This window comes from Myxocyprinus asiaticus, chromosome 38 (genome assembly GCF_019703515.2).
Source record: "Myxocyprinus asiaticus isolate MX2 ecotype Aquarium Trade chromosome 38, UBuf_Myxa_2, whole genome shotgun sequence".
In the NCBI taxonomy this organism is placed as follows: Eukaryota; Metazoa; Chordata; class Actinopteri; order Cypriniformes; family Catostomidae; genus Myxocyprinus; species Myxocyprinus asiaticus.
The window spans coordinates 41,747,326-41,819,414 of NC_059381.1; the positions used below are offsets into that span (position 1 = coordinate 41,747,326).

Consider the following 72,089-nt stretch of genomic DNA (forward strand, 5'->3'; position numbering starts at 1 on the left):
GGTGAGGGCTAGGGCCATTCCCCCCAGAAATGTCTGGGAACTTGCAAGTGCCTTGGTGGAAGAGTGGGATAACATCTCACAGCAAGAACTGGCAAATCTGGTGCAGTCCATGAGGAGGAGATGCACTGCAGTACTTAATGCAGCTGGTGGCCACACCAGATACTGACTGTTACTTTTGATTTTGACCCCCCCTTTGTTCAGGGACACATTATTCAATTTCTGTTAGTCACATGTCTGTGAAACGTGTTCAGTTTTAGTTGTTGAATCTTTTATGTTCGTACAAATATTTACACATGTTAAGTTTGCTGAAAATAAAAGCAGTTGAAAGTGAGAGGATGTTTCTTTTTTGCTGAGTTTACATTAGTTTCTTACCAGATGTAGGTTTGTTGGTGTTTCTCCCAAACACGAATTCCACTGTAATCGCCGCCATTTTGTTTCGTCACATGTCTCGAAAGTTAAACCCTTTACTGACAGTACAGAGTCACCTGAACTGAGATCAGTCGGTTTAAATGAAATTAAATTATGCAATGCATTGCACGAATTTAAGGGGGAAAAAAATAGATTTTCTTGTTGGTTTTATATAAGTATTGGTATGACATATTTAAAGAATTGTACTCTATTGCAATGATTTCCAACTGGGGGTAAGCGTACCCCAGAGGTTACATAATTAGGTTCCAGGGGGTTTGCAAAAATAATTGGATTTTGCTTTGTTTACTTTGTAAATCAAAATTGATGACTTAAAATACAAATAATAGGGATTAGGGCTTGGTAAAATATATAGATTTTCTAATTAATCATGATCTTCAGTTGAACAATCTCGATATCGATTCTTAAAATCCCAAGATTGTTGTAATATGCAAAGTTCAGCACCTAGATCCTTTCACTGCGTGTTGAGAGTAAAGGTTTGGTTTACTCGTTCCTTGTGAAAGATTATGATTGGAGCTGATACAGTTTCAGTGCAAAGCAATGCTCTTTTTCACTTTACTGAACTACTGATGCAGGAGACAGACCTAAATAAAATACAGAGGTTGAAGAGGCACATGAAATTGCTGGCAAAAATCACAATACATTACATCTCCCCCTTTTAGCAGAATTCCATTCCCAAAAGAATTACACTGCATTCAAAAGCATTCATAATATAACCATTTCAGCATTTCAACTGTTATTCCATTATTTTTTAAACACAAAGAATTCAAACAAATAAACATGTTCCCATGTTTTTTTTAAACTGATAGTACCTCTGCCAGCAACAACAAAGAACATCTGAACATTCAGTCAGTTCTAACTAGAAGTAATAATTTAATAATTTTATTTATCATACATTTGCACATATACAGTGAAATTCTTTTTTTTCCCACATAGCCCGGCTAGGCTGGGGTCAGAGTGCTGGGTCAGCCATGATACAGCGCCCCTGGAGCAGATAGGGTCAAGGGCCTTGCTCAAGGGCCCAACAGTGGCATCTTGGCAGTGCTGGGGCTTGAACCCCCAACCTTCTGATCAATAACCCAGAGCCTTAACCGCTGAGCTACCACTGCCCTCGCTGAGCTACCACTGCCCTAGTAGAGGTTAGCAGCAAATTACTTCCACAAGGCATCTTTACCATGCTCCTCCCTGACTATAAAAAGAGTCTCTCACTCCTGAATCACACATACTCTGTGAGCGTGGGGTGAGCGGGCCTTGAACAGGAGGTGAGCGGGGCATGAGCGAGGCATGAGTGTGGGGTGAGTGGGGGGAGAACGGGCCGTGAACGGGAGGTGAGTGGGGAGTGAGCGGGGCGTGAGCAACACGTTGCATTTGGGCTTTCACATTAGCCGCTTCTCTTTTCAAGGTTCCTACGGCAACAGCGGGCTGTCACTTGCACTTGGTTATCAGCGTACTTGGTCATGATTGGTTAATATATCAAAGTCCCTTTCAGTGGAAGTCAGTCCACTCTGCAGTCATCTTTGGAACACTCTCGGGCAGGCTGGGCAGCTATTTTCATTGTAAACAAGCGACATAAAAGAACAGCTCCTATCTATTTGAATGGGGAAAGACTGAAATTTCCAAAATGGTTGGTCATGATTACGATCAAAGGACATATTTAAAATCAGCAGTAAAATCGGACAACAGTAGTATCATAAATTGTGCTGCTTTACCAACATATAGAGGATATGTGCATTCATACTAGGACTTATTTAACATTTAACAACGACAAACCATGGTATACAGTGGAACTCAGGCAGCTTCGTCAGGCCAAAGACGATGCTTACAGAGTTGGGGATAAAGTCTTGTACAATCAGGCCAGGAACACACTGAATAAGGGAATCAGAGTGGCTAAAAGAAGATACTCTGAGAAGCTGAAAAACAAGTTTTCAGCTAACGACCCTGCATCAGTGTGGAGTGGCACGAAACAGCTTACGAATTACAGGACTCCTGCCCCCAACCCTGTGGTGGACCAACAACTGGCTGATGACCTGAATGTGTTCTACTGTAGATTTGAAAGGCCCAATCTCACACCCCACACCCACTCTGACCTTCACTTCACACAAACACCAACACCTCCTGCAACCCCCCTCCTCCCCCCTCCTGCTACTCAACCTTTACTTAAGATCTGTGAAGATGATGTGAGCCACGTCTTTCGACAACAAAGGATAAGGAAATCACAGGGCCCAGATCACGTTTCACCTGCATGTCTTAGATCCTGTGCTAACCAGCTGGATCCCATCTTCACACAGATCTTCAATAGATCACTGGAGCAGTGTGAAGTCCCAAGCTGCTTCAAACGTTCCACTATCATCCCCATCCCAAAGAAACCAAAAATCACAGGACTTAATGACTACAGACCTGTCGCCCTGATGTCTGTGGTCATGAAATCATTTGAGAGACTGGTGTTGGCCCACCTGAAGAACATCACTGGACCCTTTCTAGGTCCCCTTCAATTTGCTTATCGAGCAAACAGGTCTGTGGATGATGCAGTCAACATGGGATTGCATCATATCCTGCAACATCTGGACAGACCAGGGACATATGCAAGGATCCTTTTTGTGGACTTCAGTTCGGCTTTCAACACCATCATCCCAGCTATACTCCAGAATAAATTACACCAACTCTCTGTTTCCATGTCTATCTGTCAGTGGATTACCAGCTTTCTGACGGACAGGCAGCAGCTTGTGAGACAGGGGAAATTCACTTCCAGCACCTGTACAATCAGCACTGGTGCCCCCCAGGGATGTGTGCCATCCCCACTACTCTTCTCCCTCTACACCAATGACTGCATCGCCAAGGACCCCTCTGTGAAGCTCCTGAAGTTTGCAGATGACACCACTGTCATCGGCCTCATCCGAGATGACAATGAGTCTGCATACAGAAGGGAAGTTAAACAGCTGGCTGTCTGGTGCAGTCAAAACAACCTTGAGCTGAACACGCTCAAAATGGTGGAGATGATTGTGGACTTTAGGAGGAACACCCCAACACTGACCCCCCTCACCATTCTAAACAGCACTGTGGCAGCAGTGGAGTCATTCAGGTTCCTGGGCACTACCATCTCACAGGACCTGAAGTGGGAGACCCACATTGACTCCATTGTGAAAAAGGCCCAGCAGAGGTTGTGCTTTCTTCGCCAGCTGAGGAAATTCAACTTGCCACAGGCGCTGCTGATACAGTTCTACTCAGCAGTCATTGAGTCTGTCCTCTGCACTTCAATAACTGTCTGGTTTAGTTCAGCTACAAAATCAGACATCAGAAGACTACAAAGGACAGTTCGGACTGCTGAGAGGATTATTGGTTGCCCCCCCCCTTCAAGAACTATACACTTCCAGAGTGACAAAAAAGGCTGGAAAAATCACTCTGGACCCCACTCACCCTGCCCACTACCTTTTTGAACTGTTGCCTTCTGGCCGACGCTTCAGAGCTCTGAGCACCAGAACCGTCAGGCACAGGAACAGTTTTTTCCCCTCAGGCTATCCATCTCATGAACAGTTAAATTGCCCCATTGAGCACTAACTCTGTGCAATACACAGTTTAGTCTTTCTTATATTTATCCAACACATCCAACCTCTTCTGCCATTCCATTCCTCTGGAAAAAAAACAAAAAAACCTTTGCACTGTATATAACAGATTTGTATTTACACTGTACATAACATTGTATTAGATTTGCACTACCCATGTGTATGTGTGTATATATGTATGTGTGTGTCTGTACGTATGTGTATAATTAGTTTTTATTTTTTATTTTTTATTATTATCTATGTCTTGCTGCTGTTTTTGTATGTTTTTGTATTGTTGTACACTGGAAGCTCCTGTCACCAAGACAAATTCCTTGTATGTGTAAGCATACTTGGCAATAAAGCTCATTCTGATTCTGATTCTGATTATGCTAAAATGTGCTTTTTTCAGGCTGGATCAGCTAATGCGCATGCACGTTCTTGAGTTGATTGACAGGCGATGTTTTTATCTAAAAGGTGATAGGCTATTTACCCATTCATTTTAATAGCAGTAGTCCTTCTCTTCTAAACTGACTCTATATAAACAACACAGGCAAATGTCCTGCAGTTTATTTATTCTTTCCTATATTTAGTTATTTTGTGTTTGCATGTATGCAAACTATAAATTGTAGTGTATTGTAGGTTCGGTTTAAATATTTTTTATCTGCTTTTGTTTCTTTTCTTTAATTTCCTTATTTGAATTTTTGACTGCACCCAGAGCCGCTGAGTCCAGTGTGAGCCGCGTGGCAAAAATAGGCTCGGCACTAAAACTATCTGCTCATTGCCGCTTCTGGGACGCTCCACTTCGTGACTCACGCTTGCAGTGTGAAGGGTGTAATCTGTTAACATGGGCGCTGATACGAAAACGCGCTGCTCACGCCCCGCTCACGGAGGATATGTGAAACCGGCATCAGGCAGCTTCACAACACTTCCCTGCCTGGTAGTGTACTGTCCAGCTTGCTGGGTTTGAATAGGGCTTTGGGGGTTTTGTAGTGTGATTACTTGTCACCTGAATGTTTGGATGACTCAGTTCATGGGTTAACACTCAACCCGTGACAAGATTTGTTTGCAGTTGCAGTGCTCTTAAGAAGATGTTGACTGTAGCAGCGGTACTTCTTATTTCCACATTCCACAACATAGGATCTTGGAGCACTGTGTGTTCTCACTATGTCTTCAGGGGATGACTTGTGACTGCCAGGGAATGACTGCATCCTAACAGGCTTAAGAACAGCACGAGGACTACTTTTGGATATCTTTGTCCTTATCTAGCAGATGCCTGACTTTGAGTGGTGGGGATACCATGTCTACTGAACCTGGCCTTTAGAGCTTCTATGACAGTGTGGCTCTGCAAGTCCTTTAACTGATCAGCTTCAATTAATTTTGAGAAGTAATCCAATAGCAGAATGTGTGAATGATTACCTTTAGACTCAAACAGGTCAGATGCCACCTCTTAGAATGGTAGCTCTGGTGTCTTTGTTGGTTTGAGTGGTTGATGGGGCAGCCTGCTCTGGAAATCACTTCAGTTCCTCACATTTCTTAAATTTCAGCACTCATGCCCAGCCATATTTATAAATTGGGTTTGATAAATTCACAGTATAGCCAGCTTTTTCGTCCCTACTACACGACTGGTGCTGGAAAATGTTCGCCTCACATTTGAGACCAAAAGGAAGTTTAAGCCACCTAAGTCTTCCATTGGCCATGTTGAATGTTGTTTGAAAAGCTGATGCTTCATCTAACTGTATTTGGAGAAAGCCAGACTTTGCATCTACGACTGAAAAAACTATGGCACCCAGCATTGCAGAAATTTGTTAGTGCTTCCTCTTGATGACCTTATTCAAATCACTTGGATAGATGCAGATTCTTATCTTTGATCTTATCACTCATTTAGTTAGTTAGTCAACTCTGGTGATTAATCCATCTTTTACCATTTCATTGAGCTTCTCCACTATCTTTTCTCTGAGAGCAGCTGGTTGACGATGAACAGGATGAAACACACCCTTTGCATCAGGAAAAAATTCTGATTGTGTATTTGCCTAGCAAATTTTCAGTTGTGACAGCTGACACGCTCTGAGAAATCATCTAGACCAACAGTGTCCTTTTAATTATAATTTTTTTTTTCACTTGTGTGCTGCAATGCATCAACACACACACCAATGTATGCAAGTATAGTATGTAGCCTATATGTATGTATAACATAACGTGTATTTCAGAAGTCTAAGTCCCCTTTTGAAGTTCGCTTACATACGCATTACATAAATTACATTCTAATTTAACAGTTCATTATTTCATTACATATATACAAATACATTTTTAGCATAAAGGTTTGAGTAAAAGTTTAATTGAAAAATTAGCATGAATTCCAGAGTTTCTTCATAATTTGGTGTGTCCTCCTTCAGCTTTAATGACAGCATGCACTTGAGCTAACATGAACAAAACCTGATGATCGTGTTATTCAGCATGATTTGTGAATGTTCCAACTACCATCTTGTGTGCTTTTTTCCCCCTTAATTACGGAATTCACCATCATTGTGGTTTAAGGAGCAGGTATGCTTGGATGAACATCTCAAACATCTCAAACATTATTTTCTTAGTAACATCATGTGTTGCAAAAAAAAAAAAAGGAACAAATAAAACAAAATTAATATCAGAATCAGAATCAGAATGAGCTTTATTGCCAGGTATGCTTACACATACAAGGATTTTGTCTTGGTGACAGGAGCTTCCAGTACACAACAATACAAAACAGCAACAAGACTTTTAAAAAATAATTACAAATTGAATAATAAATAAATAAATATTGAAAAGAAAAAAGTATATATAGAATACACAATAGACTATATACACACACACACACACACACACACACACACACACACACACTATATACATACATACATATACACACATACACATATATACATACATATATATATATATATATACACACACACACACACACACATATATACATACATACATACATACATATATATACATACACACACAGACACACACATACATACATACACACATAAATGTACATAGTGCAAATCTAAATACAAATCAGTTATATACAGTGCAAGGGAATGTAATGGCAGAAGAGGTTGAATATGTTGGATAATATAAATAGACTAAGCTGTGTATTGCACATTAATTATTGCTCAATGGGGCAGTTTTAACTGTTCATGAAATGGATAGCCTGGGGGTAAAACTGTTCCTGTGCCTGATGGTTCTGGTGCTCTGAGCTCTGAAGCGTCAGCCAGAAGGCAACAGTTCAAAAAGGTGGTGGGCAGGGTGAGTGGGGTCCAGAGTGATATTTCCAGCCTTTTTCCTCACTCTGGAAGTGTATAGTTCTTGAAGAGGGGGCAGGGGGCAACCAATAATCCTCTCAGCAGTCCGACCTGTCCTTTGTAGTCTTCTGATGTCTGATTTCGTAGCTGAACCAAACCAGACAGTTATTGAAGTGCAGAGGACAGACTCAATGACTGCTGAGTAGAACTGTATCAGCAGCGCCTGTGGCAGGCTGAACTTCCTCAACTGGCGAAGGAAGTACAACCTCTGCTGAGTCAATGTGGGTCTCCCACTTCAGGTCCTGTGAGATGGTAGTGCCCAGGAACCTGAATGACTCCACTGCTGCCACAGTGCTGTTTAGAATGGTGAGGGGGGTCAGTGTTGGGGTGTTCCTCCTAAAGTCCACAATCATCTCCACCATTTTGAGCGTGTTCAGCTCAAGGTTGTTTTGGCGTGATTATGACAAAGGATTACAACAAGCGGTAGATTGGCATGCCACATTCAGGTGCATGGGACCTTATATAAATAAAATACTTATTCCTCTCTCTCCCTGTTAATTACATGCCAGTGATTAACCCTCCGTGTGCCTTGTGCCATAGGTTACTGACCCATGCCATGGCCTAGGGCCCCAGCTGTTGCACCACTGAACACATTTTCTTGTGTAATGTCCACAATTTCAATCTCTAGTACCATCTCAAGTGGATTTGTTTTTGGATTTGGTTGGTGTAAGACTGGAGGACTCTATTAGAGGATTTTGTTCATTCAAAGTCAATGTGTTACATTTGGCTTCTGTCAATTCTAAATAGTATATTCTGAGACAAAATTTTAATGTCTGCTGTCTATTTATCATCAACAGGGCCATTTATTTTTGTCAAACTTAAGTTAAGAATTTCCTCATCTGGGTCTTCTGTGTCTGGATCCACATTCACTGTGCTCACTGCACGCTTGCTGCACACTGTTACACAGTGGTTAGGTTTGTGAAAGTATGAGAACACAGCCTTTTGCTGGACATTTTCCTTTATTCCACTTTTCCAGCATAAGTATGAAGGTAAATCTGTTGCAAAACTCGAGAGCTTGTAGATTTGAAGTTGAGAATTTTTACAATAAATATTTGTACTTGTATGATTAAATTTACACCCACAGCCCAATCTGAAAACTTGTAATATAAAAATCTGAAGTTGAATGCTGCAATCTGCACACACAGACAATAATCCAAAACCTGTGTTTTGAATTCAAAGTTGCAGACAAATAGTCACAAATGTGTAAAATTACATTCATATAAATACAATGACAGACACAAACATGTATTACATATTTACTTTTGTACTTTAATTCACTTTCGCAGTACAACCTCGAATCTGCACTTACAACCTTTCAAATCTGCCACTGCAACTTTAAATCTTCCCACCTTTACTTTTGCAACAACTTTTGTGAAACATCTGTAGCAAAACTCACTTGTGAACTTGTAAATTAAGATGTGAGAGAACAGGCTACCGGTTCTGGGCAGGGGCGGGGCCAATTAAGTTGTGACCAATCACAAGAGTTGGAACTACTGATGCCAGGTCAATCAAAACGGATCACCTTATACTGCGATGACGTCACGCAACAGTGCCAGTGCCATTTTTGTAAGCAAAACAAGTCCAGTGGTGACAAAGGCTAGCTGATGCAGTTAAGATTGAATTTATCATGTAACAAATAAAATGAGACGATTGGATCATGTTGATCAACATAGAATTCAGCACCGACAGACCACACATGTAATGTCTAAGGATGGCAATGAGAGAATTCTGAAGAAATGTTTCTGCAGGAAGTTTGCATTCAGTAAAACTACATGGGATGCGACAATCCAGCCAGCTGTCATATGCCAAGTGTTCCATATTTCAATGAAAAAATGAACTAGAAGTTAGGTATCAGTAGGTATAAGAGTGAAATAAGAAAATCTCAATTATCACCAGAGAACATCTCCGTTACGTACGTAACCTCGGTTCCCTGGGACGAAGGGAACGAGACGTTGCGTAGTAACACATTTGGGGAGTGCCTTCTTACATGACCTAGTTGAAACCTCTCTACAATAATGCCAATAATCTAATATTGGCTATGGTGTTTGAGCCCTGCCTGTTTTGGCACGAAACTGTCCGCTATAAAAAAAGGTGCACAAACACCATTTCCTCAGAATTTCTGACTGAGAACAAGGAGCACATTGCTAGTGCCTCAAGAACTCTGAGTCTTGAAGTTCGGCTAGCGTTCGCAATGTCTCGTTCCCTTCGTCTCAGGGAACCAAAGTTATGTCCATAACCGAGACGTTCCCTTATGACTCAATACACTCAACATTGCGTATTAACACATATGGGGAACAGAATCCCATCACGCCGCACTACACAACATAACTTCCCAGAGAGGAAACATGGCGCCACAGTCTGATCAGACAGTCTGAACTGGCAAGTACGCTCAACGTATGCATGTAGTGCCCGCACAGGGCATAACAAATGCAATGATTGTTCATCGTCCGAATAAAATGGAGGAGGGAAGAAGGCCTGAAGGTGAACCACCTGCGCTTTGAAGGACATGGTTAGGACCTTGGGTACATAGCCTTTCCTGGGTTTGACAGTGGCTCTTGAAAGACCAGGGCCAAATTCCAGACATGAATTGTCGACTGATAGTGCATGCAGGTCACCTACCCATTTTACTGAGGCCAGAGCCAGCAGTAATGCGGTCTTAACGGAGAGCATGCGCAAATCAACAGAGTCCAAAGGCTCGAAGGGGGGCTCTGCGAGAACTTTTAGGACTAAAGTTATGTCCCAAGTCGGGACTGTAGCCGGCAGAGTTGGGGTTAATTGCCTTGCTCCCTTAAGGAACTTTATGATTAAATCATGCTTGCCTATAGAGGTGCCGGCTTCATGTGCGTGATACGCAGATATAGTTGCCACATACACTTTGAGCGCTGATGGGGTGAGTCCTGCGTCTAATTGCTCTTGAAGAAATATTAGAATTTCATGTATGGGGCAGTTTACTGGATCCTTGGCATGTAAGAGACACCAATTAGTGAACACCTTCCATTTTAGCGCATAGAGGTGTCTCGTGGATGGCGCTCTGGCCTGTAAAATGGTGTTCATAACTGAACGCATCAGTTCTGGCGCATGTAGTGCGCCCCGTTCAGGGGCCACACACGCAGGTTCCACAGCTGGGGCTGGGGATGCCAGATTGTGCCTTGCGCCTGAGAGAGGAGATCCCTCCTCAGCGGTATTTCCCATGGCGAGCTGTACATCATCTCCCTAATTTCCGGAAACCATGGCTGGTTGGGCCATTTCGGTGCAACTAATAGAACCGTTTCCTTGTCCTCTCGGACTTTGCATATAATAGAGTGAATCAGGCATACCGGGGGAAACGCATATTTCCGTTTAGCCGGCCATTTGTTTGCCATTGCGTCCATTCCCAGCAGGACTTGGGACTTCGAGTACCAGAGGGGACAGTGGGCATTCTCCACTGAGGCAAATAGATCAATTTCTGCTTTGCCGAATATTTCCCAAATCCTCAATACAGTTTGAGGATGAATTCTCCATTCACCCGGCATCACCCCTTGGCGTGACAGTAGATCTGTCATGTTGTCTGAGTGAACCAGGACATGACAGCTCGCTATTTCTGACTGAAAAGCCTTTAAGGCTAGAAATACAGCCGATAGCTCTAGGCGGTTGATGTGCCACGCCCTCCCGGCACCTGTCCAGGTGCCGAAAGTCGGGCACGAAAGTGCGCGGTCCCGCTTGTGGAGTCGAGGCGGACTCCCAAAAAGGAGATATCTTTGGCTGGGGGAGAGCGTGCTCTTCGCCCAGTTTACACTGAGGCCCGAGCTGTTTAGATGCTGAAGCAGTAAGTCTCTGTGCTGGCATAACAGAGCCTATGATTGCGCCAGTAACCACCAATCGTCGAGGTATTTAAAGATGTGTACGCCCCTCAATCTCAGAGAGGCGAGAACCACATCGATGCACTTCGTGAATGTGCGAGGAGCCAGAGACAGTCTGAGGAGCAGGACTTTGAATTGATATGCTGTTCCCTCGAACGCGAATCTCAAAAACATCCTGTGATGTTGTACAATTTGGATATGAAAGTATGCATCCTTCAGATCTATCAACGCAAACCAGTCGTGTGCGATAAGATTAGTTTCTGAGTAATCATTTTGAATGGGCACTTTATGAGTGCGTGATTTAAATGTCTCAGATCCAGGATTGGCCGAAGTCCGCCGTCTTTCTTTGGAACAAGAAAATAACGGCTGTAAAACCCTTTTGTGTTTGACAACTTGGCACAATCTCTATTGCATTTTTCACGATGAGACTGTGCATTTCGGCTTGTAACACTGGTGCGTCCTCGGGTGAAACCGTGGAAGACAACGCCATTGAAACGGGGTGGCCGGCGTGCAAATTGGATCATATAACCATGTTCAATAATTTTTTGCACCCATTCTGAAATACCCGTTAGGGCTCGCCACGTGTCCGCATAATGGGACAGAGGGCAATTTGGTTTGCTCACTGTATGATATGATGTGACGCTCACTATAGGGAAGTGGTTGCACATAATGTGTGTGCTTTGAAGAGGAAAAGGGCTCTTTTTTGAGAATGTGTGAGCATCTTGTGCATTTGCAATGAGTGCTGTATTCTTTTTTGCACTTATTGCATTTTTATTTAATTTATTTGAATGCAAGACACAGAAACAACATTTTGAACAATATTGTGAACAACAATATTCCTTTCCTGACAACCAGTAGTGGAGAAATGGGGAACAGTGTTTTGTGTCTCCAATCGAGTCTTTTTTGGAGCAGACCCAGAGGGAACCGCGGGCTCTGCTTTCCGCTTCAAAGGGTTGTGCCCGTCACTAGCACTTCTGCTGCGCGTGCTGATATGCAGGTGCTGGTGAGTCAGCAGGTATGGGGCTTTTAGACGGGTGCTGGCTCGAAACAGAGCAAGGGCAAACCAGCTGTGATATACTTTGTCTAGGCATAAAGTGTCTCATAGCCTGTGACTGCTGCGACGTAACGCTCAGCAAACTTATTCACAGAGCTGCCAAAGAGGCCAGCTGGAGACACTGGAGCATCCAAAAGAGTATCTTTTTCCTTATCACTCATTTCTGTGAGAGTCAGCCATATATGTTAATCCAGAACTGCCAGGTTGCCCATGGACTTGCCGGTGGCTTGCGCAGTGACTTTCGTGGTATTCAGCGCTAAGTCTGTAGCGGTGCGGAGCACTTTGAATGTCTCTGGATCGAAGCCGTGCTCGTCCATTTGCTTGAGGAGCTTGGCTTGAAATACCTGGAGCACTGCCATTGCGTGGAGTGCTGATTCAGCTTGTTCTGCCACTGAGTAAGCTTTTCCCGCCAGTGCAGACGTTTGTTGACACAGTTTGGAAGGATACATGGGGCGTGATTTCTGCGCCCTGTTACTCGACCTGTTAATCATGATTATTTGATATTACCATGGTCATGTGCACTTTAATTTAAATCACATATTGACCTCTAAATAAGGGAATTGAGTGAATACTAAAAACATTAGAAAATGCAAATTTCTATATCTCTAATTAAGGTGCAGCTGGAAAATAGATTCATTAAAACTTACACTGAATTCTATATAAAGTAGATAGCTTTCAATTAAGTACTATGATCCATTTTGATTGGTCCAGCATCAGTTGTTCTAGCTCCTGTAATTGATCACAACTTCATTGGGCCTGCCCCCGCCCAGCGCTGGTATTGTGTTCTCTCACATCTTGATTTACAAGTGCACAAATTTGTTTTGCTACAGATTTTTCGCAAAAGTTGTTGCAAAAGTAAAGGTGGGAAGATTTAAAGTTGCAGTGGCAGATTTGAGAGGTTATAACTGCTGATTTGTGGTTGTACTGTGAAAGTGAATTAAAGTACAAAAGTAAATATGTAATACAAGTTTGTGTCTGTCGTTGTATTTATATGAATGTAATTTTACACATTTGTGACTATTTGTCTGCAACTTTGAATTCAAAACAGGTTTTGGATTATTGTCTGTGAGTACAGATTGCAGCATTCAACTTCAGATTTTTATTTGACAAGTTTTCACATCGGTGCTGTGGGTGTAAATTTAATCGTACAAGTACAAATATTTATTGTACAAGTTCTCAACTTCAACTCTACAAGCTCTCGAGTTTTGCAACAGATTTACCTTCATAATAGATCTCTGTGCCAAACTTTGCATAGAGGAAAATATTGATATCGGGATTGTTCAAATAAAGAGCATGATTAATTGGAAAATCGATATTTTTACCCATCCCTAATCCTTATTATTTTTATTATAAGCCATACATTTTGACAGGTTCAACATAGCAAAGTAAAATTATTTTGGTGTACCCCTGGATGGGAATGAATGCTCTATTGTACTACACATATGTAAAAAAAAAGAAGAAGAAAAAAAAAAAAGAAATCTGTTTGTGTGTTTTTGTAAAACTTCAGACTGCGTACTTCCAGGGAATACTAAGCTTGCTCCACGTATATGAACAGGGAGTAAAATAGCTGCGATTTTTAACATCTCTATTTTTTAACTCTTTATTTGACTGGACTGCTATGAGTTAAGATATAGATATAAAATAATATCTCGAAAATAATATTAACTGGATGTCACAGCAAAATATTATTTTTGAGAAAATAATTGTTAATGTGTGACTAGTTAAATCATGTGACAATGTAGCAGAGTAAACCGTTTATCGTTCCATACTGCGTACTGTTTCACATACTATATAAAAAAGGCAGTGTATATTGTGCAGTAAGCCATGCTTTAGTATTCCATTCTGAACACAGTCTATTATTTTGTATTTATTTGTCATTTTTAAACAATAAAAAGTAGGTTCTTTAACGTGCTCTCGTGATATTTTGTATGCTTTTTCCATCAGGCAATCTTTGGGGCAACCCCACAGAGTTTGTGAGGAAACGCGCTGCTGGGGCGATGAGCTGGTTAATATTTACTTTGTGTTCAGTCCGTCAATGGTCGAGTGCTGGAACTAAACTAACCTGCTGTAATCTGTCTGCACACAACCGCACAGGTCAAATGGTAAGACACGTTCGTTTGTTTCATATAAATGAGCCAGAATGTCTTTCAGGGATGTGATTGCCGCTGACGTTGGCAGACAGTCGACCAATCAGAGACTTTTTTTTTAAGCGAGCGGTACGACGCGACGCTGCCAGACTGGAACGCTTCATGATAATACACTACCAGAGATCCTCTACCAAAATAAACAATCTTAAAAAGAAGAGAACGTAACGGTCAGCTAGCGTGTTACGACAGTAAGTCACCGTTTGCGGATACCATACATATAAATGGGGAGAGTCGTAAACTGACACCTACCTGTCGCGAAATTGTCAGCGTCTTCTCTAATAAAACAGCAATTTAATCGTAGTAAACTCCACACATGGTTAATTCCAAAAGGATTTTTTAGTGTAAAAAATGTTGAAGATTATTGGACAGGTGGTCAATTCATGAAGTGATGAGCTGTTTCCTCACAAAAGCAGTTTATTCAGCGTCGCGAAGCATCTGCTCCATAGACATCTGTTCAAAAAGAACGACCTCTTGTCTTCTCGCCAGTGTACCGCCCATAGAATGTATATGGGACGTATTGGTTATGTTGGTAAAAGGGCTCTGTACAGTAGTGGCGCACTTTGTTTTTCGCGTCACGTTGGAAGAATAGTGATTGTTTGAATGCTATAGTAAGTGTAATAGTGCTTGTATTATCTGTAGGCTACTCAAAATCACGACGAACTGAATTCGAGTGCTATCTAGTGGATGTTAACTCTCAAGAGCAGTGTCGCCTATACAATATCTGTCTGTCTGTCTGTCTGCCTGTCCGTCCATCCATCATCAGTCTTTTTTCCATCCATCCATCCATCCATCCATCATCAGTCTTTTTCTTTCTTTCTTTCTTTCTTTCTTTCTTTCTATCTCAGTCTGTCTATCTATCTGTCTATCTGTCTGTCTGTCTATCTATCTTTCTTCAGTCTTCTATCCATCCATCCATCATCAGTCTTTTTTCTATCTGTCTGTCTGTCTGTTTGTCTGTCTGTGTCCATCTATCATCAGTTTTTTCCATCATCCATCCATCATCAGTCTTTTTCCATCCATCCATCCATCCATTATTCAACATTCATCCATCAGTCTTTCTTTTTCTGTCCATCCATCCATCCATCCATCGTCAGTCTTCTTTCTTTCTTTCTTTCTTTCTTACATCAGTCTTTTTTCCATCCATTCATCCATCCATCAATCCAACATCAGTCTTCTTTCTTTCTTTCTTACATCAGTCTTTTTTCCATCCATCCATCCATCAATCCAACATCAGTCTTCTTTCTTTCTTTCTTTCTTTCTTTCTTTCATCAGTCTTTTTTCATCCATCCATCATCATCCATCTATCCATCATTTGTCTTTTTTCTATCTATCCATACATCCATCCATCCATTCATCTATCATCAGTCTTTCTTTTTCCATCCATCCATCCATCATCTGTCTTTCTTTTTCCATCCATCCATCCATCCATCCATCCATCCATGTCTAATCACACAAATCTAATCATACAAATCTAATTCAAATCTGCAAAGTTCAAGCATTTTTAGCAAGATCATTATCCACAAGCAAACACTGCGCTGCTTTGAATCAGTGTAATTCAGATGGCTTTGTATGTAGTTTGTATTCAGTTGGAACAATACAAAATGTTATTTTACAGTGAAACAGGTTTCATTAACTTGAAACTTTTATAACAATGTTCATCCAACAGATGGCGCAAAGAGACTGTAGTCTGTGACCAATTAAAAGCAGATTTAAATAACAAACCAAGCTGCAGTGTTAAACATACACATTTGTGCATAACAATTTCATACATTTTCGACTGATTTTTGTTATAAACATTCTGAAACGTTACATTGGTAGCCTTTTGCTTACTGAGTGATCACTTAATTTCAGTTCATTTTAGGATAGGGTCAAATGTGTGAGCTACATTTTTGTATTTTTTTCTATTGTTGCTAGTAAATGACAAAATCACACAAATCGGGTTAAAACTGAAGATGTGTACCAAGTTTTGGTAACAGGGTTGCAAAAATGGTAAATCTCATATAAAATAGTTTTAAATACAACATCTACTCGTTTAATATTAATCTCCTGATGTTGACAGTCAGCATTTTCTGGTTTCATTTGCAGGTAATATTCTCATTTACTCTTTTCTTCAGAAAATCGCAGACTGAAAAAGTCAATATAAATATCTTTTAGATATGATCTCTGCTGTTGTCTCATATATGTTATCCCTTTTATGAGTGTCCCTTTTACAAAATATTGCTTAAGACACTATAGATTGTGTTTTGTATAATTAATTTAGTAGATTTTAATTTTCATTAATAAAGGTTGAATACATGAGGTTTATAATTGTTGTGAATAAGACACGATTGTTGAGAGAACAACATTAGAGAACTTTTCATGTGAAGAGGACATATAAGGTGTTTTGTTTTGTTTTTTTACATCAGTTTTATATAATTGATGTAGTTAATGCATTTAGGAACTAATCCAAAGTAATGTTTGGTTGTTCAAGAGTTTAAACAGATGAGGCAAGGCTGAATCCTGAATACATAAGAATATTCATCATTATCACAGATGACTTGCACACACAGTACAGTGCATGAGTGTTATAGATGAAATCTTGCAGTAGTGTAACATCAGGTGTTGTTCATGTGCTCAGGCCTCAGACTGGCTCGCTCCGGCCGAGAGAGATAAGTTCCTCATGGAGCTCAAGGCCACGGGCTGGGTGGAAGTAGAGGACCGGGACGCTCTCTACAAGGAGCTGCACTTCAAAACCTTCAACCAGGTTCACCTTCACACACACCTAAATAATCAATCTGTGATGTGTGACTAGTTCTGTTGGTCTCTGCAGAAAACAACACTTCATTTCTTCATTAGCAAATAAAACTTTTGTATGTGATCTGCAGAGCTCTTTCTGCTTTCTACTTGTTCAAGATTTTTCACAAAGGCCTCGAGTTAATGCTGTTTTTTGTGTTCAAAATGTCTTTTACAGTGCGACACAGCTGGCTCTGTTGCCCAAATTCAAGTTTTCCTGCCTTTATTAGTTGCAGGTGGAAGTCAAACCACATTTTCTCAAACCCTTGTTAAGAAGCATGTTTTCCTGGCACTGTTTGTCCAAAACAGTATTCAAAAGATAAAAGATGTATTTTGTTGTTGTTAAATGCAGTAGAAGTGCATGAAATGAAAATGCAGATATATGTGGAAAAGCACATTGAGGCTCTTGACAGAGATTGCTTGTTTGTACTTCAATTTCACAAGATCAATATATAAAGTAGGCTTCTTCAACAGAATAGTGCATGGACGCTGATCCAGATATTAGCTGATTTAGTTAGCAGTGTCCTCCATCCATCTTTTTAGACATCTTTGTATTTGAAGTGTGAGGCCTCACTTCGCCTGGCTCATTTTCTCTCTTGAAACTCCCATCCCCCTAAACTCGCTCTCTCATGTCAGTCTGTATAACCGTGAGCGAGAACAGAGCCGCTCTTGGCAGTAATTGAAGTTTTGATCAAAATGATTTCTTTTACAAACAATCAAATTGGTTCAAATGTTTCATCTGCCTTTGAAAACCACTAACTGTCCCGTCTGTCTGTATGTTGCTGTTTCATGATCTCTGTTCTTCACTTTGTTTGCCTCTCCTTGTAATAGTGACTCATATTTTTCCATTTGCACATATATCAGCCATTTTCAATGTTTCTCTTGTGCTGGATTTTATGCACTTTAGGTAGCACATAGATTGAGAGTGACATGTACAATGATTTCCATGTATGTAATCTCTAAATTGACTCATCTAAAGACATCAGATAAAAAAAAAAAAAAAACAATTTAGAGTTTTAAGATGGAGTTATCACTTTGGAAATCCAGACTCTGATGGCCCTTTAGTGGAACTAAGTTTTTCCTCCAAAATAATAGCACAAAAACTCCTCGACATGAAGGATGACCAGCACCAGAAATTATTTGGCTTAGCCAAGCAATCGTCTTGCTTACATGCATACAAAGAAATAATATTCTGCTAAAGAAGCATTTATTGCTGCAGTTGATGCCAACCCCCCCCCCCCTCCCCCCCCACACTTGTAAATAAAAGCAATAAGCCCCAGGAGGTGATGTGTTCGAGTGGTTTTACCACAGGTAAGAAATGTTAGAGCCAATTTATATTTAGTGTCTTTAACTACTATATACTTACAATAAAAAATAAGCATTTGATAGCATTTGGTTTTGTGTATATGTGTTTTTTAAATTGTACTTACATTTAAAGTGCAGGTACCTACATGCAATCACACTGTTGATCCTTCTCCTAACCCCTAAAGCTACCCCCATCTCCACCCGGGCCCAAACCACGGCAGCAAATGTGAATCTTGTGAGACTTTCACAGAACAACATGTATGCTCTACGGCTGTTAATCGAGTACATCAAGGCTTGAATTGCTCTGATAGTAGGAGATAATTCCTAAAAACAGAATTTACATATACAGTCAGGGGGCATGATTTATTATTTATTTATTTTATACAAATTTTATAATGAATTGCTCTAAATTAAAGGAATATTCCAGGTTCAATACAAGTTAAGATCAGTCGACAGCATTTGTGGCATAAAGTTGATTACCACAAAAAAATAATTTCGACTCATCCCTCCTTTTCTTTAAAAAAAAAAAAAAAATCAGATATCAAGGTTACAGTGAAGCACTTACAATGGAAGTGAATGGGGTCAATTTCTGGAGTGTTTAAAGACAGAAATAAGAAGCTTTTAATTTGATAAAATCACTTACATTAATTCTTGTGATAAAACTTGTGTATTATTTCAGCTGTAAAGTTGTTTAAATCATCAGTTTTACAATCGTTTTAGGGTTTGTTGACATTACATCAAGTTGTAAAATTGGCTCTAACTTCACACAGATGCAGTTAGTAAATGATTTTATCACAGTAAAATCATGTTAACACACATATTGTTTATGTCTTGTGTCTATACTTTTGAAACATTGAGTATTTTAATGTTTACAGATTGACCTCATTGACTTCCATTTGCATCTCACTGGAACACACATTTAAAGAAGAGGAGGGACGAGTCGAAATTAATTTTTTTTGGTAATCAATATTATGCCACAAACGCTGTCGATTGAGCTGAACTTTAGCACGTTAAATTGATAGCCCTAGCATGTACACAATAAGTACATTTGTATCAAATGCTTAATGTTTTAATGTAAGTATATAGTAGTTAAAGGCACCTTATATAAAGTGGGACTATAATGTTTTAGGCATGACGCAAAACGGAGTACTATCAATGTAATGCACGATAAAACACCTTATCAAAATAAGCCTCTTGTGGTTTATTGCTTGTTTAAAACCCAGCAACAGCAATATGATAAAATATTAGATTATTAATTATATTTATGAATAATATGAATCCCTATAAAAATTCTGGAAGTAATATAGTGCAATAATATAGTAACTCTTTACTGTTTTGCAACTTTCCATATATGTAGTCACAGGTGTGTGTTTATCATCATTTTACAGTGGCTCATCCAATCTGAAATTAGATTTGGAACTGTTTTAACAGGAATTCTGAAACAACATGTTACATGAAAGAATGCAGTCAATATTATGACTTACAGGAATAGTTCCCCCAAAAATTATAATTCTCTCACCATTTCTCACCCTAAACTCATATGACTGTTTTTCTTCTGTGAAACTCAAACAAAGATATTTTAATGGTGTTAGTGATGTGCAATAGATATTCATTCAATGCAAGTCCATTGGGTCCAATACTTTCAAGCTCCAAAAAGGGCATAAAGGTAATTCATACGACTCCAGTGGTTTAATCCATGTCTTCAGGAGCGTGTTCAGCGCTCTGCATATGCATCAAGTGCTAGGAAGTGTAATCGAGCTTCAAATCACGATTGCGTCAAGAAGACCGCAGATGTCAAGGTGTATAGTGAAAAAGAAGTTATATTTTGGTTCATTTCTCACACAAAGCTGATCGTATCTCTTCAGAGGACATAGATTAAACCACTGGAGTTGTATGAATTACCTTTATGCTTCCTTTATTTCCTTTTTCGAGTGTGCAAGTTTTGGTCACCATTTTCTTGCATTGTATTGATATATTCACCTCATATCTCCATTAAAATATCTTCGTTTGTGTTCCACAGAAAAAAGGAAGTCATACGAGTTTGAGACGGCATTATCATTTTTGGGTGAACTATTTAAGTGTTTCATTAGGGTGAAACCAGATGAAACACTTAAATAGTTAATCAAAAATGATAATTCTCTCATCATTTACTCATTTATCTGTGGTAAATGGATTATAATTTAAGCAATACTGAAATATAGCAAAACTACTGTTGACAATTTATTATCTTTAATGTTTCAATGAATCTCGGCACAAGCGGCACACGTGAAGATTATGGCATTTGTTCTTGTGCTTTAGGACTGAATCTGCAGTTTCAAACTCTTGAGTAAATCTGCAAAGTGCCAAGATCCCAAACTTCCACTTTCTGAGATGAGGTGTTTCTTTCTTTAATTTCCACATGAGACTCTTCTTAACAAAACATTCTCAAATCTCTCTCCTTTATTGGACCCGTTCCAATGGTGTACAACTAAAGCAGAAGCCATTGAAGAAATGGAGCTCTTGGGGGCGCTGGAGGTGTTTTGAAGGAAGACCATGATTTTTGAAATCATGTTCTGTGCAGCTTCAGTTCAACAGTGTGTCTTTCGTTAATAGATGTAGTAAATAAATAGTTTTTCTCTCTTGCACTTAGGACCATGGCACAGATGAAATCAGCAGACATGTTGTGCATTTTTTGCTTGTATTTAAACGTGGTAAACTATGTTGACCTGAGCCAATATCATGTGGGCCTGATCAGAACCAAAGTCCCTTTCAAGGCAAGTCAGTTCAGTCGGCTGCCACCTTGAGCACACTCCCGGGCAGCTATTTTATATGGATACAAGCGGGCATAAAAGTACAGCTCCTATCAACTTGAATGGGGAAAGAGCATTGGTCAAGATTATGGTCAAAGAACATAATTCATATCAGCAGTAAAATCTTACAACACACGATCACACTAAATAACATGATTTTTTAGGCTGGTCCAGCTAATGCACATGCACATTCTCGAGTAAACTGACAGTCAATGTCTGTATCTAAAAGGTGATTGGCTTTTTTACCTGTAAGGTACAGACTTCTTTTTTTACATCTGCCGTTTTAGGCATTCCAATTTCTCTTATTCATTTTAATACAAGTGCCCAATCTTGGGCTAAATAGTCTCTGTTAGTACCTAGAAAACATCATTTTAAGAGTAAAAATAGAGTATTATTGGAGCTAACTGTTGTGTGATATGAGAGTCAGACACTTTTTACAATCTAAATGATCCAAATCACAGAGTTAAACCGTACACAAAAAATATGATGCACTTCAACATACATCTGTTTTCATAAACAATAAAGCCAGTCTGGAGATAAGACTGGAGTTGTTTTGTTGCCACGTTTCAGAGAACATTATAAAAAGCCAGTTGGCAGCTGTTGTAGCAGTCCCTCACATTAATACATACAGTAATCTGGCTCATTTTCTCTGAAGGTACAAAGCTGATCTGACACTGCATCAAGTTCTTGGTGATGCTCCATGATGATCGTGCTGTGTGGGAGACGTTTGGAGGGATTGTAAAGCATCCTAGTACACCAATCTGTCTGCATTTAGCCCTGGCTGGTGGAGCAGCTGTCCATAAGCCCTATATTGCACTACAGAAAACTGATCTGTAAATAGCAGGCACATGTGTTTGAAACTACAGCCATATTTCAGCCTGCTGCTAGCAGCGAATGCCACTCCAACGTCAGAACGGTCTCATCAGCGTTTTATGACAATCACGCCATAATAGCGCAAAATGCCCCTAAAGTGGCATGTAGAGAAACGTGCGTGGCGGTGGTTCTGATTATTTGAGATGAGGGCCTGTTACATGTCAAGTCAAATTACAGGCAGAGCGCCAAGGCATTGGCTCCGCACGACACAAAGTAAACAAAAGAGCCAGAGAATGGTGGTCCTTGACCTCTTGTGAGTGGCTGTCAGAAGCAGCGCGCCCAGGCCAATGTAGTGTTCCTGTCCGCTGAGCTCAAGAGTCTTGAAGGTGTCTGCAATGTGCACATACCATAAGATTTCACCCTCTTTCAACTTTACAAAAGCAAACTCCATTCGATTAGGTTGAGATTTAGAAGAGCGCTCCGATACAGTATGTTTTTGATTGTCTTTTTTCAAGAATTTTCAAAACTTGATTTGTTTCCACATATTCCCATTACTTTTATTTTTTTGCCTGTCAGATCAGCTCTGTAATGGGCACAAATAGGAAATGTTTCGACACAAATGCCCTGCGATTTTAATAATGGCCAATATTCTTAATGAACGTTGAGCAAAAGCAGACTCACCGCTTAAATTGGCAGTGGAGTCGAGTTGCAGGATTCTGTCAATCACTTTAAATGGATAACAGGACGGTTTCCTTGATCGTTAATTTGATAAAATAGCCGATTGTGTTACGTCATGTGTTGGAGAATGAGTTCCCCAAATTGCTTACAATACACTAAACTCTGTGTAATTTCCTCCTCTTTTTTTTTTTTTTTTTTTTTTTTTTTTTTTTGAGTACCTCTGTTTGATTAAGAGAATTTTGGCCAAGCCCACAGATTTGTGTGCAAAGATAGCTTGTGTACAATGGTGCTTCAGTTGACTTAATTAGCTAAGGAAGTATTTAAAGGCTTAATTGAGATTGCGTTGGGAAATTGCTCTGAAATAGCCAGTGCTGTGGGTTTAACTTGCTCCTCTTTGTAGCTGGTTGGAATAACTGTGGATGATTTTTGATTGGAGGACACAAATGGCAACAGAAGTATGATGATTGAGACCCTTCACTCAATAACTTTCTAACTACACACAATGCACTCATACGATCATTACCATTATTTGAAATTCATATAAAACTTATTATAATTTGGTCATTGCTTTGGTCCAACATAGTTTCATGGGTTATCATGTTATTTCATTTTAACACTGATGCCTCAAAGAAGTTGTCCTGTTTTCCTCTCAAAAATGAATGGGTGATTTTTCACCATTAATAAGCCTTGTGCGTTCAAAATGACTTAACTTTGTAATTGAGTAAATACACTTGTCAGCATTTTAAGCATTATTGGAAGTTGTTCTGCGGCACAGAGAACTTGTAATAGTGGAGAATTAGACTTTCCAGTTCTCAGTCTGTTTTCTTTTACTCAGGCTTTTGGCTTCATGTCTCGAGTGGCTCTGCAAGCCGAGAAGATGAACCATCACCCGGAGTGGTTCAATGTTTATAACAAGGTAATAACTTCCAATGAGCCACCTTCTCCTCACCCTGAGAAGCAGTTTATAATGTTTTTACAAATGTTTAAAATGAATACTTTGTTGAAAGTACCCAAGAGGCCCCACAAACCAGGCCTTTGAAATCATTGCATTTACATGGCAAACAATCACCCAACATAGTGTACTAGCTCACATTTCATGTCAGGTCCAACGAGAAATGTGGGGAACTCAGGAAAAATGCTCGTGAATGTTTTCGTGGTGAAATAAGCTGTAGTGGAGATGACACGGTGTGCGGTAGGCGACTGCGCTGAAGGAATGTGCACATCTTTATGAAAGTGGTGGCAGGATAGGACAAGCTCACTTTCCACTCCACTGCAGTCCACCACATGCCTTGCTTCTCATCGCTGTTTCTTGTATAATAGAGATTAATGGTGACTACTTTTCTTTCTAAATGTCTTTCAGGTCCAGATCACTTTGACTACACATGACTGTGGAGGATTGTCAAAGAAGGACATTCGACTGGCCAAGTTTATTGATAAAGTTGCACTGTCCCTGTAGCAGCTCCTTAAAAAAAAAAGTTTGAAAAGGCACAACATAATACATTAAAAACTGAGAATGACATTTGAGTGAAATGTCATCTTGATGGAAGTTAAGCTTATTTTCATTATGGAAAAAAAAAAGCTTTGTATTTTCATTTTTTTTTTTTTTTTTTGCATTGTGTTGCTTAATAAAATTAGGTCAGCTTGTTCATTCTCAAAGTTGTCTGTATAAAATTACTTTTCTTGACCTGATATGCATGATTATGGTAAATGCATATCAAACAAGGGATGGAATGTGTGTGTATCTGATTTTTTTTATTTTTTATTATTTGTTTAGATGCATTTGTTTACAATAGTTAACACGAAGACCACATCAGTGTTACTCTAAGATGAAGTGCACACTTATAATCATATACATGATAATTGTTATAATAGACATACTGAAGGCTAAAGGCTTACAAAAAGCACTTTATTTTTTTTTTTTACCTAACACACAAAAATTTATTTAAAAATATGCTTAATAAAACAGTGATGTACTGTGGGCAGAATTCTTGAAGCGAGATCACTTGCAATACTGTTTGTGTAGATTCAAGAGCAGTATTGAATTAACATTGAGGATCTGTTCCAAACCCTAGTAAGCTGCCTTGCTGTCTATGTAGGCAGCATCCAAACCAAAATGGAACCTCATAAAGTGACTGATTTGAAACGCTCTACATAGGCAATAGCCTTGCACCATGGGGGGGGGGGGGGGGGGGGCTAGATTTACGCTGCTTAAAAAGGCGGAAATCACAGTCTGTGAAAAGAGTCCATAGAGTACCAAGGGTGAGCCTTCAACGTTAGCAAAACATAATATAACGGCGGTACACTGGCGAGGAAAACAGAGGCCGTTCTTTTTGAATGGATGTTAATGGAAGAGATTATTCAGTACGCCGAATAAACTGCTTTTGTGGGGAAACAGCTCATCACTTCATGAATTGACCACCTGTCCACTAATCTTCAACATGTTTTACACTAAACAATCCTTTTGGAATGAACCATGTGTGTAGTTTACTACGATTAAATTGCTGTTTTATTAGAGGAGACGCTAACAATTTTGCGACAGGTAGGTGTCAGTTTACGACTCTCCCCATTTATTTGTATGGTATCCGCAAACGGTGACTTACTGTCGTAACACGCTAGTTGACCGTTACGCTCTCATGATTGTGTGGTAAACGCGCGGAGATTGTTATAGTATTATAACGTTAACATGTCGCTAAATTTAACACAAATAATGACTGAAACAGATTATTTCGATGAATTTTAAATAGATAAAGGTATTATTTTTTTATCTATGATTTGGTACTATAAAATAGTTCATATATATTTCTAATGGACATTTTGGCTGACAATTTTCCACTGCTCCTTGAAAATTCAGGAGATTGGCCGATATGTAACCATGACAACCCCCTAGATACGCTCTTCACGAAACAATCGTCCTGTTGTGTCCGCTTTAAGAGATCTCGGAAGAAATGTGTGAAAGCGAAAGTCATCCATGTGATGGCGAAGACAAAAGGTGAATAAACGTGTTCTTTTATAAAGTTATTTGTCTGTGAGGAGCTTTCACAACACTTTAGTCCTGTTCAATTCAATGAACGACAAATTACGCATTTTCTTCTTGCAGGAAAGAGTGTGATTTCTGCAAATACAGCTCGTCAATCACTCAAAGCCGCTGGTTTGATGCTTTCAACATGCTGACAGTTGTATTGGACAGTATTTTCATAGTCCATGTGATCGACCCCTCTCAGACGAATTTTCCTGTGTTCTTTTATGTAAGAGGTCGTTAGCGCAGATATCCAATACAATATAGGATATGTACTTGTTTTAGTTGCATGGTTCTTTTACAGATAGCCGACGGCTTTTTTCTGTCCGTCTATCTGCTGGAGTGTGTGCTGAAGGTGTGTGCTGATCCGCGGGGATACTGGAGAAGCGCTTCTAACGTCCTGTCTGCAGTCATTGTGCTCGTCTCCTGGATTTGTTGGTTCGTGAATGTGCTCTCTCAGGCCGTGTCTCCAAAGACCGTCATCGTCCTACGTGTCCTTCTGATCATCAGACTCTTAAAGATGCTGCCTGACACTTACACACGAGCTTATCAGGTTCTCATAGTGCCAGCATACATTCATTCTCCCTTTGATATTCTCACTTTGTGCAGTCTGCAGTTGCTTAGATGTGTGTGTGTTCATTGCAGGCCTTTATTGCAGCCTTCTTGAGGGCAATGAAGACTGCAGTATTTCTGATTGGATTGATGTTTGTGGTGATGATGATTTATGCTGTGGCTGGATATTTGTTTTTTGGAGACCCTGACACAGGAGATCCTGATAACTGGGGAGACATCGGCAGTGCTCTTTTCACTCTTTTCCGCTTGGCGACAGTAAGATATGAACTTATTCTTCAGATACGTGTCACCTTGTCAAACTTTAGGCAAGCCTCTCATTAGTAGGATACAACAGATCTGCAGGATGAGAGCTAGACAGGCTTGTTAAATAGATGCTGAAGTTTGATAACGAACAAAACTGCTGACATTAATATCTTTTGGCGATAGTTGGATGATTGGACAGACGTCCAGCAGAGACTCGATGACCTGAGCATGGAATTCAGCTGCATCTTCACCATCACCTTCATCCTTATTTGCTCCTTCGGATTCCTAAACATGATCATCGGGGTGGTCGTCACGGAAATGGCTGTAATATCTGTTTCACAACCTGGTCTCATAGAATCATGTTACTATACATACATTTTTGCAAAATGATTCTTACGCGGCTCGTTGTGCGTATTGCGGCAGTTTCCTTGAGAAATGAACTTTATAGAGGTGCTACAACAACAATGACTTTTATTCACTTTCACACAAATCACGAGTAAAACGTCAGATTATCAGTTCATAAACACTTACTTTTCGCTCTGTTCCTCACACAATGCTATCTTATGACATCTTCACACTTTTACTATAATGCATGATGTAATCAACTATATTTACAAGCTTGTTCAAGTGTGATCAAATTGTGCGGTAGCTCAACTGAGTTTTGCACTCGTAATGTAAAGGAGCAAGGTAGGAGTCCTGAAGAGCACGCGAGTCCACACATGAACCCAAAGTGTCATAGAAACACCACAAAATGACGTAGTTGCTTCAGCCATTGTGTTTTTCATCTCACATTTGCTTTTCTGACACTATCGGTTAGGTTTAAGGTTTTGGGAAGGCAGGTCGGATTTGTTGATTTAAAACTCAATAGAGCATTTGTTTTCGAGAACATTTAAACTCTCTTTTTTGTGCCACTCTGTGGACATTTCACATCGAAACTGCTGAGATACATGTAATGAACCATATAATGTCATTTTGTAAAAATTTCGTCACAGTCACATAATTTTCATGAGATCAGACTGCTCTTCCACAACTTCAAATTCTTATATGAACCATTGTTAAATGTTTGTTATTCTATTTTTTTATTTTCTTCAATGTAGTAATATACAATAGCTAAAAACAGCACAAGTAACCAGATGTTGTCCTTTGCATAAGTGGACCTATCTGACAGTCCAGAGTATTGAACAAGTCTAATTAATTCGCTTTTAACTGAAAGCCACGGCACCAACACTTAACATGAGCCTTGGAGATTGTGGATAAACAGAGGTTGGTGGAGTTTTTCTAAATGTAATACACTAAACATCACATTATCCGCAGCAAGTGAAAACACTGGAGACCGGAAAAACAAAAACAAAAACAGGCTATGAATCGTAGAACACTTCTGTGTTTAGGAAAAAGGTGGATAGAGCCATAAATGTCTGAATGAAATTTGTGAGAAGCTCTAGATATTCTGATCATTCTCTAAACTACCTGAAGGAAAATATTTTTTTTCCCAGCAGTGTGGTGTTTGGGATTATCAGGGCAATCCAATCTGTGAATCATGATAACTGGGTCAGCGCAATCCCTCATTATGCAATCAGTTATAATCTGTTCATCTACCACCAATCTTGGCACACTTGGCTGAACAAAAATGTGAATGTTTGAACAAAGCCATGAACAGCCGTCACATTGGAAATGAATTGTTTTAAATAAATGTAAACAACAAGCTTTAAGTAATTATGATGTTATTTTCATGATATCTTTACTGATATAAAAAAGAATGCAGCTGAGCAGATTCAGAAGGACATTCAGTGTGAACGTAAGGAATCGGTTGACAAAAAAAAAGAGATCATTGTCCAGCAGCAGAAAAAGAAGATCGAGCGGCTGCTTCAGAGACAGGTTAGCATTTGACTCTTTATCAGTGTACTGCCTGACATGAAGAAAGTGTCTAGCACATTTACACATGGACATTGCATATTTTTTGTCATCTACATTGTTGTAATCTCTTAAATAAATAATGGAAATAATAAAAGAAGCACTATCACAAAAAAACACAAAATACATTTTCAAGAATCAGCTGTGAAATACCTTACAAAACCAGTTTGTAATCCTTTATCAATCGCTCTTCAAAACTGCTTTACCAAACATAGTGACAGGTTTTCACATTTCCCACACACTGTCCATTGACATATTAAAAATGATGAAAGAGATTCATCAGTTGGTCAAGTGTGCTCGTACTCTGCCATATTATTTCCTAGGCCTGTGATACAAAGATATGATTATGATTCTGTTTGATCACAGTAATAGTAGTAGAGAATTACATTCAGCTGAAAATCTTTACCATTACGTTGCCCTCTAAAAGCACAAAGAAATGTCTGAAATTTGGACAAAGTTGAAGAATGTAATAGAAAAATGTGTATGCTGACAGTCTGAAACAGTCACTTTTTACTAACTGATCTAAAATGGTGTTTCTCAACTGCTGGGTCATGAGCAAAAATTGGCTCTTTTCTGATAGGGCCAGCAGGAAAAAAACAACAATGCTAAATGCAACTAACCATATAATCTTACATGGTTATGATAGCAAATAAAATATCCATATCAACTTTTTAAAATGCTTCCGATATCTTTTGTTTTTGACATCAAAGAATGTGTGTCCATTCAAACTCTATGCAGTTTATGCTAATATTAAAAAATCAATTGATTGATTGTACTTTTGTAACAATAACAATTGTATTGGGTCACGTTTTGATGTCCAGTGTAAATTCTGGGTCATGAAGCAAAACAAGTTGAGAAGCACTGATCAAAATAAGTGAACTGATTAAGCCCATGTTCTTCATTTGTTTGAATGGAATTACATTAAGCCAGATAATGAAGTGTACATTTCAGTGTCCACACGACATATTTATTAAATGTTATTCATGAGTATTACTCATTACTTACATATTTACACTGTAACGTCATGAACACCTCACTCTCATATTTCTGTTACAGCTTTCACTTTCAATCCAATGACAGCTCTTACGTGAGAAATCTCAAATGTCCTGAGTGTCCTCATCACTGTAAAATATCATTGTTTTGTATATTTAGTGACAATATTACCAATATTTTCATTTAGCATAACAATTTCATTACTGTCGTCCATACAGACGGATGATGACCGAAGATTATACTTCATAAAGGAGTATCTCCACAAAGTGGAAGAACAGGATAACACCACAAAGGAGTGAGTAACTCTCTCCAGCACCTTCTCACTGCTGCTATCACTAAACACAGCTTGTTAAACGTGGTTAATAATTCCCTTTAGACAGGATAACAGACAATTTTGTGAGTCAATAAAAAAGCCTTGATGGCAGTGCCGGTTTCCTTCAGGTTTAGTGACAAATGCAAGCATTTGAAATTGTGCATCTTCATGGCATTTCCTGTTGTTATGTTTTTGGGCTGATCGTAAGCATTTCTTTAATGAACAAAAGTGCTATTTTATTTAGCAAAATATCAATAATGATGGTGGTGTTAGAATTTACTGCTCAAGTTTGTGTTTAAATGATTTGTTTTTCAAATAATGCTTTAATGCCTTTCGCATTTTTTTCAGTATCAATTTGTCCCCTGGTGTTGTCTAAAGGGGTGATTTTGGGTCAAAATATTTTCAGAACACTGAATATGTTCTGTTATTATCTGCTAGTTATCTGTCATTTGCTGATATCGTTAAATTGTTTCTTATAAATTCCATGTGATTTAGATTTTCCACATTTTTTGTTTGTTTATTTATGTCTTTTAAATCAGTGTTATTACTACGCCACTGTCTTCATATGGAGAGTCACAGGCCCACATTATCTTCCTTTGCCAAACAACCTTCGTGTTTTTGTGACAGAACTATTACACTGTTGCACAGTAATATCTCACATTGCAAAGTACAAAAGTTATTGTACTTTATAACATATACATATTCTTTTGATGTTTACACCAATGAATTATGATTACATATACTCATCATTTAAATGTTAAGTGCAATTTAAGGCAAAATATTGTCTTTTATTGTCACAACGTATAGGTGCCTGCAGCTCTTCACTGACATGATGCAAATACTGAAAGAGGAATTAGAGGACAGGCAGACTGATCAGACACAGAAAGAGAACAGCCTGCAAAACTAAAGGAAAATTAAACCTAAAAAAAGAAAGAATAAAAAGTTTTAATTCTTTATGCTAAAAACATGTAATATTTTTAAATGTTCCAAAAAAAAAAAAAAAGTGTTAATAGTGTTGTTGTTGTTTTTGTTGTTTTTATTCATATATTTATAAAAGTAATGAGTGTGATCATAGCTCAACCAAAGCAAATAAAAAACAACACTAAACATAATAATTAACTTTTATAACACTCAAATGTAATAATAGACCAAGTTGATACCATATGATTATTATTGGACTGGTTCATTTGAAAGAGACATGCAAGACTGAAGAAGATTGAACTTGAATGAGTAATTAAACATGTTGAAATGACATGCATTGTTTCCTGGTCATAAGCGATTAGAACAGTGCACACAGTGATTGATTAACCCCTTGAGAAGACATTCTGCACCGGCAATTTGCGGCCAATTCATGAATGACCGGGATGTCATTGATAGCGGACTACAAAAAAAATAAAAGAGTATTAAGCTACTATTTACATTTTACTTTTAACCTGATCAGTTGAAAACCTTCTCGAAATCATCGCTGTAAGAGAATATTTTCAAGTTAATATAGTGTAAATGTGGTGGCACTAACACAAGCCAACACAAGTTTCTGGTTTGTGTTTTCTAGTATAGGTCTATACATTCCTGGACCGACCTGTGTGATGCAGACAGACTCTTGTTTGAACTGGGGAATGGGTTTAACGTATCCTTGAAAAGGCATGTCAACATTGTGCGGGAATTCATTCTGTTCGACTAACAGCCCAAACTAAAGGAAGTGACCATTAACACTGGCCTCTCGTAGTCGACCTTTTTAGGAAATTAAAGGCTTTAATATCAGTGGAAAAGGATCAGGAGTATTAAAGAAACAATTAGTTACGACAGACCTTCTCCTTTGTATCACCTTTTGAGTACACAGAGCCGATAAAAACAGTCACTTAATGTTGAAAAAGCATGATAGGAATTCCCTTAATGGTTTTTGCATTTTTTCTCCTGCCTACATAACACAGTTATCTGCTTAAGCATTAAAACAAGCCATATGAAATATCAATGACAATGTCACACACGCCATTACAATAGGGCCTATGTGTGAGATGAAAAAGCGAAGGTTTGACTCTGTTAAGACATTTAAAAAAACAAACGATACAACCAAAACACAGGAGAAAATAACAGTTTGCTCCCACCCACTAAATCATGATGGTTTCATCTTAAAATGTTAGATGCTCAGAATACGAACTCTGTTATCAGCCTAAACATGCTATTTATAACTCTGCTATTTTAGCCCAAAATCTCGGAACATTGGTCGACTAATGTAATAGGTAAGCCGTTTAATATTATTTAACAGATTTTTTTTTACATTTAAAGTTCATGTCAATTTTGTTTTTCAAATAATCAAGCTCATAGCCCACAAGATGAACATAATTATCTTAAAGAAACATTTAGAAATTCTTCTTCTTTATTTTTATTTTTATTTTATTTTTTTGTAGGTTTATTCAAAACATTGCCATAAACATACAAGCACAATTTTCAATCAACATGAGTACAATATAAAGTTATAGCTTTGTTGTTTAGTCTACACATTCATACAATTTCATACAAAATATTTTTTCACTCGGAATAAGCATGCGGTAAATCTACCGAGACAATGAAACAACTACAAGGAAAGAATCCAGATTGTGAATGAGAGTCCAGGAGATCAACACCACCTCTGCATGACATGAAATACAAGAGAACATCACTCACAAACACGATTTAAGACTATAGCAGGCGATCGAGGCCTAATGACAGGTTCGTGCTTTGACAAACCAATTGTTCCCATTTTCAAATGTTGTCCCATTGTTCCACGTTATAATTTATGTACAATGTGTGAATATAATTGTCTTCATAACGCTGAAGTCCATAAGAATGGACATTTGAATTGTTGTGCAAGTTCAGAAACAGACAATCCGCATAATCCGTTTGAAAATGCCGATTGCACCTAATCCAGTACGGTTGTCATTGGTCCAGCTATCCGTTTATTGCGGTTTAATTCGTCAGCTATTATACTGGCACGCGTTCAGACTAGAGCCGGGACTCTGCAAGCCGCTATATCCAAAAGATGGATGCTGCTTGGATTTCAGTCTTAATGTGGCAAGGCTGGAGTTACAAGTGTCTCTGTACACACTGTACGGGGAGCCCGGAGGCCCATACGGGCATGTGGACGAACTCATGGCGGAATTGATCGTGGCGCTGCCGATGCCGTTGAGATTGCCGATGTTATTCAGGCCCGTCGCGGGCATGCCGGGCACGGCAGAGTGTCCCATTCCGGACGCCATGCTCATGGACGAGATGGAGTTTGGGGCTGAGAACATAGACTGGGACGTGAGAGGGCTCATGGAATTGAAGAAGGTAAAGTTCTTGGTGGACAGTGGGGTTGGAGTCAGTCCTTTGTTGGTCCAGTTGTTGTAGGTGTACGCCGGATAAACGTCGTCGTAAGGCTGCATTAAGCCGCTGAACTGGGGCAAATAACTGTTCTTACACAAATCCATTTGCTGATTACGCTCCCTCTTTCTCCATTTCGCCCTTCGGTTTTTGAACCAGACCTAAAAAGACAAAAAACGAAAAAAATAAAATAAAAATTTAGCATAAAAATACTCCATATTAGACACACAGATAGATCAGATGAGTTGTGTTTGTGTAACCTAATATATGCAGGTTGATTCAGTGATGTTAAATAATATTTATGACAAATAAAAACGGTTAATTGACGTTACAACATGAAGCAATTTTTTTTTTAGGTTAACATGTTTTTAATAGCTACTGTGAAGCATTTTGCGAAGAACTTTCATTTCGCTAGTGATGCACAGAAAAAAAAAAGAAAAAAAAAACTTTAAAATAAATTTTTAAAATGTGCTTTATTTGGTAACATGTAAATGAACAGGTTTTATTCAAGTAAAAAATATGTAGGCTATTATTTAACATCACTAAATTAACCGTATACAAGGTTATACAAGAAAAACTCATTTTAACGGTAAGATTAAGTAGAAATAGCTTCTTAAGATTACAATTGCAGGTTTACCGCTTTGTGCAGTGTAGGTGTAGACATCCACTTTGCACTATACGTTAGAAACACTTGAGAGCAGTCAACTTTTTTTTTTTTTGCGCGCAGTGTTACAAACACATGAATAACACGATAAAATGTACGTTGTAAAACGTGCTAACCTGCCATTGTTACCTGTAATTGTTCCTAATCATTTTTTTAGATTAAATTTAATGTATTCTGTATTTGACACAGATTTTGTTCCAGCCAAGCAGCCAAAATAATTATTACAGTCTATTAAACTCTCTAAAATTTAACCAATGTAATGTAATCATGAACTTCGTGCGTATTATTTATTTTGTTTGGGTACTGTAGAGCAAGACTCATGCGCCATGCGATGTTACATTTTTTTATTTGATTGTTTTATTTTTTTTTATTTATTTATTTTTTTTACATTTGGTATGTGAATACTTCTAATTTCAACGAGACATTTTTCAAACCAAAAGCATAAGCTCTTAAAAAATAGTATTTAAACACGAATGTAATGCGAAAGAGTCATAAACTGTTTTTCATTTACATTCCAATCAAGCCAACAATAAAACGTCCGTTATTTGCTAACAGAATTACTACGTGGTTCAGAATGGTTCTAGAATAGTGTGGGATGAAACTTGTTTAAAAGATACTTTAAAAGATACTATACATTTTTAAATATGTTCAATTGTTTCTTTAAGTTTCGTAAATGAATAAGGACATATTTTTAAATTCATAATCGGCGCAAAATTGCAGAACGTACAAGCAAACAATGCACAATACATGACATGTCATTTTGTAAAACTGATGAACATAAAAGCAACTGAGTTAACCGTTTGAATAATACTCCTCTAATTAGAGGCTCCTTTTGTATGTTTAATTTGCAAATAATAATTTTGTAATTACTTCATTGGTGAATATCTTTTTGATTATTTCAATGTTGGCTTGCAAATGATCCGAAAAGTTACATTGTCTGAAACATTAGCTGTATGGTTTGTCGAGAGGGTTCGCTTACCCGGACTCGGGCCTCTGTGAGGTGGGTCCACACGGCGATCTCCTCTCTGGTGCTCATGTCCGGGTATCGGTTCCTCTGGAAAGTGGCTTCCAGCTCCTGCAGCTGCTGGCTGGTGAAGTGAGTCCTCTGCCGTCTCTGTTTCTTCTTTTTGGAGTCATCCGCGTGTCCATCGTCACTTCTCTGCTCGACAGACCGCTCCTTTTCTGCGGAGATGAGATCGGACTTGATATCTGTGCTCAGTCGCAGCGGTTTGAAGCAGGAGTCGGTTGAATAGCGCACAGAAGAGAAGCTGATGGCTTGCTCGCACGGACTGAACTTATTTTAAAAGTGTTTCCTCTTAAAAGAGACCGGTTTGCACACCATACTTATGACTGTTATGGCCAGTTAAAAGAAAAGTCGCCCATGCAGGCCCGACTCACTGTTGTTCACAGCCGCTAGAATAGATGATGGGAAGGTTTGAGGCGGTCAGATAGATCAACAGAGTCAATTTATTTATTTATTTATTTTTGCTGGTATTGTCTTTTGGGGTAATGTCTCTATGATCAAGGCGACAACGCACAATTTTTAATACACAGATTTAACCCGAAACAGATATCCACAGATAGTCTAGTAGATAGCCTATTCTCATTTTTAGAACGGAACAATTCTAATAATTAAAAGTATCCTATGTTTATAATGGTTTACCGATGCAAAGCAGCACGCGGTCGAATGTACAACAAGCACTGCAAGCTTTCTATTGCCAAATGAAGCCGGAAGAAATCAGTTAGACAGTTCAGTAAATTATATCTATGTATTAAAAACAAAACGATTGATAGCAGGGATATTAAATGTATGAGTTTAGTCAGATAAGGCTGCTTATATTTAAAGCGTGTTAATAGATTAAGTTTAATGTATGGATGAATATGGAAATGTGACGTGTCCTTACCTGCAGTTTCATTGTCAGAAGACTCGCTGCTCGTGTTCTCTAACGTGTCTCTGGTACTGTTGCTTCTCGGCAGATGAAAAGATGAGGCCATGTCCAAATTCGTTCCACCTTCAAAACAATCATGCGTGTTACAAAACCTCTCCCGGTGGTGTCATATAAGAACAATCCACGATCATGCTCCGATTAATAAATATGTGGAGTTTTCATACACTATTTTCTTTAAAACACTGCAGGTAATCATGTTGAAGAGTGAGTGTTCTGTGTGAACCCACAGCACAGAACCCATCCTCCCCTCCCCGCTCTCAGTGTCAGTCCCACCCACACTGCACAATCATTTCTATACATACAACTCAACTTTTTCCTTTAATATATCTCGGCCGAGCTTTTGGCAACAGTTTGTGTCGGAAACTTTGCCAGATGGAATATTGTATTGTTCATGGTCTCGGGGTGCAGTGCGTGACTCTGAGCAAGAGATCAGGTTCTTACCTACATGAGGAAACATTTGATACCCACTTGCCCACATTCAGTGATGTTTAAAATGAGATTTATGTACCCTCTCCCTCCTTCCTTCTTGTTTGTCTGCTTGATTGTTTGTTTGTGTGTGTGTGTTTGTGGGCGGGTTTAAGTGGTTTACGAGGACTTTTTTTAGGTTACAAACTGGTAATTAAGGGTATTATGCTATAAATGTGGTTTATGAGGACATTTCTAGTGTCCCCATAATTCAAATCACTTAAAAAACATACTAAACGATGTTTTATTGAAAATGTAAAAATGCAGAAAGTTTTTTGTGAGGGTTAGGTTTAGGGGTAGGGTTAGGGGATAGAATCTATAGTTTGTACAGTATAAAAATCATTATGTCTATGGAGAGTCCTCATAATGATAGCTGCACCAACATGTGTGTGTGTGTGTGTGATTTAATGTAGCCTATATGAAAGTTGAAATGATATGCACATGCGGCCTGTATCTGTGAATTTTTTATAATAAAGTTATGGGGGGAAAAACCCACTTGCCCAGACATTTTACAAACACAAATATCACCTTATCCGCAGTGGTAGGCCCAGACACGAAAACTCCAGAATGCAGTCCGATACTTGTGATTATGTGTAATTGTGTTGTAAGGGTTCATTCTAAATGTTACGCATGCACAATGTTGCACAGTATTTTAAAATGGGCACACCTATGTGGGCTATTTATTCAAGCAATAGTACCAGAACCCGCCGACCCAATTTATGTTCTGATGAAAAACACTTTATTGACTAATGCTTTATGAAACTCACCAACAAATATTTTTTTATATACCCAATCAATGACTTATAAATGCAATAATACAAGAATATGAATCATATAACAACGAAAATCACCTCTATCGCGCAAACAATAAGTTCTATCTGGAAATTTGATATGAAATGACCATTACAATTAAATATAATATGAGATCATTGTGGCAGTTTCTTCGACACTTCAAGAACATCTCGCTTTCACATGTGGATTTATGTTTGATTTTGTTCAAGTTAGTGGCGCCTATTTATTTTCTTTTATTTTATTAGACTGTGATATTTCTAATCATAACTAGGCTATGGAAGACTGAAGACTCAGAGAAGCGATATTTCGGTCACCATGTTTTCTTAAATGACTTGTTAGACATTTTGATTGTAACAAAAATAATTAAATAATAATACAAAATAAATACTGCATGGCAATATCAAATATTTCTTGGTCGAGTGAATACGTCTGAATTTGGGAAAAACAAAATAAAGTAATATCCTTTACAATTGCAATGACAGCAATAACGCTATTTATGTATTTTTATTTTTATTATTTGCTTGTTTGTTTGGAAATGTTGAAGGCTGTGTTTGCGAAGCACCGAGTACAACGTAAATCGCCAGTAAATTAGTACGGCACGTTTCCCAAAAGAATCGTTAGTTAAGTAGCACGTAAAAACGTTCGCAAATTGACGAAACCTCGAAACACTAGCAAGCCCTTTACAAACAACTTAAATATATTTTTCTTGCATCGTTTATCAGAGACAAATAGACATTTAATAAATGTATTCATGTATTTTTATCATTGGAAAGTCCTTGTACACTGTTACTGAATATAAAAAAGTGCTGGAAGAAATTCACATTTAAAACAAAAGACAAATTTAGACGTGATAGGTCTCAATTTAAATGACGGAAAATACGGCAGGCTATAACTTTATGTTGGCTTACTTTAATAAGTATACCTAATGGCAATAAAAAGATGATATGTCCTAATTAATATCACAGATTAAACATAAAGATATGTAGGCCTACCCTGCAATAGTTTAGAACTAAAACAAATAAACAAAATATCATTAATAAAAGAGATTAGAGTGAGCGATTCTCTCTCTCTCTCTCCCTCCCTCCCTCCCTTCTCATCATCATTCTCTTCTTCCTTCCTCCAATGGCTGCTTTATATAGGCTCCAGAAGTCTATAGTCTGTTTAGCAGTCACAATTTGCATGTTGCATAATGGCAGCAAGGCTACAAACTAGCACAGTGCCTACTATCATTGCACTGTGTCTCTCTATATTAAGATCTGTGAGTATTCAATACTGATGCCCGTCATTTTAACTCTGTTCTGTGCACCTGTTAAGTGCAGCCAAAGCAACATAACCGTTATAATGACTTAGATCGCGTGCAATAATTGTATATGCATTTTCTTGGGTCACTTTCATCGGTCTCTATTAAGCTGAGCATGATCTGGGACCACTAGTGGCGTAACATAGATCTTACAGTGCTTTATTATTATTATTATTATTATTATTTTAAATACGGTAATATTTAGTAACCTTCAGCGACAAGATAACATGACATTTCCATGTTTGGTCAAATAATGTGCGACGTTAGTGAAGATGATCTTTTAAATTTAAATTGCAACGTTACCGGGAAACCCGTAGAATAACTGGACACTTCACTTCACAGTGAGCATTTGCTCTTATCTAATGAGCCAACAGGTACTGGAGACATTAAGATTTAACAGTGTGACACAAGACCTCAAGCACTTCTTTACAGTACATTTAAAAGAGTCTCCCAAATGAAAATGAAGGAAAACACCATCATCAGCGAAGACTGAAAGCGGGTTGGCTCTCTCGCAGATTTGCAGTTGAATTTAACACTGTTTCATAATCTGCTAAATGAGGTCATTTGCTTTAATAATCATTCATGCGTAGTAAAATGATTTAATATAGGTGTCCTCAATGTCTTTATATGGAGATTTGAGAATATGCCTCAAAGTTCATTTTTAAAAATTTGCCTACCGGTACCTTAATTGTAGATAAATGAAAGCAAATGGATGTAGGTCACGTGTGTAATATATTATTTCATACATTGTTTAAACACCATGCAATAAACTGATGTAGGGCAGAAGGCTGGATGAAGGTCACGGTGTCGGTGAGGATTCAAAAGTCGGGTTAATAGGTCCTTTAGAAAAAGACAAAATTCAGTGATGATGTTTGATAAGGAGGTCATGTATTTGCATATATTTGCCATAACCTTAATTATACTCGTTCTTCATGCTCTGTCCAACCTGTCAGACGCGCTCTCAAGTTAACTTTGTGTACTTTGAAAAGGGCTACAAATAAAACATGACTTGTTCATTTAAACATCTGTAGCTGACTATCTAACTTGTCCCCTTAATAGAACTTGATTTACAAACAAACAAACAAACAAAGATGTTGAAAGAGAGAGAAAAAATACGCCTTCCAAGACAAATAAATGACATCATTTTAATTTTCTCTCTTGATAAAAAGGTCTCAACCGCACATTGATGTTAATTTAGATTACGAGTGTTTAGTTCTTACACACTCACTGTGAAAGACACTTTACCGACGTATTCACTAAATAATATGGATATTTATTTATCATTAAGCAGAGCAATAATTATGCTAAATATGACTTTTTTTTTTATTTCTTTTGAATTTTTGGCCTAAGTTGCCTGTGTTTTGTCTATTATCATTATGTGTGTTATAATTTTTTTGTGTACAGTGTGACTATTGGTCTTTAGTAGCAACTGTTACTTTGCTGAAAATAAACATGCTAGTATTATTATTATTATGGTAACACCTTACAATGAGGTTCCATTTGTTAACATTAGTTAATACATTAGGTATCATGAACAAACAATGAATAATATATTTTTACAGCCTTTATTATTTGTAATGTTAATTAATAAAAATACAATTGTTCATTGTTAGTTCATGTTAGTTCATTAACTAATGTTAACATGTACAACTTTTGATTTTAAAAATGTGTTAGTATGTGTGGAAATTAGCATTAACCAAGATTAATAAATGCTGTAAAAGTATTGTGCATTGTTAGTTCATGTTAACTAATGTTAACAAATGGAAACTTGTCGTCAAGTGTTACCATTATTATTATTAGCACTAGCCTACTACTACTACTACTACTACTACTACTACTGCTGCTACTATTACTACAAAAAAACAAAAACAACCCCCCCCCCCCCAAAAAAAAAACATTATATTAATAATAATCACATGTCCAAACTGCTTTTGATTTACAAAAACTGACGTGAAGTATGAAGTGCGGATCATGAAAGTGGATTAGTTCCATTCCTGCAGAACAAATGAACAATGAGCATTTACTCAGGCCAGATAGTTCAGTACATTTCATTGAGTATAGATCTACTATACTGATACTAACACTCAAACTTTTACAGACAGTGACAATGCCCAAAAAACATCGCAGTTCTGTACTGTTCAAATATTGATCCTGTCCTTCGGGAAACATTCACATATTAACGCAGTATCTATAAACAACCACCGGCTGGACATCCCGTGAGCTGAAGCGGTGTAAATAACTCATGTTTTAACCTGCACTCACACGCCTGTCATATTCAAACATTTCTATTGACTGTTTTTACTGAGGTTATTCAAGTCTGTTCTGTAAGTCTCTGAACCCCATTTACTTGTATTCATTTATAGAAGACGACATCATCCAACGAGACTACATATGAGAAATACTACAACACAAGCATCCATCATACGGACACAGTAACATTAGAAGTGCTGCTATATAAAAGTTCCAAACAAACATTGTAGAAAAGCGATGAAGGAAGACTTACGGGTCGATTTTCAGAAAGGCAGCTTGTTTCCTTTTCTTGTGAATTAAATCGCCTCCATGCTTGTAAGCAATGTTCAAGTGTGTATGCGTGCGGAGATGCGGCCCCGTTGCCTGTATCTGACTGATGGGATGACGTCACACCCACACGCCGCCTGGATGACGTCACAGCAGCAGTACATTCAATCAGACTGATAGAGGTAAGGAATCACGTGATGGTTGATGGTAAGATGAACATTTCAGTACACAAAAGACTCAGAGTCAGCCTGTGTGGTTATTTATAGTTAGCATACTGTAGGCTATATACTACATTTACACATAGGCCTAAGTACACATACAAACCTAACATTTTAATTCACTACAAATTCTTTTTATACTGTAGTTTACATTTATTTCTTGTACTGTTAGTGTGACGGTGCTGCTGTTTTTGTGAATGTAAGGAGAGATCAGTGGGAAAATTTCATTGTACATTATGGAAACAAAGTACTCTACTGTTCTTACTCTTCTCTTTTCTACCCTCTATGTGAAAGGTAGCAGGGGCACCATAAGAATAAGCAATGTTTACTTTAAAAATACTGTAAAGCTGCTTTAGCGACATATTAAAATATGTATATATATATATATATATATATATATATATATATATATATATATATATATATATATATATATATATATGAATCGTGTCATGAAAGAACATTAATCTAGGTCGAATGAAATAACCATTTTAATTAAAAATGGTTATTGTCTGGTAATTTGAAGAGAATGAATGTTCACAAAATATTTAGTTCAGTACCCTAATAGATATTACATGTTCTCAAAACGTGTGTTAACTATATGCGGCATGAAGCGGCCACCGAAAAAAAAAAAACGGTTGACGTAATTTTGCAAAAAGCAAATACAAACCAATCACTTACACCTAAATTAATAAAAAATAAAACGACTATACTAATTATCCCATGAATTTTATGAACTAAACAACGTTGTAATTTATGAGGCGTTGTCCCAAAATATAGCCTATAAATTGAACGTCGTTGCCATGTATTAACTTATGCCTAATATTTCGACTACTGGAAGAAAAAGCTAAAAGTTTTGGAATTTTGGGTTCATTGCCTCGATCCTAAAGACAAATAATTTGAAGCCACGATTTTCAATTAATCTGTTCAGCGAGGACTTTAAAGATCATTTGTGGTAAAGCTGCTTTTAGTGTGAAAAGCGCCATACAAATCAAAATGACGACTTAAAAAGGTCCAGAAAATATCCTGCGCTTTATCAGTCCCTCCAATAAAGAAATTAGATGGATAAATATGACGTTTGATTTTAACCACATTTGCATTTAATCACTAACAATCCTAAGAACGCGCACTGAATTCAGTTGAGCAAGAGTCACTCGGTGAAGTCGCCAGTTATAGACATTTATAATGACAACCCTTATATTCCAGCACACGGTCGCACATCTTCAAAATGACAGACTTTGATTTTCCGTAGGTCTGTTTGTTTTATGACTTATCTACCACTGACAGCCTCAAGCCATTCAACCAATTGTAAGGCGTTCCCACATCGACATGAAGAAGAAAGATTAGGTTTTCCCTCATGTTGTTTTTACACTGGAAAATTGTGTGCGCTGAGCGAGCCGCTTGCTAAAAAGAGCACTTTGTGACTATTACATGAAGGTCTGTTGATGATCCAAGACCAATTTACAACCTTATTTGCCTTATTGAAACGTTTGTAGGAGAAGTGACCAGGAGAAGTGACCACTACAAACCGGCCCGGATGAAGTTGAGGCAAATGAATTGCCAAAAGTGTATTTGATTTGGTATACTTACAGATCTTAGACCTATAATACAGTGATTAATGGAGGATAACAGTTTACTAAACTCCCGTAAATATATACCATAGGTGTGTGCATCCAAAATATAGCAGAACATTTTTGCATTGTATGATGACGTCATGTGTCCTTTTGTGAAAACGCATTTGGTTTCATAAGTTCCACAGTTTTCTCTGAAATGTAGTTGTTTTAATTATGTGCAGGTTCTTACATACACAGTGATTATCTCACTCTGACGGCGTCCACGTATCCTGCTCAGCCTCTTTTAATTTGTTTAGATTATAGTCTCTGATTAGAGATTATTGACCTCCAGCGGAGTCTACTGAAGGCACACAAAATTCACTGTAAAAAATGAAATTAGAAAAAAATACGATTTTTATAACCAGCGGCTTCCTAAAACATGTTCAAGGGCGAAAAAAAGAAAAGAAAAATATAATCAGTTGCTGTTCTTGGGTATCTGAGGGTTAAAATAGATTGGTCGCCTACTATTTAAGAGCCTAGACATGTGCACAATGCTTAGACATTTGTACAGAATGTTTATCGTGGGAGTCGCGTGGCGCCATGTGAGGGTCGGACGTGTGAACTGCGAGCTCTGCGCACTTTGCTAGTGTCATAAACCGGTGAGATTCTATACACCCTGTTCCATAACTGTTCTATGAAGACAATATATCAAAGAATTCAAAATCCTCCGGCTCTGGAGACATTAAAAGACACTTATGTGCTCAAGCTGATACCCTAGACAGGGCCACAGACCAAGGACTCAGTTTGAATGGTGCGGCGGGAGAGATTCAGCGTCAGCTGTCGAGCATGTCGGCAATGCTGGCAAAGGTCGTTGGAGGATCTTACTGTAAAACGTTGATCGATCACTGCCATGGAGATGAAATTCTCGGAGAAATGGATCAATTATCTGGAGTCATCGGAGAGGGATTTAGCTGCTAACACGCAAGCGACCAAGACAGACTTGGAACGCATTTGGGAAAAGTTGGAAGACCTTGAGAATTATTGCCAATGAAACAACGTCCGAATTGTTGGAATTCCTGAGAACGAAGAAGGCCAAGATATGGTGAAATTCCTAGACGAGCTCTTCCCGAGTCTGCTCAACATAACAGGCCATAAGCTGGAAATCGAGCGAGCTCACAGGGTTCCGGCTCGTAAATCCACTGAGGGAGACAGGCCCCTATCAATTCTGGCCAAATTTCTGAGATCATCTGATAAAGATCTCGTGTTATGCGAGGCGAGGAGTAAAGGAAGGCTTTCTTGGAAGAACCACAGCATTTTCTTGTTCCCAGACTTCGAATTCGACAACAGAGAAACGTGATTGATTCAAGGAATGCAAGAAACTTTTACATCAACGGAAGGTCGCTTTTGCACTGATGTTCCTGGACAAATTGAGAATAGATACTAAGGATAGCCGCAAAATATTTACATGCCCACAGCAAGCAATGTCCTTCATAAAGTCAATGGAATGAATGAGTAAGTCATTGTGTGCTACTGTCTATACAGCCGAGTGGACTTGACTCACTGAACATTCACTTGACTGTTTGAGGAACTGAGTGCCTTCTTTGTTCCTTTTTGTGTTGGTTCCGCCTAGGTGCTGGAGTTTGTTTTGTGGAGGAACACACCTTCGGAACAGATATGTGGATGAATCTACACGTCTTTGTGTTTATCCCACCTATTGGCTGGAGTTTGTTTTATAGGTTATTTTCTGTTGTGTAATTCTGTCTCACAAAATTTGTACAGAAGCACCGGTCTTGAGCAATCCGACAGCAAAGTTGTCGGGGGGCTCTCGTAGGTGTACATGGACTGTTTGAGTTTAGAGTGTGTGGGGTTAATGTGAACGTTTTTCTTTTTTCTGTTTGTTTGGTTCGGGGGGAAGTTCGGGGTTTGATTGTTGCACTAATGTTGGAATGTGGTCTTTATAATCTTGATTTTGACACACAATCTATTTATTCTAATATGTCAAAATGTCAAATGTTAATATGAGTGGATTGTCTCTCTCCATATGGAATGTGAATGGGTTGGGGCACCCCATAAAAAGATGAAGGTTATTTATTTTCTTAAACATAAGAAATATGATATAGTGTTTCTTCAAGAAATGCATCTTTCCCAGCAGGAAGCTAAAAAAATGTGGGAAGATATGGGGTGGACATCTTTTCTTTAGTGCTGGCTCAAGTAAGAGCGAGGAGTCATTACATTTATAAGTAAACATCTACAATTCAAAAGTCTCAAACAGATTAATGATAAATTAGGAAGAGTCGTTATTGTTTTAGCAGAAATTCAGGAGCAAAGGTTGATTTTGGCTAATATTTACGCACCTAATGTTGATGATCAGGGCTTTTTTATAGATCTTGAAGGGATGCTGCAAGCCGCTGGCACCCCGCATGATATAATATTGGGAGGAGACTTTAATCTTATGATGGACTCAGTCCTTTGATCATAGTGAAGCAAAAGTGTGCAAGCCCCCTAGAGCAACATTGACGCTTCACAGGATGTGTAAAAATCTTGGTCTTACAGATATTTGGAGACTTTTGAACCCATCTGGTAGGGACTATAAATTTTTTTTCATCAGTCCATAAGATTTATTCTAGAATTATAATTTTTTTTTTTATACCTAAGTCCCTCATTTCATCTGTTGTTGATTACTCAATTGGAAACATCTTAGTCTCAGATCACGCACTGGTGAGTTTAGAGGTGTTGCCACATATGGAGAAAAATAAATCATATAGTTGGTGCTTTAATGTATCCCTTTTGCAAAATCCTGAATTCCAACAAATGTTAAAGGCTGAAATCAATGTGTATATGGAGTCCAACTGGTTCTCAGTATCCTCTGTAGGTGTGGCTTGGGAGGCACTTAAAGCGGTTCTTAGGGGAGGGATCATACAGTATGCCTCATTCATCAAACAGTCCAAAGCACGAGAACTCATGGAGTTGGAAGGGAATATTAAAAGTGCCATCGTCTGATGGCCTCAGAGAATTGACCCTATTGAACTACAGATATAATACTATCTTGTCGCAGAAGGTGGAGTTTTGGTTATTCAGGGCAAGACAGTCTTGCAAGACAGCTTTTGACTAGATAAATAAAGCAGATAGAGTCTTTTTCTACCATTCCCTCAGTGAAATCTGCTGGTGGTGAAATTTTTACCTCGGCCATTGACATTAATAATGCTTTTAAAGGGGGGGCCTGGGTAGCTCAGTGATAAAAGACGCTGGCTACCACCCCTGGAGTTCGCTAGTTCGAAGCCTAGGGCATGCTGAGTGACTCCAGCCAGGTCTCCTAAGCATCCAAATTGGCCCGGTTGCTAGGGAGGGTAGAGTCACATGGGGTAACCTCCTCGTGGTCACTACAATGTGGTTCGTTCTTGGTGGGGTGCGTGGTGAGTTGAGCTTGGATGGCGTGAAGCCTCCACACGCGCTATGTCTCCGTGGCAATGCGCTCAACAAGCCACGTGATAAGATGTGTGGGTTGATGGTCTCAGACGCAGAGGCAACTGGGATTCATCCTCCACCATCCGGATTGTGGCGAATCACTACACGACCACAAGGACTTAAAAGCACACTGGGAATTGGGCATTCCAAATTGGGTGAAAAAAATAAAAATAAAATGCTTTTAAAGAATTCTATCTTGATCTTTATAGTTCCACATCTTCGTCTACTGATGAAGATATTAGAAACTTCCTAAACTTCCTAAACTGACCACTGAGCAAAAAAAATTCTCTTGATTCTGAGATAAACTTGGAGGAGCTTGGTGAAGTAATTAAGGCCTTGCCTACAGACAAGTCTCCAGGGCCAGACAGCTTTGCCGCTGAATTTTTTAGATCTTATGCTACAGAACTGGCTCCACTTTTCCTAGAAGTTTATACGGAATCATTAAAGAATGGAAAGCTTCAGCCAACCATGACACAAGCCCGGATCAGTCTGATTCTTAAAAAGGACAAAGATCCAAGCAAGTGTAAGAGTTACCGTCCAATTTCCCTGATCCAGCTAGACGTTAAAATATTGTCAAAAATTTTGGCTAACCGATTAAGTAAAGTTATGACATCTCTTATACATATAGATCAGGTGGGGTTTATTTGGGGCCGTAACTCTTCTGATAACAACAGGTGTCTCATCAATATCATGTGGTCAGTAGCGAATGATCAATCTCCGATCGCTGCCATCTCACTTGATGCCGAAAAGGCGTTTGATATGTTAGAATGGGATTATCTTTTTTAGATTTTGGAAATGTATGGGTTCAGGAATACTTTTATTGGATGGATTAAGTTACTTTATAGACACCTGGTAGTGGCGGTACAAACAAATTGATTAATTTCAGAATACTTTACTCTGGATAGGGGCACCCGGCAGGGTTGCCATCTTTCCCCATTATTGTTCTGTCTTGCCCTGGAACCATTAGCAGCTGCGATAAGAAAGGAGGATGATTTTCCATGGGTGATGGCGGGAGGTGTGGCGCATAAGGTTTTGCTTTACGCAGATTATATTTTATTATGCGTCTCCGACCCTACTAGATCTATGCCTTGCCTCCACAGAATTATAATTATAATTAATAATTTTCTTTATTCATCACACATTATACATTTGCACATATACAGTGAAATTCTTCTTTTTCACATATCCCAGCTAGGCTGGGGTCAGAGTGCAGGGTCAGCCATGATACAGCGCCCCTGGAGCAGATAGGGTCAAGGGCCCAACAGTGGCATCTTGGCAGTGCTGGGGCTTGAACCCCTGACCTACTGATCAGTAACCCAGAGCCTTAACCGCTAAGCTACCACTGCCCCTGGAATTATAGTTCCTTTTCTATGTTCTCAGAGTTAATTGGTCTAAATCCGAAGCTTTGGCTCTGACAGCGTACTGCCCGGTAATGGCTTTTCAGCAGGGAGCTTTTCCAGTGGCCCAAACAGGGCATTAATTATTTGGGTATTTTATTCCCAGCAAATTTGTGTGATTTAGTTAGAGTTAATTTTGACCCTTTAATAAATAGGTTTTTGAGTGATGTGGGCAGGTGGGCTTCATTACATTTATCTGTGATTGGGAAGGTTAATGTTATTAAAATTAATTGTATTCCAAAATTCAACTACCAGCTACAATCTCTCCCTGTAGATGTCCCCTTTTCTTATTTCAAGCAATTTGATAGCATAGCAAAGCCCTTCATTTCAGTAAATTGCATAGGCCGATTGACAAAGGTGGGCTAGGCCTACCCAAGATTTTGTTTCATTATTATCGGACATTTGGCTCATTGGTCGCTTCCACCTGAGAGAGCCCCTCCCTGGTTTTGTATTGAACAGGAAGTTCTTGCCCCATTTCGCCATTGCAAAGCCTTTCTATCAAACTAACCGGAGAAGTTAAGTTACACCCCGTTATCTCGCATTTGCACGCGGTATGGACAAAAGTGTGTTTAATTCGGACATTTATTTAAATGTTGCTTTGAGCATTTGGCTGAACCCAAAGTTATGTATTACTAAGTCCCCTTTCTGCTGATCAGAGTGGATTGTGAGGGAGGTTAATACGCTCGGTGACCTAGAGAGTGGAGTGTTGAGATCCTTTGAAAATATGGTTCAACAATTTGGGATCCCCAGGTCTCAATTCTTTAGGTATTTACAGCTGTGCCACCTGCTCTGTACTATTTTTGGGAGTAGCATACACCCCCCTAAAGCGGCATATGCTCTGGGAGTGGTGATTACTGCTTTTGGAAAAGGTCATGAGGCATCAGTGTATTACTCCCTGCTAATTCAGAGTCTGGGGGATGGAGCTTCAACTTCTCTCAAGAGATTATGGGAGAAAGATTTAAACTTGGTATTGGAGGAGGGAGTGTGGGCTAGGATTCTAAAAAGCATCAAGTCTACATCTGGGGATGCAAGGGTGCACCTTATGCAATTTAAGATTTTACATCAATTCTATAGAGGGGGTCTAGATTGTATAGGCTTGGTCTTAAAGACACACCCACCTGCTGGCAATGCCAATCAGAAGATGGGGACACAATTCATGTTTTTTGGTGGTGTGTTAAGATCCAAGAATTTTGGTTGAGGGTTCAGAGTTTTATGTGTGACATATTGGGCACTCAAATTTCATTTTGCCCTAGACTCTGTATTTTAGGTGATGGAGCGGTCATTAATATAAGGGGATAAGTACATCAAAAATTGGGTTCTAGCCAGTGTTATGATCGGTAGACAGGTCATCCTTAGGGGATGGAAGTTGGCTGGAGCTCCCTAATTTCAGGAGTGGTACACGGAGATGGGCAGGGTAGTGGCATTTGAGGAGATGGCATGTATAAGGCTAGGCAACCGGGATTTGTACATCAGGAAATGGGGCAGCTATTTAGCCTAGTCTCAGGGAGGAACAGCATAGAGAAACAAGTGATTTTGGATGTTCTTTTTTAAGTTTCTAAGTATTTTCTGCTGTTGTATTGTCTATTTATGTTTCTTTGTCAGTTGGCTTTTGGGGGGGGGGGAGGCAGTTAATGTTCGGGGGGAAAGTTATGATTTCATGTGGTTTGATTATTAATTTTATTCTTAATTCTTTTTTTTTTTAATCCTCTGACTTTGAGTTTTTGCTCTTGTAAAGTAATGTCTGTACAGTAAAAATAGCAACAACTATCAAACAAATGAAGAGCCCTATGAAGTCTGTTTAAGTTTTTCCTCAACTTTAGTTTTTCCTGATTTAATTGTCCAACCATCCAAAATCTAATTTATGAATGGTAAATCAAAGATGTATTATCGATTTTGTCCACAAGACAGGGTGCCAAGACTAGAAATCCTTGAAAATCCTCTTTGACTTAGCTTTTTGCTCTTGTAATGTGCTGGTGTCCAGCAATCCAAGATCTCTTCTTCTTCTTCTTCATCTTCTATTGTCATTCTGTTGTCATTCTAATAAAATGCTAATTTTGCAACTGTGATAAAAATTATTTTGGAAGAAATTTTTACACAAAACAGCTGTGTCCACAGCATCTACAGGATCTATTTTATTGCCATGTCCTGGCCATACATGCTTGGAGGCTACAGACTACAGTTTTCTACAGCTTCTTACAAAGGGAAGCTTAAATTATATGTGGTTCATTACACGTATCGCAGCAGTTTCGAGGTGAAATGTCCACTGAGTGGCGCTAAACGCGAGTTAAATGTTCTCCTAAACAGATGCTCTATCAAGTTTTAAATCAACAAAACCGACCTCCCTACCCTAAACCTGAAACCTAAATCTAACCGATAGTGTCAGAAAAGCAAATGTGAAATGAAAAACATAACCACGTAATTTTGTGGTGCTTCTATGCAGGGCCGTAGCTAGTGAGGTGAAAGGTGGTAACGATATACAGTCAGGGGGCCCAGAATTTCTCTCCATGGCTCTGGTTCCACACTTTTGGCTCACGTGTTGACTCACGTGCTCTTTGGGACTCATACCCCGGTCCTTTACATCACAAGTACAAAATTTTATCAGTTGAGCTACAGCGCAATTTGATCACACTCGAACAAGCTTGTAAATGTAATTGATTATGTAAAGCAAACATGAAAATATATAGTCTTACAAGTCATGCACTATAGTAAAAGTGTTATGATGTCATAAGATTGTGTGAGGAACAGGGCAAAAAGTAAGTGTTTTGGGATGATAATCTGCTGTTTTACTCATGATTTGTGTCAAAGTTAATAATAGTCATTAACCTCCTGAGACCCGAGCATGACTGCTGTATGCATTTTCCATTTTCCTTTTTGATTTGTAAATAGTAGCACCTAATAAACAAAAAACAAAACAAAAAAATGAATAAACAGATATGTGGACCGTGGGACTAAGTTGTGAAATTTAAAATAACACTAAGCTATAGAAAGTCAGATTTTTTTCATCAAATCATTTATTATGTTTCTATGCTACACTGTTTATTCATGTTTTTGAGATGTTACAGACATTACATCAGAAATTAGCATAATTAGTTAATTTTTAAAGTATTGGCCAGCATCATCCAATCACTGCCAACCATGTTAAAATAAAATTATACATTATAAATGTTGAATCTATGTACTGATTACCATTGTCCCAGGTCTGCCAAACATGTGTTAATGTTGAAAGTTATTCATAATAACTAACATGTTTTTTCAATTTTCGAGGGAATACTGTCTCAAAATCCGCGTATGTGGACATAATGTTTATCAGCATTTTTAAAGCAGCATATCAAATGAAACTAGAGACACTACTCTTTACACCCAAACAGGTTTCAATAATAAACTTAGAGTTTTCTTACCAGTGCCACTTCTGTTGGTGCTGCACTGTAGAAGCACTTCACGAAATCGATGGCATGCAGACTTTACAGAATGTGTTTCTGTCTAAACGTGTTCCAGGTTACCTCATTATAATATTGAGAGAAAAGATCATCCAATATTTTAAACACCCAGGGAAGCCTCATGACCAAAACATCACTGTACCGACTTTTCGCCTGCATCATCAAAATGTAATTGCCATGCCGTTCTCACCTCAGTTCGGTAGATTCCATCACAGACTTGGCAATCTACAGAATTATTGCACGCTTAATATAACTTTAGTAACATTACGCAATCATACAAATATTTTAGATCCCCTAACCTAACCTAACCCCATCCCTAAACCTAACCACAAAAATAACAAGAATTTAACCAACCAACAATATAAAAGTCATGTCAAGCAGATAAAAGTACAGTCACAATAACTTACCAAGCGACTCATGCAGCATTTAAAGTCTTCAGAAACCATACGATAGCTCTGTGTGAGGAACAGAGTGAAACTGAAGGTGTTAATCACTGAAAATGTTCCTCTCTGTGAAAACACATCCAAACTTTAGCCCTGTTACAATCAGGTTAAATCAGCCTTCAAAAGGCACTTCGAAGTGAGAACAATAATGATAGCCATGCTGGAAGGGATGAATTTCCAATTAAAATGACTTAAAAATAAAGTTCCGAATTAATGTTTTTTTTTAAAAAACCACACACCTTTCATCCCTCCAAAGCTTTCACAGTGGTTGGTAAAGTCTTCGAAGGGAATAGGACATAGGGATGATCGCTTATGAATGGAACACACCCTAGATTGTTGCAATCGGTCACGTGACATGCAAGAGCCAATGGCATTTGAATGATGAGCTAAATATTGGCATCAGAGTGACATTTCAGTTGTGCAGGCAAAAAGTCCCCTGAGCAGTGGTGGATTTAGGCATGGTGACATGGGCAGTTTTTGTGGAGGGGGCACGAGGCACGAGTCAACAACTTGTGTCAACAACTTCGGAGGCGTTGTCATTTACAATCACCACCACCTGCCCCCCCCCACTCCCCCCACCGGTCAACAACTTAGGGGGCGTATTGAAGCGGGTTTCACCCAGGGTGCCATACAAGCTAGAACCGCTACTGCCCCTGAGTGACATTAGGTCATGAGAGTGTGTAGAAACACCATTTCAGTTATCAGAAATTTCTTTGAATTTACAAATGATGAGAGTTCTTGTTCATCTATCCATCTGGAAATTGTTCAAATGAGGGCTGGTTTAGGATTTTTGAGTTTTACTGTACATATTTAGTACATGACAGTTTATGGCACAATGACTGTCCTGCCCTCATGAAAAAAGTAATGTGTGGTTTTCCACAAGTTCTGGCCCTCGACCTTAGGAGTTGATCCGTATCTTCAGCCATGCTCTTCCAAGTGATGAGGTGCTTGAATGATCTTTACATTTTCAAGTTGGCATAACAGTATGTGTGCTATACAGATGCCAGCAGTATCTGCCTTCCTAGCATTACATTGGGAGAAAAAGCTTGTGAACTTCTCTGGAAAACACATTTTCCTTTTACTTGAATGGTTCTTAAAATGTAACCTGATTTTAATCTAGTTCATAATACTAAGACAGTCATTTTATAAACACGCACAAAAAATGCACTCTTTTCAAACTGCTTCAGTTTATGTATATTTTGGGGATGTTATTCTTGAACATTCTGCTACACATCCCACCATAGGATTTCAATGTTCCCTGAGTTTCCCCTCCGAGATTGATAAAGTATGTCTGTTTATCATTGTGATTTGGGACAGGACCCTGAATTGGCCATTTGAAAATATAGTTGTTGTTTTTTCCATAGCAGTCTGTGTTGATTTACTATTGTGTTTTGGATCATTGTCACAATGGATGAGCCAGTTTGTTCCACTCTACTTTCAGCTGTGGAATTTAATGGCAGAATACATCGGTCCCTGAAAATCCAAAGAAAATGCTTATTTGGTGCAGGTCTAGTCGCAGGAAGGCAAACATGGCCATGCCACAACAAAGACTGTAGAGATGATTGACATGTCTATCTGGTTAAGATAATGCTGACACCAGCATCCAAACACAAATATGATGTAAAAAAAAATTCAACATTTTTTGTTGTATGAAAAAAGCTTCAGTTGTATGTTTGTTCCATTAGTGCTGAGAATTATCAGTCTTCAGTTAACTTGAGATAGGTAGTTATGGTTTCCTCCATGGTAAAAATGCCCATCACTATGGAAAGTAGCTGAATATATTTTCACTTATAGAAATATAAATAAAGATAAACATAAATAATTTTTGTTACCCTTTCAAAGTGTGATTTAGAAGAATAGAAAGCTAAGGCTGCGGTGGGACTACCATCTGTGTACCACAGCAGAAATCAAGATTCATCATACCAGGCTATGTTTTTTCCAGCCTTTAACTTGCTAGTTTTGGTGAGCCTGTGCCCACTGCAGCCTCAGCTTTCTGTTCTAGGCTGATAGAAGTGGAACCCGACGTGTTCTTCTGCTGTTGTAGCCCATCCGCCTCAAGGTTCAACATGTTGTGCGTTCTGAGATACTATTGTGCTCACTACAATTGTACAGAGTGGTTATCTGAGTTACAGTAGCCTTTCTGTCAGCTCGAACCAGTCTGGCCATTCTCTGTTGACATCTCTCATCAACAAGGCGTTTTCGTCCGCAGAACTGCCGCTCACTGGATGTTTTTTGTTTTTCGCACCACTCTGAGTAAATTCTAGAGACTGTTGTGTGTGAAAATCCCAGGAGATCAGCAGTTACAGAAATACTCAAACCAGCCCATCTGGCACCAACAATCATGCCATGGTCAAAATCACTGAGATCACATTTTTTCCCCATTCTAATTGTTGATGTGAAAATTAACTAAAGTTTCTGACCCATATCTGCATGATTTTATACATTACACTGCTGCCACTGCCGATTAGATAATCAGATGAATATGTAGGTGTACAGGTGTACCTAATAAAGTGGTTGGTGAGTGTATATATACACATTATTTGCAGGGTAGGTCAACCCCCAGACAACATTAACTGTCTTTTAAAGAGTTCATTAGAGGTTCACATAACTTATCCATTAATGAACTTGATTGTTGAACTCATTTGTTCAATGATGATATGGCACTGTAAATGTTGTGTGTTATTTGTAAATAAGATTTTACTTCAGTAAGATTTCTTCAATGATTTTTTCTGAAGAAAATGTGAATGGTGTTTGCCTGTGCAACCCTTACTGTCGATGTGCTAGTGTGTCATGGGTGGTCGCTGCGATGTTGCTATGCGGTTGCTGTGGTGTTCTGGGTTGTTTCTAGGGGGTTGTTAGGTGGTTGCTGGGTGGTTACTTATAGCCCTTTTGCACCAACATGGTTATGGTGCGGGTTCCTGGGCCGGTGCAAATTCTCGAACTGTTCCACGCATTTCCACTGCAGAAAAGGCCGTTCCGGGGTGAAAAATCTGGTTCTGCACCGGCCCCAAAACCTTGCTGGTCTCTACACAGGAACCGATTATGCCAGGGGGCGGAGGGCGTGATTATGTTTCATCACCAGGTAGCTTCCAAGCAACAACAGTAGCTACCGTCTGCATCGAGGAGTACTTCATCACTCTATAACAACAATAAAAATTAAAAAAAAAACAGACATCAAAAGCATTCAGGAAAAGCAGAGGAAATTAGCACTCTGCTTGTGATATGGTCTTCTGTGGAGGTCCAATATAAACTAGAGAGATTGCAAAGGAAAAAAAGTTTGCGTGGAGAAACAGCAAGAATTGAAGCACACTGGCTTCAATCAGACTATTGACCAAATCATAAACAAATTGAAAACTTTAAGAAGAGTACAGGGAGCATAAGAGATCCATGCAAATCTGGCAGTGGAGTGAGCAATGATGTCTTGGACTCTGTGTTCAAACAGTGACCATCCAGCTAACTAAACTGAGCATTGAATTCAGTCAGTCTCACATTGAGATAAACACAGAATCGCCGGTGTCCTCTGCAGCTGATCTCGGTAATTAATTATATTTGCCAACTTTGTTAGCTTTCCTAACACTCTTCTCTTCTTATTTTGTGCATTGTTATCTTCACTAAGGGGACTTCTCAATTAGGAAGATCACTGCTATCTGTTAAGTTAACCGGTGGGATTCTCAATCAAGACGTTAACATAATATTATATGTAATGGCAAAAATTCAAATATAACCATATGCCACATCAATGTTAATAATGATTCCACTGTTACAGTTTATATTACTTAGCATGTTAATCCACTTTAAAAAGTTTATACATAATAATGTAATTATGTTACCTGTCTTGGGGGTAGTATCCTCTCTGGCAATCTTGTTGAGCAATGTAATAATATTGGATTACATATCGCTATATGCTACTGTGGGTGTAGGTGCGCAAACTGTGGGTGTATTGTATATAAATGAAGGCGCAAAGCGCAATTTGCTATTCTCCTTAGAATTTGGTCGATGCGTTAAGACGTTTCAATACCACCTCTTAACTCAGCGCAAAGTCCAAATTCAGTTCCTGCATTTGCAGTCTGGAGATTTCACCAGCAGGTGGTAATAAAGTTCATGCCCAATTTCTGAAGGTACAGAACATCAAATAATATCCTTTCAATCACTGTTGAAGCCGTTTGTTGAAACAACAAATTATGAGATTTGTGTTAAACTTTCTAGAGGTCATGGTTTATTTTTTCAATTATTATTATTATTTTTATTGTTATGTTTATATGTATTACAGTTTTTCTCAATCGATTTGGCACATTTACTGAAACAAACTTACAATTGTCAAAACTCTAAGTACAATCCTCACATAATGTGGTATATTCAGCACACCACTCTGTGTGACCTGCAAAAGGTGATTACTCAATCAAAAGAATTAACACGTTTCAAATGTAAATAAATCCATCAATGAATAAATAATTGTCATCAAAACAAAAGGTTCCTTTATCATTGCTTAGACCAAGACAGTCAAAATGCAAAGACATCTTGTCAAATGACGGTGTACTCTGAAAGTGTGATAGTTACCCACTATGTAATATTGTCTAATTGCTAACATTGTATATGTAAGCAGCTGAATATTATTGATGTCAAAAATTCATAGCACACACTATACTTTCAACAAAACATTTATTCAAACATTTCTTATCAATGTATGTACACACTTTGCAGCCAACCGAAAATATGTAATGAAAGCTTGTACAGAAAAAAATATATACAACAGCAAAATTCAGGAACTACAAAATGTGCAAGAAAAAAGAAAATATGCTGCAAGTTCATCAACCTCATGGGTCTTCCAATCTCTCCTCTCTGTCTGGCCACAACATTTAATCTACATCACACCTGATATCCTCCCTTGCAATGCAATGAGGGAAACATCTTTTGGCATGATGCAGCCACCCCCTACAACAATCTGCTGTAATATCCTCACAACCAGCAACCACTGCACCCAGTAAGGACAACTGGTCGTGGGGATGGTGATCATAGACCTTCCATCTCCATGCAGAAAATAACTCCTCAATGGGATTTAGGAATGGGGAGTATGGTGGGAGAAACTCCATCAAAAAACGTGGGTGGGCAACAAACCATTCTGACATCATAATGTTCCCTCCACGTTGGCCTGGCACATCAACAGTGGCTCAGTGACCGATAATATTATGGCCACGTCTCCTAACTTTGGTCATGTTGAATCCTGCCTCATCAACATACACAAAAATGTGTGGGGATTCATCAGCCTCCAGCTTCATCACTCTCTGTAAAAGATAGTAAAGCAATTTAGCAATTTAGGAAATAATTTACAGTAGATATTGTAAATCATACAGTTAAACATATCCCACATTGTGTAACATATTCTGCATATATAGGTTGTATTTGTCAATACTGAAAGACAAGGAGATTACAGCACTGTGTAGTGTACAATAATGAAACCTTACCTGTACATACATTGCTCTAAATTGTGAGGAAATTGAATTGTTCCCCATCTAGCCTAAGTCTATCCATCTGACAACTATTACAACAATACCACATAACTATTATGTATCTAATATATGTGTGACAGGTTATTATGATTGTTGGCTGTTCTATTTAGCATGTAGGGATTTACAAAATGAACATGTGTATAATTTGAGAGTAATATCATTCAATAGCAAATGAATGCAAACTATTTTGATCTGCAAGACTTACTCAATGCATTTTGTGCCAAAGCAATTATAAATGACTATAGAGGGGGGTCACGTGACGCCATGCAAGGAGCGGACGTGTGAGCAACGAGCTCTGCACACTTTGCTGAAGTTTTGATTATTCTCATGTTATAATCTGGTGAAATTTGATACACCCAGTTACACATTTGCCTTTTGTTGTAAAACATGGCAAAGAAGTCAAAGTCCTCGGGCTCTGGAGACATTAAAAGACACTTACGTGTTCAGGATGAAAGCCCCGACAGGCCTACAGACTGGGACTCGATTTGGATGGCGTGGCGGGAGAGGAGATCCAGCGTCAGTTGTCCAACATGTCAGTGATGTTGACGAAGATTCTTGCTGACTTGGAGGATCTCGCTGTAATACGTCGATCGATTACGGCGATGGAAACTAAATTCTCTGAGTTTGCTACAAGAGTGACTGATGTTGAAAAACGAATCGATTTTCTGGAATCTTGGAGAGGGAATTAGCCACTAATCCGCCCGCGACCAAAGTTGATTTGGAACATCTCCTTGAAAAGCTTGAAGATCTTGAGAATAGAAGCCACATGAATAATGTTCGAATTGTTGGAATTCCTGAGCATGAGGAGGGCAGAGATATGGTGAAATTCCTAGACAAATTTTTCCAGAGTCTGCTCGACATAACAGGCCACAAACTGGAAATCGAGCGAGCTCACAGAGTGCCGGCTCGGAGATCTGCTGAGGGAGACAGGCCCCGATCGATTCTGGCCAGATTTCTGAGATCATCCGGTAAAGATCTTGGGTTGCGCCTGGCGAGGAGCAAAGGGAAGCTTTCTTGGAAGAACCATAATATTTTCTTGTTCCCGGACTTTGCGAGTTCGACAAGAGAGAACGCGATCGGTTCAAGGAATGCAAGAAACTCTTACATCAGAAAAAGATCTCGTTTGCTCTAATGTTTCCGGCCAAACTGAGAATAGAAACGAAGGTCAGTCGCAAAGTATTCACATGTCCAAATCTGGCAATGTCTTTTATTGAATCAATGTCTGAGTAAACCATTGGATGTTTCTCATGTGAGTGGGCCTGACTCGCTGTACTAACTCTTGAGGAAGCTGGGTGACATTTTAGGTTTTTTGCGTTGGTTCCGCCTAGCGGCTGGAGCTTGTTTTGTGAATAACACTTTCCTTAAAGAAACTTTTGCATTGAAGTTCCCGGACAGATTGAGAGTGGACACTATGTATGACCGCAAAATATCTACATGCTCACACAAAGGATGTCTTTTATAAAGCTGACGGATTGTGTAAGTCATGGTATATACTTTTATGCAGCCTCTGAGTGAATTGACTCGATCATCCAGGGGAACCGGGATGCCGGTTTTGTTTCTTTTTGTATTGGTTCCGCCTAGCGGCTGGAGCTTGTTCTGTTGAATAACATTCCTTTGGAACAGCTGTTGATTCATCTGTTCGTTCTTTGTGCTTATTCCTCCTGCTGGCTGTGGTTTGTTTTGTTGAGTTTTTTTTTTCTTTTCGAGACATTGGAATGATTACATCATCCGTTGAACTCATAACAGCTGGCTCACTGAACATTCGTTTGTCTGTCCGAGGAATCTGAAAAGTTTTATATCAGCTAAAATTTGTTTTGTGGAAGATCACACCTTTGTGACTGTTCTGTGAATGAATCTACACATTCTTTGTGTTCATTCTTCCTATTGACTGGGTTTACTTCACAAAGTATTTTCTGTTAGGTAATTAAATTGAGCAATCCGACGGCAAAGTTGTCGTGGGGACTCGAGGGCGTTCATGGACCTTTTGAGTTTAGAGGGATTGTCGCCAGTTGGCGCTGTCGTGCGCGGGGTTAATGCACACGTTTTTCTTTTTTCTGTTTGTTTTGTTCGGGGGGATGTTCGGGGGTTGATTGTTTCACTAATGGGGAATGTGGTCTTCATAATTTTATTTTTGGCACACAATTTATTTTTTTGTCAGTTGTTAATATAAGTGTACTATCTCTCTCCACATGGAATGTGAATGGGTTGGGGCACCCCATAAAAAGAAGGAAGGTTATTTCTTTTCTTAAATGTAAGAAATATGATATAGTGTTTCTTCAAGAAACACATCTCTCCCCACAGGAAGCTGAAAAATTTGGGAAGATATGGGGTGGGCATGCTTTTATTAGTGCTGGCACAAGTAAGAGCAAGGGAGTCATTATATTGATTAATAAACATTTACAATTCAAATGTCTCAAACAGATTAAAGATAAATTAGGAAGAGTAATTATTGTTTTAGCTGAAATTCAAGGGCAAAGGTTGATTTTGGCTAATATTTTCGCACCTAACGCTGATGATCAGGGCTTTTTTATAGATCTTGAAGGGATGTTGCAAACCGCTGGCACCCCTCATGATATAATATTGGGAGGAGACTTTAATCTATTGATGGACTCAGTCCTTGATCATAGTGAAGCAAAAGTGTGCAAGCCCCCTAGAGCAACACTGACGCTTCACAGGATGTGTAAAAATCTTGGTCTTTCGGATATTTGGAGACTTTTGAACCCATCCGGTAGGGACTATACATTTTTTTCATCAGTCCATAAGATTTATTCTAGAATAGATTTTTTTTTAATATCCAAATCCCTAATTTCATTTGTTGTTGATTGCTCAATTGGAAACATTTTAGTCTCAGGTCATGCCCTGGTGAGTTTAGAGGTGATGCCACATCAGAGAAAAGGAAATCATATAGTTGGCGCCTTAATGTATCCCTTCTGCAAAATCCTGATTTCCAACAAATGTTAAAGACTGAAATCAATGTTTATATGGAGACCAACTGGTCCTCAGTATCCTCTGTGGGCGTGGCTTGGGAGGCACTTAAAGCAGTTCTTAGGGGCCAGATCATACAGTATGCCTCATTCATCAAAAAATCCAAAGCACGAGAACTCGTGGAGTTGGAAGGAAATATTAAAGTGCAGAGGCAGAGCTGAAGCGCCGTATGTCAGCTGATGGCCTCAGAGAATTGACCCAATTGAAATACAGATATAATACTATTTTGTCGCAGAAAGTGGAGTTTTGGTTATTCAGGGCAAGACAGTCAGACTTTGAGTCAGGTGACAAAGCAGGGAAGCTTTTGGCTAGATATATAAAGCAGAGAGAGTCTTTTTCTACCATTCCCTCAGTGAAATCTGCTGGTGGTGAAATATTTACCTCAGCCATTGATATTAATAACGCCTTTAAAGAATTCTATATTGATCTTTATAGTTCCGCACCTTTGTCTACTGATGAAGATATTAGAAACTTTGTGGAACCATTAGATCTTCCTAAACTGACGATTGAGCAAAAAAACTCTCTTGATTCTGAGATAACCTTGGAGGAGCTTGACAAGGTAATTAAGTCCCTACCTACTAGCAAGGCTCCGGGGACAGATGGTTTTGCAGCAGAATTTTTTAGATCCTATGCTACAGAACTGGCTCCACTTTTGTTAGAAGTTTATACTGAATCATTAAAGAATGGAAAGCTTCCTCCAACCATGACACAATCCCGGATCAGTCTGATTCTTAAAAAGGACAAAGATCCAAGCGAGTGTAAAAGTTACCGTCCAATTTCCCTGATCCAACTAGATGTAAAAATATTGTCAAAAATTTTGGCTAACCAATTAAGTAAAGTTATGACATCTCTTATACATATAAATCAGGTGGGATTTATTCGGGGCCGCAGCTCTTATGATAATATCAGGCGTCTCATCAGTATCATGTGGTCAGTAGCAAATGATCAATCTCCAATCGCTGCCATCTCACTTAATGCCGAAAAGGCGTTTGATATGGTAGAATAGGATTATCTTTTTAAGATTTTGGAAATGTACGGGTTCGGGAGTACATTTATTGGTTGGATTAAGTTACTTTATAGACACCCTGTAGCAGCGGTACAAACAAATGGATTAATCTCAGATTATTTTACTTTGAATAGGGCACTCGGCAGGGTTGCCCTCTTTCCCCATTATTGTTCTGTCTTGTCCTGGAACCATTAGCAGCTGCGATAAGAAAGGAGGATGATTTTCCAGGGGTGGTGGCGGGAGGTGTGCCGCATAAGCTTCTGCTTTATGCAGATGATATTTTATTATTTGTCTCTGAACCTACTAGATCTTTGCTTTATCCTCCACAGAATTATTAATTCCTTTTCCAAGTTCTCAGGATACAAAGTCAATTGGGCTAAATCCGAAGCTTTGGCTTTGACAGTGTACTGCCCAGTAACGGCTTTTCAGCCGGGCGCCTTCCAGTGGCCCAAACAGGGCATTAAGTATTTGGGGATTTTATTCCCAGCAAATTTGTCTGATTTAGTTAGTGTTAATTTTGACCCTTTAATAAAAAGGTTTTCGAGCGATGTCAGCAGGTGGGCTTCATTACATTTATCGATGATTGGGAAGGTTAATGTTATTAAAATGAATTGTATTCCAAAATTTAACTACCTGCTACAATCTCTCCCTGTAGATGTCCCCCTTTCTTATTTCAAGCAATTTGATAGCATAGCTTCATTTGGAATGGTAAACATCCCAGACTGCATTTTAATAAGTTACATAGGCCGATAGACAAAGGAGGGCTAGGCCTACCCAAGATTTTGTTTTATTACTATGCGTTCAGTCTCAGACATTTGGCTGATTGGTCACTTCCACCTGAGAGAGCCCCTCCCTGGTTTGTTATTGAACAGGCAGTTCTTGCCCCTATTTCGCCATTACAAAGCATCTCTATCAAACTAATCGGAAAAGTTAAGTTACACCCCGTTATTTTGCATTTACACTCAGTATGGACTAAAGTGTCCAGATTGTTTAAATTGGACACTTATTTAAATATTGCCTCGAGCATATGGCAGAACCCAAGACTATGTATTGGCAAGTCTCCTTTCTGCTGGCCGGAGTGGATTGTGTGGGGGGTTGTTACACTCGGTGACCTATATGAAAGTGGTGTGTTGAGATTATTTGAAAACTTGGTCCAACATTTTGGGATACCCAGACCTCAGTTTTATAGGTATTTACAACTGCGCCACCTGCTTTGCACTATTTTTGGGAGTAACACACATCCCGCTAAGGAGGCAGATGCTTTGGGAGAGGTGATTGCGGCTTTTGGAAAAGGTCATGAGGAATCAGTGTATTACTCCCTGTTAATTCAGAGCATGGGGGATGGAGCCTTAACTTCTCTCAAGAGAGTATGGGAGAAAGATTTCAACTTGGCATTGGAGGAAGGAGTGTGGGCTAAGATTCTTAAAAACGTTAAGTCTGCATCTAGTGATGCAAAGGTGCGTCTTATACAATTCAAAATTTTGCATAGATTTTATTGGACCCCCTCTAGACTGTATAGGTCTTAAAGACACACCCACCTGCTGGAGATGCCAATCGGAGGATGGAGACATGGCCCATGTTTTTTGGTGGTGTGTCGAGATCCAAAAATTCTGGTTGAAGGTTCAGAATTTTGTGTGCGACGTGGTGGGCACTCAGGTTTCATTTTTCCCCAGACTTTGTGTTCTGGGCGATGGGGCAGTCATCGATGTGGGGGATGGCCATATAGGGAACTGGGTTCTGACATGTGTGATGATCGCCAGGCAGGTTATTTTGAGGGGTTGGAGGTCAGCTGGTGCGCCCCATATCAGGAGTGGTGCATGGAGGTGGGGAGGGTGGCAGCTTATGAGGAGGTGTCATCTGGAAGACGGGGTGGCTTGGATAAGTTTGTTCGAAAATGGGGCAGGTATTTGGAGTTTTTGGAGGGCTCTCGGGTGGGGTGTGGAGAGAGTAGTGTATTATAGTTTGAATGATTATTATGTGTGTGTATGTATGTATGTATATATGTGTATATATATGTATATGTATTTATGTTTGTATATGTATGTATGTATATTGACCACAGGGTTGTTTTTTTGGGGGGGACAGGGTCGTGGAGGGGGGGTTGTGGGGTTTAAATGTTGATTTTATATATATATATATGTTCACAATTCATTGTAAAAAATATTAAATAAAAAAAAAAAAAAAAGAAATTATGTGAATACTTCCAACTGTGAAACGCAAGAGTTTGGCTCGCCATATCACTCTGACTGACCAGAGAAAGTTCATCTGCACTATGAAGGCTTGCATGACTATGTTATGAGAAAGAAAGTTTTCCATTGTATTCATCAATAAATAAATAAACAAAAGGGGCTGTTCATGCCGAAAATGCAAAAAAAAAAAAAAAATAAAATAAAATAAAAAAAAAAAAAAAATAAATGACTATAGTCATGTGAACAAATGACCTAATGTTCATATAGTTAGTCATATAGTTTGATGATGTTTAATAGTTATTCGACGATTGTGCCAAAGCAAACTGAGAAAAACGGTATTATTCTTGTATATTTGAAATTGTATTTATGATTTAATTTTGACTAGTACTTCCACCAGTTGTTGTAGAGTGATTTTTCAGTCACTGCAATAAGGACCGGTGGAGACGGTAAAATGTTTGGATTTAAAATGTAGTTTTATTAACAAGGTTCGGGAGGAGCAAGTTAATTTAATCCGAGCAATCTCACAGCCAGTGTAAGAGTATATAAACAGCTGCTTACCTCTACATAGCACTGAGAGTTTCTGGCATTTGGCCATGCCCATTGCCCACGAACAGACCCATGAAAATGACTCGGATCATCGTATGCAACTTTGCTGCAAAGCATTCACCTTCACCAGAACAACTCTTCCATCCAAACAATCTCCCTATTTAACAGAAGCTGCCACAGCAGCTCATTTGCTTTTGCATTGTTAACTGCTACCATGTTAAGTGTTATATTCTTACTCTTACTCTGTCTTTCTTTCTATCCTCCATTCGCCGAAGCAGTTTATAGCGTGATGTTGCTTTGTACATGTGAAACAGCCCTCTATGACTGCTCATATGTTCTCCTATCTACATTTCCACCCAGAGCGGTTCATCGCGTAAACCTGCCTCTGTGAATGGGCGCTGCTCCAGCTCATGCCTCTCAAGTTTTATTACAGTTTAATTTGAACGTGAGGGAAACAAAAGATTAACTATTTATTTCAATCACCATTACAATGCTGTTTCAATCTGGTTCTCCTGCACAGGTGATTCCTGTCAGCCTCATAACCTTGCCACGCAGCTCGTTTAGGGCATGATCCATTCAGCGACCCTGTTTGTCAACTTCTAACATGAATATCATGAATGTTCTCCCTTCAAAGTGCCCTTTAGAGCACGATTTATTCCTTTCGGAACACAGGGGCGATCATGCAACAGCGAACTCCTTCCAGTCGACGATACTCTAATTACAACTTCTTTTCAAACCAACGCAGACATTTTAACGCAAGCTCGCTGCCACACAGCACTCGCTCTGACCATTCCACAGCACGCTGCAGTCATACACAGCCTCCATCCAGCCTCCATCCCAACGCATTCATAATCATTCCGCAAACTCGCTTGCCTCCTCTCAGCATGTGAGCTCACCTTGCCACACAGCTCCGATAATGCAAACAGTGCAATGCACCATCCAAGTGCTACAACCGTGGCATCTTTAGGGCCATACGACAAACTCCACTACACGGCAAACAGCGCAAACACGCCGTTCAAGTGCCGCCACTGTTCACGTGCCACAACCGCAGCACATCATATCAAATGAACCATCGCCCATCTAGCAACTGACAACAATCAGGCTGTTTCAGGTCTTCCCTAAACAGTTCACCATAAGCCTGCATCTCCGCATCAATCAAATTCATTCGAACATAGCCTACCATACGCCCTCACGTCAAATGCCGTGCTCAACACATTCGTACTGCAGAGTGAGTTCTTGCTTATTTGCAGCGTAAACTTTTCACATGAAAACATGGGCTCTCCCTGTTAAACTCCATGTGAGTCTGCGCCCGAGGATTTATCCTGTTCATCCTACCATTGAATGCTGTGCAGGCCCACGCCTGCAGATCCAGCCACTCGCAGCTTCGAGCGAGCTCAGTAAAATTCAGCATAAACATTCTCACACAAATCATATGCTCTCCCATTGAATCCGCACCCGAGGATTCAGCCCGTTCATATCACAAATGCCCATGTAAGCACGTATCCTGACATTGCCTTGCATATGTTCCAGACGCCTTAGTTTTCCATGCAACCTATTCTCTCTGCCAACATCCACCCATATACCCCTTCCTATCCATGGGCCTCTAGAGTGGATTCCCACGTGAGGCTGCCTCCGCTGGAGAACTCTGCCCCAAACCCATTCCCTCCCAAACTTTACCCCTCTTCCTTCTGTCATCCTAATCTCCCCCACTCCGGAGCCATTCCTTGCGTGAGGCTGCCTCAGCAAGTAAAAGAAAGACTTTCCAGCTTGCCTTCCCAACTTCACTCTACAAACAGCTATACCTCTCGCCTTTCCCTCAAACGCTGCAGTCTCAGAACCTCCACCAGTCTCCAACCACCTCCGCTCTCAAATCCTTGCAGAGATTCAGAGTTTTGGCCCCAGAAGTGAACCCAACCCCAATCCCAGTCCCTCCCTATTCAGAACTGAAATTTCTATAAACCACCCTCTCAGACTCCTCCACCAAGCTTCCTTAGACTCCATCTTTCATGCAATTTAACCTCGAACTCTTCAAACCTACTGGACGGCGTGGAAATGCTTAAAACAATTTCACCATATCTACAACCTACCATTCCCAGATTTTCTCTTCTCTCCACATCCTCCTTCGCCTCACACCTCAATCAATCAAAACCCATTCAGGAACCATCAAAGCATCCATTTCATCTACAAATGAATTTTCGGCCAAAACTCCTCCACAATAAACCATCCCCAGATCTCACTTCTCCTTAAAAGTATCCACAAAATCCCAACCCACCAGAGCCGACACCAGGCTCCCCCTCACCATCGACCTACTAATTAGATGCTTAAATACTCTCCAACAGGACTTAATTTCCCCAAACACCACAAAAACATTAGACCCAATGTTCATCCTCGCCTTCTTCGGTTACCTTTGCTGTTCAGAAATCACTACCACAACTAAATTCGACCCAAGAATCCACCCCACCACTTCGGACCTTCATATCATAGACGAGACAATCAGATACTTTATCAAACAAAGCAAAACAGATCAGACCAAAAAAGTGCATCCAATTTTCATTTTCAATCTGCCAAGTCCTATCCAGCCCTTCCAATTGCTAGCACACTATCTCCATTACAGAAAATCACTTACCAGAACCCCTCTCGATCCACTTTTCATAGACGACAAAAACCATGCAATTTCCCAATTCTGGTTCCAAAAACACCTCAAATCCATCCTGATCAAATCCGGCATCCCTGAAAAACTATAATGCTATAAGCCATTCATTCCGCAACTGCGCCACTACCTCAGCAGCCTGAAAAGGGCTGCCTGAGCAACAAATGCGCCTACTAGGCCGTTGGTCATCGGATGCATACCTCAACTACATCCATACTAAACATATCCATATCAGAAACACTCAAAAAGCCCTCATCAGCTAACCATGAGGTGTTCACAACCAGGGCTGGGGGGATGCTTGCTTATCCCTGTCAACCAGGCTAGACCCATTATTTGGACGCCACGGGGGTCTCTCCGGCTAGTCCGGGGGCCCCCCCATCTCAAAATGCTAGTTGGGCCCGCCACTACGCTCAAGGGCCCTCCTGTTCAAATCGCAGCAGGGGGTTCTCCCGTTTGAAAGCGTGCGAGCTAACTCACCTTTATTCGTATCGTGGGCTCCCCATTCGAAATGCTAGGAGGACTCCCCCATTTGAAATGTTAGGAAGGCCCCTCCATTGTGTCTGTAGGGGGAGCCACTATGATGTCACTATGCTTGCAAACTTTGGCCAATCCAGTTATTATTTAATCTTCAAAGGTGCTCATTGTATCAACCCAGTAACTAGTAAACATGACTTTGTTTCTGGGTAGATTGATATGAACATTGCTTCAAGCCAACCAAAAAGATTAGAGGATAGTCTTTATTAATCTCCAAGGGGAAATTGAGGCATTACAGCAGTAGACATCAATATGGACTAGGAAATAACAATAAACAATAAATACAGCACAATGCAAAAATACATTATATAAATACATTATTTAGAAAAATAGCATGTGCAAAACTGTAGTGCAACATGGGCAGATGCTAGTGGATCAGGTGCTTGGAATGCTAGATCGAGAAAGTGTTGTCCAGTTATGAGTGCATTACGCATGAGAATGTGAACGGACTGTGGGTGGTCCATGAGCGTGCTGACTGAGTTTTTAAACACAAAGGTTTGCATTAGCATGTGTAAGGCCACATTGATCTCATGAAAAATTGATGACAAGAGGTTGAATGTTTTGACTGCTAAAATCAGTGTAAGCTTTCCGAATTTCTGGTAGCCCTTTTCAACGGACATGGTTCGGGGGCAGGTTCCTAGTCTCTACGCAGGAACCGATTACATCAGGGGGCAGAGGGCGGAATAATGTTTCATCACAAAGTTTTCCAAAACAACAGCAGTAGCTACCGTCTGCATCAGGGAGTACTTCATCACTCTATAAAAACAATAAAAAAAAAAAAATGTCAGAAATCAAAATTGTTGAGGAAACGTGGATGAAACGAGCGCTCTACTTGGGAAATGGTCTTCTACGCAGATCCAAGATATACAGAGAGAGATCGCAAAGGGAATAAAAAGAGTCTACAAGAAGATAGAGCAAGAAATTATGCACACCGGTGTTTGGTGTCCTCTGTAGCTGATCTCAGTGAGTTATTAGATTTGCCAACTTTGTTAGTTTCCCTTACACTCTTCTCATTTTATTTTGTGCATTGTTATGTTCAGTAAGGGGATTTTGACCAGTGACTCAATAAGATCTGTTAAATTAACCGGCAGGATCCTCAATCAAGATGTTAACATAATATTATATGCTGTGGGAAAAATCCAAATATAGCCATCGGCTACACCAACGTTAATAACAATTACACTGTTACAGTTTATAGAACTTAGCAAGTCACAAAGTTATCTAATTTCGCTACCTATTGTCTTGAGCTTTGATGTTGTCTTCTTGTTGAGCAACATAATAATGTTGGACTGCATTTCTCTGTTTGTGTAAATATGTCCTCAAAAACAGAAGTAAAGCCTGTACACAAACACTTTAACGTGCCATATTTGTTTATGGGCAGGTGAGATAGTCACGTAAAACTACCATGTAGACATGTAACCCGTTGTGTCAACGTTCGGGTTTCAAGTCAATGGAAAAGCGCAGCCGGTTTATAGTAAACTCCAGATTGCCCCAGCCGCGAACCAGCCGAGCACAGGCTCGGCAGGAGAACCATTGACATTTCGGTGGAAAAGGACTGAGCTGCCCCTCCTCATGGCCCAAGCTGAAATTACAGCTACTTATTTGAATGAATGTGACAATTTTCTGAAACATATGATTTGTAATTACAGTAATATACTCTTAACCCAACCCAAAACCTAGACTTACTCTTAACCCTAACAGTACTGAGACTTTCACTTCTTTGCAAATGTAGAGTCTGGGATATAACATCAAAGTAAGAGTGTGGGGAGGTTTCTGGCCATAAACTTAATCGTGCCGCTTGTCTGGAATTTTGCACTTTTACAATACGGGTGGCAAACTTAAATGTCAATTTCCCATGTGATCATGTTGGTAGAGTTTGCCACTGGTATGGAGTGTGTATTTATGAATATAGATATGGATAGGCAATTGTTATTGCTGCTCCGGGATTACACTACTCATAACTCACCCCTCAAATCAGTGAGAGTGGAAAAGCTGACTCTAGATCAGTGTTGGCAGCCGGCAGCAATCTTACATTGCTGTAAGGCTCCCTCTACAAGTGGCGGTTCATGAGGATATATTCCAAAGAGGCTAATATGTAAATCAATACTGACTGATCAAACCAATAAAAGATTGCATTCGTTTTTTTTTTATCATCATCATCTTTATTTGTGAATAATTATGCTCTGTACACAGAGGATCTCTCCCTGATATCTTAAAATAGTTGTGATGTTTAACAGTGCATTATAATCTTTCTGACCATCAACGCAACCCTTGTCAATGTAATAAACCAACAGAACCAATCATGCAGTGCCGTCTACACAATATTTATTAATTCCATAATTTTAGAAATGAATAAAGGGCTCTGTTCCATCTAACATCTACACCTATGTGTACAGCATCGGTTTTTAAAATCTTAGAGAGTGAGCCCCCCTTGACAAAATGTACGAGACATTTACTTATTTGTAGTATTTACTTGGTAAGTTTATCATCACTCTCCGCACCCCTTCAGTTTTAAAAGCGCTGGTGTACAGCAACTTCATCTTCCGCTCCGTCACTGAGTCAAATTTATGAATGCTTCTGTCGTTTTTACTTCTTTTGAGATTTAATAATTTGTATATCATCTATATTTGAACTTAACTGTAAGTCCCTCTTCACCTGTCCTGTTAACCACATGCCGACTTGATGATGCACATGACATGATACTGAAAGCGAATTGGTTTTAAAGGTTATTAATGCAGAAGGAAACAAATTTCATTTTGCCTCCATTTTGTATTTTTGGGCATCATTTATAGTTTGTTCACCTTAGCCGCTCAGCATTATGTCTGTTGTGAACTGGATCCTCAGTGGAAAGAACATGGAAGATTAAATATTTTATCAGTAGTGGTATTGGAATACTGAAATATTTAGTATTGGAAAAGTAAAGCTGAAAATATTTCACAAAAGGTGAATCATATAGTGGAAAATGGAATGGCACTTTTCTGCAATTAGCCAAATGAGACCTTTTCTGTTAAAGAAACATCACAGATTTATCAGGAAGAAATGACTGCTTTTCCAGTCATGAAATGAAAGAATATAGTTTCGGTGGGTTGTTGATGTCAAGTGACCATTAACTACTGAGATTAATAGAAAGTTTAAGTTTTAGTTGAAAAGGAAATTAGTGGTGATTTACATGTTCTGTTCTGATTTACAGACACAGTGAAATGTGCATTCCAGCCTCTTCAGAGAAGAGAATTTATAATAGAATTTACTGCAAGGCCAAGGAATTCAACATGCTCCAGATCTGGGAAAGGCCATCTCAAATGCCACAGTGATGAACTCCTCTGGCTTTTTTATCTAGATGGTCAGATAAATGCTATCTGCACCCATAAAGCTGCTCACAGGGCTCTTTAGCAGGAGGCAGTTGTATGTCACTGCGGCCACGGCTCTGATAAAGCTCAGAACAAACACACGCTCTTGTAGAAGGCCAGTAAAAGACTGCAGAAGCATGGTACCTGGAAATGATATGAACTCCCCTTCTTGCTTTCTCCCGTTCTGTCTGTTTTTGTCAGTGTGCATCCAGGCACATACACAGCCAGCGGGCACAGGAGGGGTGGAAAAATCACATGCACTCTGGATATCCTCATGAAGAATGGAAAGTGATGTTTCTCAGCCGAGCCCACACACAGTTTTAAAGAACTCTGATGGAGTGTTTGCAAGCATTTCTCCAAAATCAAGCATCTGAGTGTAAAGCTTGGTTAAAAAGTATGTTTCATCCACTGTAAAAATGTAAAGGTGACTCAACTCAAAATGTTTTTGTAAGTGGTTCCACAACCTTTTAAAGTTATCTCCTTAAAATTATGGTCTTTGTTGTGAAAAAAGAACAGTAGTGACCACTTAAACAGAATGAGAATAAACAGTTACAACAAAATTTTAATCAGCTTAATAGAGGAACTAAGAGCAAAAAATATTCTAGAAAATGGGCATCAGTGATCATACTGAGCATGATCAACAGCCTATTTGATTTCTTTGAAACATTAAAAGTTTGTAGACTAAAAGTTGGCTTTTTCAATTTTCTTTTGCGTTTATTCTTCATTAGTTAAAATAAACAGTGTCTTCATCAAATAAAAATTTGGAAATAGTAAATATTACAATATACAGTATATATAATAAATATATATATTTATATATATATATTTTACATGGCTCTCTGAATATTAGATTCTGATTGGTCAATCATGCCAGCCAGTGGTCTGATATTTCTGAATGACAGCCGTGCATCCTGGGATAAAGACCGCTCATCCGGGTTTTGCAAGTCATTTTACCCATGTCTATATATTATAAAATAATTCAAATCAATGTTTCATGTCCATTTTTTATTTATTTGGCATCAGTGCTGGGTAGATTACTACTGAATTGTAATCTGGTACTGAATACAAATTACATGACTAAAATTGTAGTCAGTAATGTAATCTATTACATTTTTGAAGGTAATCTAATCTGATTGCTTTTGGATTACTTCTGATTTAATTCTTGTTTATCTGATGTTACATGCATTTGAGCAGAATAATCTTGTACCATTTTGACAATGTTGCTTAAATGCATTAAAGAAAACTCACTTAATGGATCAAAATATAAGGATTGATATATTTTTGTGTGTGTGTTTTACTTGCTATTTGATTGTTTCTGAGCAAAATAAAAAAGGCACTTAAAATGTTCTTACTCCAGCAATTTTGGCATTACAAACGGCATCCGTGTGTGGTTTCAGATCAGATTGACGTTCGCCGGAGGACGCACATGTAAACGCATTCAGGGGGAGACGGTGATATAAACACGGAGACGGTGCGCAACAGTGAAAGCTGTCCATGTAGCGCGTGATCATAGAGGAAAAATTACTTACTGAACATACAGTATATCAACTGTAGACTGATTAAGAATGAAAAATATTTAAACAGAAGAAGAATTAGAGGGATCTATAAAATGTGAACAATCTACTGCCTTTGCCTGATTAATATGTAACCATGTAATCCATAAAAAGTAAGTGTAATCTGATTACGAGTATTTTAAAATGAAATTGTATCTAATCACAAGTACTTGATTTTTGTAATCTGATTATGTAATCCAGATTTAATGCAATCTGTTACTATCCAGCACTGTTTGGCATATAATCTTGTAATAATGGGGATAACAAGCAGTCAGACGGTCAAGTTTCACAAAATAAACACAACAAAAACTCTAACGCAAACCGGAGGTGGAATTCAGCTGTTTCTAGAGACTCACATACCATAATTTTTATGCAAATCAATATTTCATGTCTATTTATTTATGTGGTAGGTAGCCGTGTAATAAGCTGGATAATGTACAATCGGCCGGTCATTATGTAAAGGATGATGTAC

The 72,089-nt window shown here is 39.0% G+C and overlaps 3 protein-coding genes across 4 annotated transcripts; 2 read left to right on the plus strand and 1 right to left on the minus strand.

Moving 5' to 3' along the window:
* The first annotated feature begins 14,149 nt into the window (after positions 1 to 14,149).
* Positions 14,150 to 24,365, plus strand: LOC127429169 (pterin-4-alpha-carbinolamine dehydratase 2-like). The gene is made up of 4 exons (XM_051678041.1): positions 14,150 to 14,307; positions 16,970 to 17,095; positions 23,545 to 23,625; positions 24,070 to 24,365. The coding sequence occupies exons 1-4, from the start codon at positions 14,203 to 14,205 to the stop codon at positions 24,163 to 24,165; spliced, it is 408 nt and encodes a 135-aa protein (XP_051534001.1). The 5' UTR covers positions 14,150 to 14,202; the 3' UTR covers positions 24,166 to 24,365.
* A 1,031-nt stretch (positions 24,366 to 25,396) lies between these two features.
* On the plus strand, positions 25,397 to 30,902 carry LOC127429146 (cation channel sperm-associated protein 3-like). Its single transcript, XM_051678007.1, has 8 exons — positions 25,397 to 25,698; positions 25,807 to 25,954; positions 26,030 to 26,278; positions 26,371 to 26,553; positions 26,725 to 26,865; positions 28,297 to 28,416; positions 29,664 to 29,740; positions 30,566 to 30,902. Exons 1-8 carry the CDS (start codon positions 25,655 to 25,657, stop codon positions 30,663 to 30,665), a joined length of 1,062 nt encoding a protein of 353 aa, XP_051533967.1. The 5' UTR covers positions 25,397 to 25,654; the 3' UTR covers positions 30,666 to 30,902.
* A 1,232-nt stretch (positions 30,903 to 32,134) lies between these two features.
* Positions 32,135 to 40,890, minus strand: LOC127429155 (pituitary homeobox 1-like). Of its 2 annotated transcripts, XM_051678021.1 has the most exons (4): positions 40,774 to 40,890; positions 35,669 to 35,776; positions 34,744 to 34,946; positions 32,156 to 33,261 (listed from the first exon to the last, which is right to left on the minus strand). In XM_051678021.1, exons 2-4 carry the CDS (start codon positions 35,757 to 35,759, stop codon positions 32,713 to 32,715), a joined length of 843 nt encoding a protein of 280 aa, XP_051533981.1. In that variant the 5' UTR covers positions 35,760 to 35,776; positions 40,774 to 40,890; the 3' UTR covers positions 32,156 to 32,712. The 2 variants fall into 2 exon arrangements, with proteins under 2 accessions (XP_051533980.1, XP_051533981.1); XM_051678020.1 differs by lacking the exon at positions 40,774 to 40,890 and having other exon boundaries at positions 32,135 to 33,261; positions 35,669 to 35,914.
* Between the last annotated feature and the right edge of the window lie 31,199 nt (positions 40,891 to 72,089).

Coding starts and splice junctions, on each gene's coding strand:
- LOC127429169 (XM_051678041.1), top strand. CDS start 14,203: ATGAGCTGGTTAATATTTACTTTGTGTTCAGTCCGTCAATGGTCGAGT. Junction 17,096..23,544: donor ACTTCAAAACCTTCAACCAG/GTTCACCTTCAC, acceptor TCTTTTACTCAG/GCTTTTGGCTTCATGTCTCG. Junction 23,626..24,069: donor GGTTCAATGTTTATAACAAG/GTAATAACTTCC, acceptor AATGTCTTTCAG/GTCCAGATCACTTTGACTAC.
- LOC127429146 (XM_051678007.1), top strand. CDS start 25,655: ATGTGTGAAAGCGAAAGTCATCCATGTGATGGCGAAGACAAAAG. Junction 26,279..26,370: donor CTTACACACGAGCTTATCAG/GTTCTCATAGTG, acceptor TGTTCATTGCAG/GCCTTTATTGCAGCCTTCTT. Junction 26,554..26,724: donor CTCTTTTCCGCTTGGCGACA/GTAAGATATGAA, acceptor TTTTGGCGATAG/TTGGATGATTGGACAGACGT.
- LOC127429155 (XM_051678020.1), bottom strand. CDS start 35,759: ATGGCCTCATCTTTTCATCTGCCGAGAAGCAACAGTACCAGAGACACG. Junction 34,947..35,668: donor TTCTGACAATGAAACTGCAG/GTAAGGACACGT, acceptor TCATCTCCGCAG/AAAAGGAGCGGTCTGTCGAG. Junction 33,262..34,743: donor TCACAGAGGCCCGAGTCCGG/GTAAGCGAACCC, acceptor TTGTCTTTTTAG/GTCTGGTTCAAAAACCGAAG.